Below are 72,089 nucleotides of genomic sequence, written 5' to 3'. Positions count from 1 at the left end.
ATGATCCCATTTTGGCAGGAATTGTCAGAAATGGAAATGATTTTCTCACTGTGAGCTCAAATGAGCTTGAAATGATTGATATTCTAAATGTTTTGAACTAACCAATGAGCTTAGTTGACTCCGACTGACTGGGGTTCGGGATGACCTAGGGGTAAAATGGTAATTTTCCTAATGAAAGTTGGTAAAATGGTGATTTTCTGAAACTGACTCGGGGTTTGTCTCCTACACTGACCTGACAGGGTTGGCACTGCCTGAGGAGGATTGTTTGAGAATGGATGTGGAAAATTTGGGGTGTTTACAAACTTCTTCTTCTTCTTTTTTCTCTTACGTTTTCGTCTTCTTCTTCTTATTTTCCTTCTTCTTCCTTGTATTTTTCTTTCTTCTTTATTCTTCTGTGTTCCTTCTACCTTTGCTTGATGGATGGTGTTTGATGTTGATACCGTAGTTGTTTCATATCGTGTGGAAAGATCTGTATAGTCTTTGATGATGATTATAGTGGTTATCTTCTGTGGATACATCGATATATTCATGACATATACGATTGTGGCGTATTTGTCGTGAAGTATATCGAAGCTTACACAGAATATAATGACCATAATCATCCTCAATCTTTGCCACCATACCGAAGCAAGCACATATATTCTGCATGATAGACAGGTGGGTGCCGATGACAATCTATTTGATCTATTCCTACTGTCGGACTCTCAATCATTCTCAAACCATACTTTTTAGTTAGAAATATGCTAGTCCATATCTTTGATATACTTGATAACAAATATGCTAGTCGTGCGGGCTGCATCTTCTCTGCCTGTTGGGATCCATAACTTTATCTGCTGGCAATATACATCATAACAAAAAACTTGCAAACAGATAAGGACCTCCATTGGCAGATAGATTTGCCTTCAATCGTTCTCAGTGACTAGCGAAGGCCACTGAGTAAACTGAAAGTGTTGCTGATGATGTTGATGATGTCTGTTTCAAAGCACATCACTATTTGGACGTGGGTTGATGCTGATGATGATGTCTATTTTCTTTTATGCTAATGATGGTCATGTACTGTATCTAAGTCAAACCATTGGTCATGATGTATTGTAACTAAATACTCATGTAAATGAATGTGGTTGTAATGTATCGTTAAAATTATTTATAATAATGAGTGCTAAATATCTTACGACTGTTACTAAGAATGCTAACGATTATAACGACGTACACTAATGAAGTTAAATGCTAAAGCGATAACGATTTGTACTGAGGAATACAAATTCCTGCAACAATCATTACTTATGAATGCAAACGATTACAACGATTTATAGCACTGAAAGTTGAATGCTAAAGCCATAATGATATGTACTAAGAAATACAAAATCCTGCAAAGATCATTACTTAAGAAGGCAAATGATTACTATGATTTACAGTAGTGAAAGTTAAATGCGTAAGCGATAACGATTTGTACTAAGGAATACAAAATCCTGCAATGATCATTACTTAAGAATGAAAATGATTACAATGATTTACAATACTGAAAGATAAATACTAAAGAGATAACGATTTGTACTTACGAAGATAAAATCTTGTAGTGATGATTACTTAAGAATGTTAAACATTTCAACGATTTATACTACTGAATGATAAATGCTAAAACAATTATAAATTATTTTAAACTGTTTACCTCATTTAATTGTAGACCATCTAAAATGAACTTAGCATTATCTTGCTTTACATTAATTCTAGACCACCAGCCGATCTTTAGGAAAACCACAAATCGCAGGGCAACACTAAGGTCGCAACGCCACAATATGCTCTCACGCCCAGGTCTACAACATAAATATATCAGTAAGACTATGACCTTCAACATTTTTTTCTTTCTACTTTTTGATTTTTATCAGTCATTGTGTAATTCGTGATAAGACAAATCATTGTACATGTATTATATCTGAATCATTATACCAGATATTGTCCCAGAGCGATATATGCAATGACGTCTGTATCGGTCAAGTTAACTTGATTTGTTCTTTACTAAGTCTAAACATTATGACAATTTGTTTATTGTTTCTTGTCCGCCATTTTCGAATGTCATTGTGTAAATCGTGATGGAACGTATCGTTCCCTAGGACAAAGCTCATGAAGGAAAATCGCAATAGGATATTCAAACAAATTTGGCTTGATTATTTGATGGGTTTAGGTGGGATGGCTTTACCGATCGTGATAAAACACCTTCTATAAAAAACAAATTGTGATCTCTTATATACAACTAATTGCAAGTCAATCGTGATCTCTTATAAAAAAACAAATGTGATCACTTTTATTTATGAAGGCTGAACATTACAATGATCTATTCAGTGGCACTTGTGTGTTACAATTATTAAAAAAAAGAATTAAACAATTAAAGAATGTCACGTTACAAAAAATAGTTATAGAATTATAACAAAAAACTATAGAATTACAACAAATAATTATCGAGATAAAAAGAATCGCTATTATTTATTCAGTGGCACTTGACGACTCATATGGACTATGACATACAAATCGTCTCTTTCTTTTTCTTGGTGGACTCTCTATCCTCGGTGGCCTCTTTGTTCCTTCGATCTTATTATAAACATTGGTCTTCATCTCTACCAGTGACCGCATTTGTCTTCCCAAATTGCTCATCTTCTTCTGTAAGTCCTTATTCTCCCTCTTCAACATCTCGAACCTTGTGTCGGAAACTACGTTCTCTTTTATGAGCTATGTTTGCTCTTCATCGTGCACTGTTACTGAGGTAATCATTGTTGTAGCTGGAGAGAGATGATGGACGTATTTTCTATGCTGGAATGCGACATGATGGAGGACAAAAGGGAGGCATGGGTTCCCAATATTCTCAATCTCCAGATTTTGATGCATGGGTTTCCAATATTTTTGAAAATAGTTGGGATCATACGCTATGGCACGGACACCTCCTTTGTTCCAACTATCCAATTGTTCCCTGTAGTGTTTGTGTTAATTCACGTTCCTGGCTCCACCACTATTCATCTTCCTTCTGACTTCCACAGGCTTCTTTGTGATAGACTGTCCCAAGCCAGATTATAGAAGAACTCGACTACCATGCTGCAACTCGGCTTCATAATTGCTAAACAGCCAAATATCACAGTCAGATATTCTTTCACCCTCAACAACAAGCTCTTGGTACTCGTCCTCCCCATCTCCATATGGTCTCCACACAACCTGTACATTAAAGATGATGGTTTAGGTATAGATGATTATTCATGCTAATGAATGCTAAATATTACAATTATTTATAATAACGAGTGCTAAATATATGACTGTTACTAAGAATGCAAACGATTACCATGATTTACAGTACTAAAAGATAAATGCTAAAGTGATAACGATTTGTACTAACGAAGATAAATTCTTGCAGCGATGATTACTTAAGAATGCTAAATATTTCAACGATTTATACTATTGAATGATAAATGCTAAACCGATTATAAACGATTTTAAACCATTTACCTCATTTAGTTGCAGACCATCTAAAATGAACTTAGCATTATCCTCCTTGACATTTATTCTAGCCCACCGACCTATCTTTAGAAAACCATAAATTGCAGGGTCACACTGAGGACGCAACGCAACCATATGCTCCCACGCCAAGGCTTACAAAAATAATATATTAGTAAGACTACAACCTTCAACGAGCTTAGTCTATAAGTACTAAATATGTAATAAACAAATACCTGAACAAATGGCCAAACCCCCTTGACAATTTTTGTACCCTTACTCGCACAGTAAAGTTGACTATATAAGTGTGCAAGCATAGCAGCACTCAATGCATAGTTGTCGACTTCATCTAAGTCTTCTAGGAACTGCAGTCACAAGTAACTTACTCTCGAACCTGAACAATTGGAAAATAAAGTAAGACCAAAAAAATAAAGAAGGAAGTCGTGCAACTCTTGGTTAGTTCTTTTAGATACACATGTAGCGGACCGGCCTTCCCATTTATTACAGAAAAAAGAAACTTTCATCGATATGGAATTGCTTCCACCAGAAATACATTGACTCCAGTCGTCCATCGATATTCCTAGAAGGGTCATGCACTTTTCCCTTGCATTATAGTTTGAATCCCGTAATAGGACAGCACTGTCATGGCACTTAAGGCCAGTAATCCACGCCACATTTTCTAGGGTCATGATGATCTCAAAAGAATCAAATTGCAATGTGTTTGTTTGATGATTCCACTTATTTACAAGGTGGGTCATGGTGTTCCAGCACGTTTCAAAATAATGCTGGTACAGAAGGCCGCCAAAGTGCATATTTCGTAATTGATCCTTTTAATATTCACTCAATTGTCCATACCATGATAGAACTACAGGCCACTGACATCACCCTCCAAGCTTTTCACCTGGTGCTCTACTTCTCTTATGACCTCCCTGTAATACAAAATAGCATATTATTCGTATCAATTATAAATTAGTCTTATTTGTACTTCTACACCTCGATGTAGACAGTAATCGCTATAAATAATAATCGTTGCACACACATTATCACAGTAATTGCTAACACAGTATTCGTTATACATAGTAATCGATATCACAGTAATAGCTATACATAATAATACCTATCATAGTAAATCGTTCATAGTAATCACTATACATAGTAATCACTATCACAATAATACCTATCACAGTAAATCGCGATAGATAGGATCGATTTATGTACCTTAGTCACAATTTTCTCCTCTTCATCCCCTCCCTCCTTCCTCTACCTTTCTTGTTGTTCCGCCACCTCCCACTGTTTTTCTACTTCTTTCGTCCTTTGTTCCATCGCCTCCCTCCTGTGCTTTTCAATTTTTTTCTTCTTTTCTCTTTCCTTCTCTTCCTCCTCCTACTTTTTCCTTTCCCTTTCCTTTTCTTTCTCCTCTTGCTTCTTCCTTTCTCTTTCCTTATCTTCCTTATCTTCCTTCTCCTTCCTTTGCCTTTCCTTCTCTTCCTCATCCTCCTCCTTCCTTTGCCTTTCCTTCTCTTTCTCGTCCTTTGCCTTTCCTTCTCTTCCTCATCTTGATGCTTCTTCCTTTGCCTTTTATCTTTCATCTTCATCATTTTTCTTTCCTTATCCTCCTCCTCTTTTTTCTTTAATTGTCTTTCCCTCTTCTTCTCCTCCTCTTTATTCTTTTTTTGTCTTTCCCTCTCCTCCTTCTTCATTTGCCTTATCCGCCTTTGCTTTACAAAATATTCTTGCTTCATCAGTTGTCTTTCCTTCTCTTCCTCCTCCTTCTTCTTCTTTAATTGTCTTTCCCTCTCCTCCTCCTCCTTATTTTTTTTTGCATTTCCCTCTCCTCCTCCTCCTCATTCTTTTTTGCCTTTCATTCTCCTTCTCCTTTTTCCTTTGCCTTTCCCTCTTCTTTGACTTCTTCCTTTGCTTTTGCTTTTCGTTCTTCTCATCCTTCTTTCTTTGCTTTTCCTTCTCTTTGTCATCCTTCTTCTTCTTCTTTATCTTTAGTTCTTCTTCATTCTTCCTTTGGTCTTCAACCTCAATATCTGATGGATAATTCTTCGCATAATACAATTTCAACTCTTTGTCTTTGTCTTTATCATTCTCAATCTTCATTATATTTTGGTACCTTTCATAACGCTCATATAGATAGGACTGGCGGATAACTTCTCTAATATTCATTCCATAGAATGTTGGGGGATTTCTTGTCTGACGAGCTTTAGACATTGCTAACCTGCACAACACATAAATTTAATTGCATCATTATATGTTACATCTGCCTCCCCAAGTATATAATAATACAAATTATCTCATTCGTTACAAAATCACCAACATTATAAATCATCGCAATATTTGGCTTCATAAGTAAACATCATTGTAAGATTTAACAAACTTAAGTATAAATCAAGGTAACTTCATAAATACATATCTTTAGTGCTTTAAATGTATAAATTGTTGCTGCTTCAAACTTACAAATCATTGTATAAATCAAAACCTTCATAAGTACATATCGTTGTAACGTTTGGCTTCATACGTATACATTGTTGTATGATTTATCAAACTTAAATACAAATCATGATAGTTTCATTAAATCGTTAATGTTTTAAATATATAAATCATTCCTGCATCGAACGTACAAATTATTGTAGAAATATAGCCTTCATAAGTACACATCGTTGAAATGTTTGGCCTTCATAAGAACAAATCATGCTAAGTAACTGTTTTTCGATGCCCATAAGGTGGATAGGTACAAATTGATTTGTTTCGGTATGAAAATAGGTGTTATTTAGCATGAATAGTAGAACCAGTTGTAAGATTTAGCATTCATATTTACAAATTGATTTATTTGGATAACGAAACCTTGGTAATCCGGCAGTGGAGGAGAAACACCCAGAAGGTAGACGCAGTCGATGGTGACAATGATGCTGCCACTGCACAGACGACAACAAAGGATGCTCCGGTGGCAGCAGATGATAGAAAAGGGTGCTCTGGCAACAGCAGACAATGGAAAATGATGCTCTGGTGGTAGCAGACGATGGCAAAGAGTGCTCCAGCGGCAGTAGAAGACGGTACTGCTGCTACTCCAGTGGTAGGAGACGACGACAAAGTTTGCATCGTCAAAGGGAGCTTCTGTTACAGCAGATGGTGCAAAAGTTTACTGCTTAAGGCGAAAATGGAACGTTTGGACTATAAAGAGTTAGCATCATTCTCGAATTGGCGTTTCACTTTTCTAGATGGAGGATCTTGAACTGTCGTTTCCCTTTTTTTGAATGGAGGGCATTTTTGTCATCTTTCCAAACTATCGTTTCATGGCAAGAATGGCGGGAAAGGGTACTTATATCTTTGCAATTGCACCGGATTACGATGCTAAGTGATGCAGACACACACAGGAATACGAGCCCCATGAGCTTATATACATGGCGCTCATTGGGACCCCCGAACATGCACTGTGGCTAACGGCCATCTTCGAGGGGGGGGGGGGAGAACATATAACTTGCTTCGCAACCGAAGAAGCGGACCATGATCCTAGTATAGCGTATAGCTTGCTAGAGGGTTTTCAGATTAGTGATGAGCATGGTCATCGTCAAGTGATGCAGCATGGTTGCACAACCCTTCATGGCATCAACTTATTATCGACCACCATGAACCATCCTTCTTCGTGGAGTAGCTGCAATTTGATATGAGGGTAACCACCAACCACATCAGATCAGATTGGAGGTGTTCATGGCTGCCAATCATAACCACTTCTATCTTGCCATTTTACAACCCACCATCTTCCTTGCCCTACAATATAGCCTATCACAACCACCAACCATCTTCCCCTTTCTTCTTTCCTACTCCACCACCACCACCACTTTCCCCTTATTTTTTTCCACCTACCACCACCACAAGCTGGAAGCCGGCCTCCTCTAGCCAATGGGACCTTTGGTTGCCGGCCAAAAGACTGCTGGGTCTTCCTTCCCTTTCCGTTTTCATTCCTTTATTCCCCTTCCATTCTCTCCATCCCTTCTTCCTCCTCTTATCAACTGGTCAGCCATGTTGACTTGTTGGCTTGCGAGAATCCCAACTGATGGTGGTTGCTAGTCACTCCAGACCGGCGGCGAGACACCTGGCCACCGACCAGTGGCCTCGCTGGTGCCTCTCCAACTCTAGTATGTGAGGGTGGGTTTAGAAACCTTAACCTACCTTCACCTCTCACCCACTTTGGAAGTGAGGGTTGGGAGTCAAAGTGGTTCAACTTCAAGCTAGTTTGTCTCGTTAACTCGGCTTGCAAGCACCATTGTCATCCCTTTGAACTGGCAGTAGGAACTGGTTCTGGGTCTGAATGAAGAAGATGAGAGAGAATCCCCAAAAGAGGTGCCGAGGAATGTTGGAAGAAATGAACCAAAAGGAAAAGGAGATAATGGAATAATACTCTGAAAAGGAAGAAAGAAACTTTAAGAAAGAGAAGTCAAACAAGCCCAAGAAAAAGGATTTGACGAAGGAGAGGAAAAAAGCTCCAAAGGATAATGAAGGAAATAAGTAAGAAATCTCATGATGATAAGTTTCACTTTAGGAAAGTGAGATCCCAAGGAAGTAGAGATAAGGAAGCTAAGCCCAAGCTCAGGACACATCCTTAGAGAGGGAAAGCAAGGAAATGAGACCAAAGCCCAAGAAGCATAAAAAATCGTCAGAGAGAAGGATTTATCCTCATATAAAGAATATTATCCAAAAAGAAAGTCTCAAGAAAAGTACATGAAGAAAGAAAGAGAACGTGAAAAGAAAAAGCCCAATAAATATTATGATTGTTCTTTCAATGATGAAGAAATTCTCAAGAGCTCAAAGTATCGTAGAAGAAAAAAAGATAAAATTAAGCCTAGGTATGATGATACCACCACCGAGTCAAAACCAGAGTATGTTCTCAAGAGAAGAAGCTGTTCAGAACCCAAGAAAAGGTACATGAAAAGGAGGGAAGAAAGCTCTCCTAAAAGGGATAAGGGGAAAGAAGTTTTTCAAGATAAAGAAGAAAAATATGAAAAGAAAATAGAAGTCCCTGAAAAGAAAACCCTCGAGGCAGTAGAGTTGGCAAGAGTCTTGGAACAAAGTCAAGAAATGATATAAATATAGAACTCAATTAGTCAACTAACTCCCCAAATCAAGAGCTAGGATGCCAAGAGGGAATTCAATCCTAGGGATTACCCTTCTAAGAAGAAGAATAGCCAACGGAAGATCCTAAAAATTTTATAAAGTTCAATGGAATCGGAACCCAGATTCTCACATGACAATGTTTATAAATGAATTTTCAAAAAATTATGAGAATGACAAAATCATGATAAGATGATTCCCAGACAGTTTGGAGGGCGACACCTTAGTGTGGTTCTCTACAGTGGATCTACATAAAATCATGACCTTTAAGGAGTTGGGTAATGTATTTCTGGATAGATTCTGATACAATGTAAAGGCGCTCTCGACCGTCATGACCTATATGAAACAAAAACATAAAAAAGATGAAAGTGCAGCAAAATTCACCTATAGATGGCAGACATTTTTTAACAAAAATCGTTGAGACGATCTTAGAAAAGAATGCCCTGACGATTATTTTGAATAATTTCTCCTAGTCATTAAAGAGTATAATAAGTATTGTCCAAAAAAACAACTTTCAGGAGCTTATGAGAAGAGCCAAGTTAATGTTGATTGATAGATTGGCATCAAATTGAGTCTTTACCAGGGAATAATTATCAAATCAAGAGGAGAATTCTAAGAAGGGAGATTATCTGAAGAACCAAGTTAATGTTGTCAAATACAATGACAACAAAGGCTAGAAACCAAAAGATGAAAAGAAAGAAGATCAAGGATAGAATTATATCCAGCTAAAGTAGACCAGTCGAAAATCTCCTGATCCAAGCATCAGGACCAAAATATTACAATACTCATTGGACTAGGGACTGGAAGTTCACAAAAATATGCTAGAGCTATAAGAAAGTCACTAGTATCTTGATCTAGGCAGGAGTGTTAAAACTTTCACTCGTACTAGAACCACTAGTTATGAAGGAGAGAGACTCAACTAAATTTTGCAAGTTTCATCGATTGGCTAGACATGAAACAGATCTGACAACAATTCTTGTCAGCCTGAATGTTGTCAGGGATTTGGGTCGTCTGACCCGGGTCCAGACCCAGTCCACTAACAACAACATATATTGTTGTCAAACATCTTTTGCTTTTTCGGGTCTAAGGACCCAGTTCCCACTTTAGATAATGACAAATCTTCCTCAAGAATTATCGTCATCTCATGTCTCTAACAAACAAGTAACTTATTGTCTAAGCTCTGCGACCTCCGGACTATTTTCAGATCAAACTAAGACACGAAGTTTCATGCATTTGCATCCATATTCTTCGTATTTACATACATTCATCCATTAAATTGCATGCATTCATCAAAAAGTCAAAAAAAAATTTGCATTCATTCATCTTTATTCATTAAAAATAAAATAAACATTCATTTGCATTGAAAAAAGCCAAAAAAATTATTGTCAAGCATGACATTATCACTGAGGACCCTGAGAAGAGTAGGTGAAATAAAAATCGAGACACACATCCTCCCACCAAGGGTGAAATCCTATTGTAAGGGCCTGCCAACTAGAGAACCTTTTGAGAAACCAAAATCGTGAACTTGGGCAGACCAAATGTAGTTGACGACATGATATCTCAAGTGATGGAGTCGCCCTCCTGATCATTAAGCAGCCTTCGATAAATCTTCATAGATTGGTCTTGCCCTCTGTCTCATCTGTTTCCAGGAGCCACAGACTGACTCGGTCTAGGCCTGAACCAGACCGAGTCAGCCAAACCAAACCGGTTTAGGTGCGAATCCAGAGCGAGTTTGGTTGGACTAAGGTCTGAAAAACTCAGTTTGGGTATGACCCAGACCGAGTCTGGTCGGAAGGAGAGCAAAAAAAGGATAGAAAATAAGACAAGGACATCTATATATGTCTCGGTTTTCTGTTATGAATTAGACCCAGACCAAACTAGTTGGGTCTGTTTCGATTTTTTTGTTATGAACAGAACCCATACCAAATCGGGTCTGGGTTCAGTTTTGAATATTTTGTGAGACAGGCTCTCTGTCTCAAGTTCAATTTGGACCAAACCCAGAGTGGGACTAGGTCTGGTCCAGTTTGCACCAAACTGAGACCGAGATTGAGACTGGATCTGGTCCAGTTTGAACTAGATTGAGACCAAATGGGGTTCGGGTCTAGTTTTCTTAACTAGAGAAAGTAACATAGACTGAAACCTTTCGGTTCAATCTAGATAGAACCCAGACCAAGCAAGGTCTAGGTTGGGTTCAATAAAACCAGAAAAATTATGAGAAAGAGAGAATAATTGGGTTATAAACCAAACCCACTTGCTTCGGGTTGAACACAGACCAAGTCGATTTGGTTAAGAAAGAAAGAGAGATAGAGAGTTATGTTGGGTTAGTTCAAAACCAACTCACTTGGTCTCAGGGTGAGCCCAGATCAAGTAGGGTTGAACCATATTTGAATACATACATATAGGTATGTATATATAGAGTAATGGGTAGGTGCAAAATGATACGTGCTAAATGATTTTTTTTGGGTTTTTTCATTTTATTTTTAAATTATGTCCACGTAGATGTGATCTATGCACTTGATTTTATAGGGATTGGCTCTTAAACTGTTAGATTCTTACACATGGGTGAGTTTTTATAAGGATAAAAAAATCAACAGTTCAAAATCTTTGTAAATTTTTTAGGCTCCAAATACCATTTTTTCATCGAAAACACATGATCCAGGTGTGGATTCCTCGTAAATCGACCATGCCCAACGCATTTCTGGGGTTAAAACTGTGAAAAAAAATATTGAAAGGGTAGGAAAAACTCATTTAGCACGTATCAATTTTGCACCTACCCTTTTTTCTGTGTGTATATATATATATATATATGTGTGTGTGTGTGTGTGTGTGTGTGTGTGAGAGAGAGAGAGAGAGAGAGAGACCTTAGGACAACCAAACTTGGTCTTAGTCGGTCAAATTTGGACTAAACACAAACTAAGGCCAGTTTTGACCTAGACTGAGTCAAGTCAGACCCACAACACAATAAAAAGACTAAATTACCCTTATGGCATGTAGTTCAACATGTGATTAATAAAATGGTCATAACTTATCACTCTGAACTTAGAATAAGGTGAGGTTTGATTCATTAGAATTAGGATGCAGAGAGGAACTTACATGCCCTAAAGTAGCACAAAAAATGAGGTCTAACTGACCATCTTTGAGAGGGGTATTTTGGTAATTTTATAAAATATAAAAAATGATAGTTTGATAATTAAGTGAGTTTTTGTATAATGAACAGATCTGACTACTACTACGAGAGACTCGATTGTAGGATGAGAGTTTAACTCTTACATTCAAGGTAAGGGATATTATGAGCATGTCTAGTTAATCATAAACAATTTGTTTAATTATTTGTATGAGATTGCTTGCATGAAACTATGTATGTCTAAGAACATAGTCGTACCTCACATATGATGTAGTTGTATTTTAAAATTTTATTTTTATGCATTTTTAAGGATAGAATGGGTGCATATGAATTAGATACAATGTTGAGAATGATTTCATGTATCATTGAGTTTTCAGTATTCTATGCTTCTTGAGAATATAGAATTGCATGCATGAGAGTAGATTTGAGTATTTGAGTAATTCCATTGAGTCCCTTCTTTCAGTTATATTTACTGCAATTCAAATTATCTTAACATTAGATTTAACCGCATAAATTCTGGAAGAGACAACGTGTGGAAAGGGCTACCTGACGGCCATCAAAGTGAGAGTCGCCATAAATATGGGCCACCAGTGATTTATTAATGTAGAGACACTACATCTTCTGCATGCTTAGATTTATGTGAATATCAAAACCCTAGGAAGACCTTGTGAAACTTATTTGAAATACTGAGAAAATGAACTTGAGATAGTTCACATGGAAAAACAAGAGTTGCATAAAATATCCTAGGGGTTATATTTCACCTAGTGATTGAGACTTTAGGTAGACCAGGATGTAGCATGAACCAAGAACCTTCAAAGCAGGTATAGCTCCACTAAGACCGACTCTCGACTAGCTACTGATAGATCTTTTCATTGTAGTGCCTCGTGACCCATAGTTCAAGATCACATCAGAGATTGGTTCATTATCTAGCCAATACCATAGAATTAGAATATTCTACACGGGTTGCTACATCCATAGTAGGCTATTATCTGTATAGCTAAACTAGTGCAGTAGCATTGAGTGAATGTTAACTTATAAGTTTTGAAAAGGTAAATGAGAGGATTTAAAAGAAACAAACTATTGTGTATGGAATAAATAATTAAACTAAGATTAGGGGTTTAAAGCTCACTATAGTTGTAAGTCAAAGTTTTATATTATTTATAATTGTTTCTTACTGAGTTGTAGACTCACGCCCCTTAATAATTATAGTTGTAGGTTTCAAGAGAACCGTTCGAAGCAGAACACGAGACTTGATATAGCTGCCTTTGTCAACAAGTGTTCATGAATGACCAGAGAGTCGAGGAAAGACTTTTATTGTCTAAGTTTATTGAACATTATGTCAAGTTTGTGCTTTTGATATAGATGGTGTAGCTTACGAGTCTTGGTTATGATATTCTGATGTTTTAATTTTAAAAAAAAAATTGTGTCACAGTTTTTCTGTGTATACTTTATACTCTTCTCTCTGTGAAGTAGTACCTACGAACCCAAACTCGAGAGGTCTCGAATTGGGGTGTTATAAAGTGGTATCAGAGCCAAGTTTGTCATAAAGCTACATTATTCATAATTTGTTAAATTAAATATTAAAGTCTATATTAGGTAGAAACCTATTGACTAGAATTATTTTGCTATTAGAAATGGAGAATCAAAATACTAACGAAAATAATGTACTACCCAATTAGATCATATTGTTATGGTAGTATCACTAATAGCACTGGCTATTTTTGACATGGGATACATGGTTCAAGAGATGACATGGGACTGGTTAAGAGGTCCACTGGTACCACCCCCTGCATGAAGAGGGCAACCATATTCCAATGTTCATGGAATTTGCTAATTCTACTGTCAGGTGGGCAAGCAATCCAAGGGAGAGTTATCAGAGACTGGTTACCAGCTAGGAGAGGAGATACACATAGAACACGAGCTCGTTCAACTGTCCCATCGAGTGCTAGAGGATCCATGATGAGTGCATGAGGATGTCATATTTCTCATGCAAGTTACACAACCGCTATGAGCATACCAAGCCAAGTAGAGCGGGGCAACTGCCAACAGAGTAGTGGCAGCCATGACGATGGATGTGCAGGATGAGGAGAAGAGGATGGCAAAAACACAAAAAGTCATGTCTCCTCCACCAACCTTTATGGACCCTAGTGGACTTAGGCTCTCATTCCCTTACTAGGCCCCATTGGTTGCAACCTGGGCTACAATGCATGCTAGGGAAGGTGGTCTCGTACCAACCCATGTGCAGGTAAAACATAGAAACTTGTTGGATGAACAAGAAGATGGAGATGCCACCTACACTCCAGAGTCTCCCACCTACACTCTGGTTTTGCCCACCTACAAGCCGAATTAGACTTCTAATGTTACACCCTTATCAGAGATAGAGGAAATTTTAGTTTTTATTTCTATTTTATATGTAATTAAACTAAAATTATGCCAGTGTTCTCCAGTTTAGTGTTTTAATGCTTTTACCTATATACTGCATTGAATTTAAATGAAATGCTTGTTAAGAAAATCTTTGTGATGTGTGTGCATGTTGTATGAGCCTATCTCATCTAAACATAAGTGAATATTTAATTAAGTCACACTTATAAACAAATATCAATGAGTACATGATAGTCACTCATAGAGGGACTTTGTACTTGTCAAAGGAGACATATGCAGCTAGACGCGAGTTTGGGAGAGCATCTTCATCGTCCTATGCATCTTATGGTCAGGCTCTACGCAGTTCTGGAGCAGAGAGTAGGGAGGCTCCACCAACCTCTCCTGAGAGAAGTCTTATGAAAGTAAACATAGGAGTACCTTCAAAATATACCATTGATCGGATCTTGTATGAGTTACTGCAAACCACTTGCGTATAGCAAGATTAGCTACAAATTGTTATTGTGGGTGTTACTTCTTTGGCCAAAAGGTTAAAAAATATGTAGCCCATATTGTTTGATGGCACCCCAGATGGTGTTATGGCTAAAAATTGGCTGATATAAATAGAGAAAGCCTTAGACACTATTCAGTGCCCAGAGAAGCAGCGAGTCTAGGTAGCAGTGTCCAACCTTACAAGAGATGCAGAACACTGGTGGAGAGCTATTCATGATACCTTGGAACAAGACACTTGTCATAATACATGTTCGTGAGAGTTTAAAGAGCAATTCTTTTTTAGGAACGATAAATTAGAGGAGGAAGAATTCAGAAAGTTGAGCCAAAAGAGCATGACTATGTCTCAATATACTGCCTAATTAAACTCCCTCTCCCGCTTCAATAAGTCTTTGGTGGTGATTGAGAAGGAGAAGTGTTGACGCCATGAGTGGGGTTTGAGGCCCAAAATTTTGAGGTTGGTATGACCACTGCAAATCAAGAAGTACAATCAGCTTATGGATCATGCATCGAGGTATGAGTTTTGGGACTAGAGGACAAAAGAGAAGCCTAGATCGAGCAACCATGATGTGCTTGAGACTTCTCAAAGAAAGTCTCAGTATGGTGGACGTTACCATCTGAGTCACAAGAAGCCTTATAGAGGTCAAAGTGATAGGCATGACAACAGATAGTTGGGCAAAACTTCAAGTGGATATCAGGGAAAGAGGCAGAGAACTCAGAGACAAACTCATTCTAGTGACCAGTGCAAAACTTGTGGTCTTCAGAGGTACGAAGGATCATGTGAAATAACGTCAAGTGCTATAACTGCCAATAGATGGGTCACTATGCCAATAAATGCTCATAACCTGACAAAAGGGACAATGTGAACCTAAAGTAGAAACCAGTAATTTCTGACCATGTATATGATGTCGCACTCTAAGAATCCCTTGCGAGTCTTAATGTGGTGGAAGGTACACTTCCTATTTCAGGAGCTTTAGCACATGTATTGTTTGATTCTGGAAACACAATAGTTTCATCACCCCATATTTTGCAAAATTGTTACCAGTTGTACCCTCACAGTTAGATATTTCATGCCTGATAGACACCTATAGAAGAGTTCATTGTGGTAGACATTGTATATAAAAAGTGTGTCATATATATACAAACATGAACTACCTGTAAATTGGTTGCAATTAAACTTCAAGGGTATAGACGCGGTTCTAGGCATAGACTGATTGTCAAACCATCATGCCACAATCTACTACATAATAAAATATGTTAATTTTCAAAGCCCTTAAACTCCAACTTTCACATTCCAAGGGCTTAGAAAACTGGCCAAACTAGTAATCCTATTAGGTCTGAAAACCAACAAGTATATTCAAGAAGGATGTATTAAATTTCTAGCCTACATGAAGATTGAGAAAAGAGATGATCCCACAGTAGTAGACATAGAGGTAGGGTGAGAATATGCATATGTATTTCTTGAGGAACTTCCAGGTCTTCCGCATGTCCGAGTGATTGAGTTTGAGATTGACCTTGTTCCAGGAACATCACTCATCTCCAAAACCCCTTATCAGATGAGACCCGCGGGACTTAGGAAACTCAATGAGCAGCTTCAAGAATTAATGAAAAGCGGTTTCATACGATTAGCGGTATTTATGTGGGGTGCTCCAATTCTATTTGTCAAGATGAATGATGGATCACTGCAAATGTGTATTGATTATCTGTAGTTGAATACAATGACTATCAAGAATAAATATCCGCTATCTCGGATTGATGATCTATTCGGCTAACTGCAAAGAGTAGTGTGTTTCTCAAAGTTAGATTTGTATTCAATATACCAACAACTGGAGATTAAAGAAGAGGACATGGCAAAGACAACTTTTCAGTCAAGATATAATCATTATGAGTTTTTAGACATGCCCTTCGGGTTTACTAATACAACAACAATGTTCATGGATTTGATGAATAGAGTTTTCAGACCATATTTGAGCAAGTTTGTGGTGGTATTTGTAGATGACATACTTATTTATTCAACTACAAGAGAGCAACATGAGAAACATTTGAGGATAGTTTTGCAAACACTTAGAGAACATCGGTTGTATACCAAGTTTTTAAAGTGTGTCTTTTGGTTGGAGCATGTGTCTTTTCTCGAACATATTATATCCAAAGGTAGAATTAAGGTGGACTCTTCAAAGATTGAAGAGGTCACCAATTGGTCTAGACCCAAGAATGGTACAGAGATTCATAGTTTCTTGAGATTAGATGTGTATTACCAATAATTTTTTGAAGGTTTCTTAATGTTGGCAGCTCCAATAACCAAACTCACTAGGAAAGATGTAAAGTTTGAGTGAAATGACAAGTATGAGCAGAGGAGATAAAGAAGTGTTTGATCACCACTCCAGTTTTAGTTTTACCTTTTGGGATAAGTGGTTTTACCATTTACAGTAATGCTTCACATAAAAGATTGGGTTACATGATAATACAGTATGGCAAGTGCCTCTTATAAGGTCCATTTACACCACGCCACAAAAACCTTGACAGGACGTGCTTAAATTGTTGCTCAACGTTGACAGGCATCTGACACGCCAGGACTGGAGCTTAAGACACACCTTGTCAACAACCGATGCCCATGATGTTTTAGAGGTTGGCTTGACTTGTAGGGGGAGCCCCAAGTACTTGATCGGTAACGGCCCTAAAGCGCAGTTAAAAAATTTTTCCATCGCGTTTTGACTGGTCGGATTGCCATTCAGAAGCGTGATCGAACACTTATTTTCATTAAGTCTCAGCCCGAACAAAGCTGCAAAAAATATGAGAATAAGCTTTACGCAAAGCATCTGCGGTAGTGAAGCCCTTCCAAAGACTAGCATATCGTCTGCATATTGTATAATATGCCAAGAAAAACCTTGGATATCCAACGACTTTATGAAGCTCCTTGTCTGCGCGCGTCTAAGAACCATCGCAAGTCCTTCTGCCACTGTATTAAACAAAAGCGAAGATAACAGACATCCCTGTCGTAGGCCACGTCGCAATGAAAACTGCTCACCCTTTATCCCGTTAATGGACACCATGACTTGTGCATTGGTAAGGAGTTCTGACACCCATATGAAAAAACAGTTGTTGAATCCCATGTGATTCACCACTTGCAAAAGAAAATGCCAGTACACAGAATCATATGCTTTATTAAAATCAAGCTTCAACACGAAGTAAGGAGTACGACTCGCGTGTATGGAATGAATGACCTCTGAAGCTTAGATATATGCTTGTTGAACTCTCCTATTAGGAATAAAAGCAAACTGAAAATCAAAAAATAGATTAGATAACACCAATTTGAGTCTTGATGCTAAGACCTTTGCGACTATACAATACAAGGCTCCCATTATGGAAATGGGACGAAAGCGCGTAATATCGGTGGCGATGCTTTCTTTTGGAATAAGAGAGATTAATCTGACATGACACTACCTAGGTAGTCTAGAGTTACGATGAAACTCATCAAACACTGTACACAAATCACTCTTTACTACTCTCTAAAAAACTTTGAAAAAATCTATAGGGAAACCATCTACTCCTGGTGCCTTCCAACCCGACAAATCTTTAATTGCGTTCATGATTTTTGCTTCTGAAAACCTACGTTGCAAGGTTAAGACCTGATATGGATGAAGAGAAAGAAATAACTCATGCCCAATATAATCCCCCGTATTTGGAGGAATAGAATAAAGCTTCTCGAAATAGTTGAAGACCGTCGGCACAAGATTCTGCCCTTCCCACAACACCCTGTCAATTGTGATCGATTGATGGATACTTCGTCTAAATCGATCGAAAGAAAAATAAATGGGAAAAAATGAGTATTTTCATCCCCTGCCACCAACCATTTCACCCGAGTACGTTGCTTCCACTTCAACTCCTCTTTTATCCTCTAATGTTTCAATAACGTCGTCTAATCAGCAAGTCTGCTTTGCAACCCCTGCAACTGCGCGTTCGACAACTCTTCGGTGGAAGATAATAGGGTGAACAGTGATGAGATCTATGCCTTCCATTCGACCATCTCATGAAACTTACTCACAGACCGCCTTTGCAACCAAAGTTTAATATCCTTAGCTAGGCGCAAAAGCTTCTTTTGATATCAGATCGCAGCCCTGTCATCATGAACCCTCGAACTCCACGACCCCTCAACCACTAAATGAAACTTTGGTTCAGTTAACCACCACAGCTTGAAAGAAAATCGATAAACAGATCTAAAGCCTCCTCCCCATTGCACGATCACCTGACCATGGTCGGACACGGTTGGGGGAAGAATCCACCCCTTTATATCTGGGATGATTTCGAGGAATCCAGTTGAAATTAAGACTCTATCTAGCATCTTACAACATGGTCGTGCCCGTTAGTTAGACCAAGTAAATCTTTCTCCAGACAATGGCATGGGGTATAATTGATTAGCGGCAACGAAATCTTAGAATCCTCTAATCGACATATTGAGCATCACTAAATTGTTCGAATCTTGAATGGACAATAAACAATTAAAATTTCTCAATAGAATATGACAATCATCAACCAGAATGAGCACTCGATTTAGATCCTCCCATAACAATAATCTCCTAGAAGCGCAATTTGGTCCATTTACCAGAGTAAGCATGACCATACGGTTCAGAGCTTGTACAGAGAAAGCAATGGAAATAAAAAACTGACCCAGGTCCACTTGAGCTGCCCCCAATGAAGACTTCTACAAAATTAAAATACCCCCAACATGATTAACAACCACTTTAAAACAGAAACTCGCACCCCTCCACAGTTATGAAACCGAAGCAATAGAAACCTCTTGCATCTTTCTTTCACAAATAACAATCACATCCAAATTTTCCTGTCTAATCCAATTAGACAAGAATAAGCATTTTGTCGAGCAATTTAGGCCCCGAATATTCCAGCAAGCCATCTTCATTGGACACAATATGAAATAATCCGAGGTCTGCGTGTTCGGGGTGAACGACGCGGTGAGACAACATCTCTCCTTTGCACGTGAGATATAGTCGTACTGACATCTCTTCCATTTCGCATAGATCCCAAATGAGAGGATGTTGAAGACATATCATCCGGAGAAGGCTAATTAAATGATGAAACCATAGTTGTAGCACGGACCGTAAGATCCTTCGAGATTTCATGTAGTTACGATTCAGATAAATCGATACCCAGTAGTTGTGTTGTCGCCGTGACATCAAAGCCCATCACTTGAGAAAACAATCGGTTATCATCCCCCTTTCCCCCTAACGATTCTCCTTCATTGACTCCGTGCACAATGTCTATTCGCACCGCTTGAGGAGCCTCGAAAAAGTCATGGTCCCGACCCACCCCCTTGTCATAAACTAAGACTGGAGCTATATCCGTCGGATAATGAAAAACTTTTGTTCCAAAACAAGAAGTGAGAGAAGAGATGTAGGTCGTAGGAGTTTCCAAAATGATCTGAAATGGTCCCATGATGATATATTTTATGCTGCCAACTGTCGAGAAAATGACATGGCATAAAAGTGAAATATCTATGCACTGGCTGAGAATGATACGTCCTTCAGGGGCTGCTTTCTCGCAAGTTTTCAAAACAGGGTGGGCAGAATACGAAGCATCAGGGATCACAATATCTGAGTAGCCATAAACCTGATCCTCTAGCGCAAAGCGAGTAATGATGTTAACATCATGAGAAGATTGTTTCTCCAAGTATCGAAAAGGGGCCTTCGGTATTATGGGGAACTGTGACGACCGCTCCATCGCAAGTTCGCAACGGTCGTCCACTGAAGATGCAAGTTTCGGCGACAATGGAGACTTTCCAGTGAGAATTTGGTTTGTCCAATGGACGAGAGCCTAGATGGATCCCACCCGAAAGGCTTGGAACAGGGGCTTGAAAGATTCAAACAAACATAACTCCTGCAGATTGCTGATTGTAACCTTCTTTCATGATTCACACGATGAATTAACCGAATTCGAAGGCAAATGAGCGAAACAACGAAAGCTTTGTCGGGCACAACAAACAGGGTGTCTGCATCCCTGACGCTCGCACCCACAATGGAAACAACTGTTGCGGCTGCAAAAATTCAATGATAAGCATTTTGAGCACCACCAATCGGCCTTCCGAGCTCATGAAATTTCCGCCCCGCCAATAACAGAACTGAAGGATGGTTGCCACACTGACTGAACAAGCTGCCATCCGTCGAGCAGTTCCTCCACCAAAAGCTTGAAAAAGAACGACGGATGTAGGATGAAACCAATAGAGCAAGCCCCTGCCGCCTCCTTCCGCACTGCTCGCAGGAATTGCCTAATGTCATGGAGCATTAATAATCTGGTTTTCAGGCATGCTGCAAAAATCTCTCCGAGGTGATGAAAGAAGGATGTTGTTACGAGGAAGGGTAGACGAACAGAAGTACCATGCTGTCGCAAACAATAGGCAGCCCGTAATTGTTAAGGGATTTCTCCAAAACACGCAGGGCGTCACGGTTGATGCAACGAGGCTGGCAAGAGGTGAGACCCCCAAAATGCTCCAAAATTCGGTACACTAATGTCCAAGATATGCTGCGAGGGCTGGAGAGAGAGAGAGATAGAGAGAGAGAGACGAAAGTACTAGTTAGCTCTCCGAGGATAAGTTATAAAAAATTTCATCACAATCACATAATGTTGTCTCAAATTTGTAGAGAGTTCAACCCATCTCCTGCATGATGAATGCACAGGTGTCCTTGTGTAAGCAACACAACACAGTGCAAGTTGATGAATGATCCAGTGAAGAAAAATCATGCATCTTATAATTGGAGATTGATGTACCTACCATAAGTGACAAGATAAACTTATTCTGAACTTGAACAACTTCAAGAGCCGCGTGCAAACATATACACACATCCACGGAAGCAGATCAGGTCATGCTGAAAACGAGCGTTTTTGCTCATGCGGACATCGTGGCCGTCTGTTTGCATTTTGGATGAATGCCACGTGGTTTTGTTGACTTTTGAGCTTTTTAAAATGCAAATCGGATGACCACGATGTCAGCATGAGCAAAAACGCTCATTTTCAGCATGACCTGATCTGCTTCCCACGTCCACAACTACCCTTCATCTCACCAAGGAATCATGAGCTCCCCATTCAGTACAACGACAAATAAGGAACAAATTCATGTGAATGCAGTGCATGCCATACACGGCTTTTCCAAACGCCAAGGCCCTATAGACAGCCAACATACTTTTGAGCACCGTCCATCACAAAAGATGGAAGGCCACCAACCAAAAGGGGCAATTGAATGTGGGCCCCAAACCTTCCACCACCAAACCTGCTAGCGCAGAGTGATTCTGGCCCAACTTGCTGACTTACTCCATTTGGATCACTACACAAAATGTCCTATGCTCCTCATCATTGCCCCTTAAAACACACAAAAAAAGGCAAAGCAAACCCCTTCAAATTGAGAAGTCCCAATGATTAAAACTCCCCACACAACTACATGCCAACAATCCCAATAATCACACAAAAACTATACTTAACCGGCGACGTTAGATTCCGGTCGCCAGAATATTCCACCCCACAAAAAAAGGCAAAGCCCTCTAGAAAAGGCTTGGAACCCACACAGTGGATCCGAAATGTGAGCCAAGAGACTAGGCAAATTAACTGACCCAATAAAAAAACATGGGCCAGAGAAAAGGACAAAATGGTGTCGGACCACAATCTTAATCCGGTTGCTGGAATCTAGGTTCCGGCGGTCGGAATCCGGCGATGTGTAAGAACGCGGCCTATTAGGAAGGGCTTGTTTTATATAAAAAGGAGAATGGACGGTGAAGATAGGCAGAACTCCACGCCTGGCTTCCATCCGAGCGTTTGCTGTGTTGCTTCCTCTCCAGCGTCCGATCTGGTGGTGGGAATCGCCATCCGCCAATTAGCGGAACCCCCTCAAAAACTCCCTCGAATTCTTCGAGTGAGTTTCTCTCTCCACCTCTCTCTCCACTCTCTTCCCCCATTACCCTTCTCTCTCTTCCTCTCTTCTCCTCTTCTTCTCTCTTTCTTTCCTATCACTCTCTAGACCATGGTTCTTGGTTTCCTTTCTTCTTCTTCTTCTTCGGGTTGTTTTGGGAATTTTAGGGTTTGGTGGTTTGTTCCTTTTTGGGTGATGCATGGTGGTGACGGTGAAGATGTTGCTCTCTCTCTCTCTCTTGCGTTCTCATGGTGTTGGTGTCCTTTGGTTGTTTTTGGGTAGGTTGCTTGATTAAATTCTCTAGTGTTTCATGGCGGATGCCTCGGCCAGCCCCGGGAGCCCTGAGAGCCCGCACTCTGGGGAGCAGAGCCCGCGGTCGAACGTCCGCGAGCAGGACCGGTTCCTGCCAATTGCCAATATCAGTCGGATCATGAAAAAGGCGCTTCCGGCAAACGGAAAGATTGCCAAGGATGCGAAGGAAACCGTCCAGGAATGCGTTTCGGAGTTCATTAGCTTCATCACAAGCGAGTATGCACCTTTCTTCTGTCCCTTTTTGTTGAATATGTTCTCGGATTCGTGCCAATCGATGGGTTCCATGGAAATCCTCAGGGAATTGCTACTTTTTTGCTTTGATCTGGTGTAGACTTGTTGATTTGTTGGTCTATTTTTTGGGGGTTTCTGTAGAGCGAGCGATAAATGCCAGAGGGAAAAGAGGAAGACTATAAATGGTGATGATTTGCTATGGGCCATGGGAACTCTGGGTTTTGAAGATTACATTGATCCTCTTAAGGTGTACTTGAACATGTATCGAGAGGTAATTTGTTTTGTGGGCTTGCATGCCAAGTTAAATTCTCTCTTATCGTTTACAAGGTTGAACTAACTCTTTTTCCATTTTTTTGTTCACTTTGATGGGATTGCTCTCATCATCGACATGCTACAGATGGAGGTATGTATCTTCCTTTTATAGTCTATTTGATTGCTTGGTTTAGTAAAATTTGTGCTTTCTTGCTATTTGGTTATTTTTGAATTGTGGTTTGATCTGATGGCATGTTGTTTATATTTGTTATTGATAATGCCTTCTCACCAGATATCCGACCCACGAGCTTGCTTCATTTGTCAAGTTGATTTTTCCCCTTTTCTTGTTGCTATCTCAGAAGTTCATTAACCGGTTGCATTATGTATGTGTTCATTCTGTTGTATTGCCGTTTTGAATCCACATAATATCAGGGTGACAGTAAAGGTTCAAAAGGTGGAGACACCAGCAAAAAGGATGCTGCTGGATTTCAGCCTGGTTCTAGTGCTTCGGTAAAATTTTACAGCTACTGTTCGTTAGTTTGGTCCTTCTTTGTGGCCATTTTAGCACTTATGGTGTATCTAACAATTTATCTGCTTCTTTTGTGGTTTGTGTGGGAATCTTACCAGCAGATTGCTCACCAAGGTTCATACAATCAAGGGATGAATTATATGCAGCTGCAGGTATTTAGATAAGTTCTGTATGTTAACTGAAGATTATGTGTGCACAGCTTCTGTTTCATATGCAATGAGTGAGATGCTATTGATGCTATTGCCAGTTTTTTGTCTGATCTGTCTTCGAAGTGGTTATATTTTGTGCTTTTCTCTTGACTACTAAATGCCTCCTCTACACATGCATGAGGATCTAGCTTCCAATTTTCAAAAAGTTCTTGTTTGTAAATATTTCAGAAAAAAGATTTCTGAGCTACGACAATTCGGTATTCTAAATTATGTTAGGTGTGTGATTATTGTTCATTGGACTAACTTATAAACCTGAAATAAAGATGGACTAAGATTGGTTCCTAATCTCAAACTAACCATGTCTCTAGCGTTTATGATCCATTGTCTGGAATCATCTATATTTACTGTTGTCAACATTTAAAAAATGTTAAAACAATGGCATATGCCCATTGTAGTTTCTGTCTTTAGATGATTTCTTGTTTGAAGAAGTAGAAAATGGAAAAATGTGAATTGCCTGAAAGAATAATAGAGCTTGTAAAATATGCAATGTAAAAGGTTAGAGGTTTACTTCTCCTATTTTTCATGTTGTACTGGTAAGCTGGAGAATTCCCTCCTCTCAGATTGATCTAGAGATGCATTCTTTTATAGATTGTGCAACTCTAATGATCAAACTATGACATATGACCCTGGGAAATTGGAGCTTGTTCACGATAGTTTTGAGAAAAGTAGGTGGCATTTAGCTGCAAATGCATATGATGTAATGGACTGATGTTAATTACCATTTGCATTAACAATTGCTTTTTATAATAAGTGCAATGTTGTAAAAAGCATATCGGGAGGCAAATTGGAAGGGTCTTGGGTATGGGTGTATCGGACCATATCCTATCATATTATAGGATACAGTGATACACCTTCAAAAGGTTTTAAAAAATTCAAAAAATTTGGTCCTTTGATAACCATTCATCATACAATGGATTATGAAAAACAACCTTGTGTTTCTTGATCTCTCCATTAGATTCTTTTGTAGTAATGAATTCAAGAGGTACTTTCATGGTACCATCAATGTGCCCTACAAGTTTCATGTGCCTGATATAGGGCAAAATAATTCCCTTCCAAACAATGTAGTTGGATGAGGATAACTTGACATTGACTTTGGGAAACAAAATAGGTGCAGTTGATGTAGGAAAGGAAGAAGAATATGCCATGATAACAGAACCGATACCAGCAACACAGTGATCTCATGTTTTTTTTTTTTGAGATCACACTATTAGAGATCAGTTCTTTTGTCAGAATCCAAAAATGATGGTTAAATATTTAGAGAAACGACATGGAAAGTGAGTGAGAAGTGTGAGATGAAACACATAGAAAACCTGAAAAGGAGTGTGAGAGGACATGAAGGAAGCATGTAGGAAACATGAATGAAGCATATGGGAAGAATAGGAAAATAATGGAAAATCTAGGAAGTGAGGAATATTGTGCTTTCAAATCGAGTTTTCGGTAAGCATGCTTCCCACCTATCTAAGAAGCTTCTGGTAACTCTGAGCCCAACATACAAGATTTCAGGGGCTAGATGACAATTTACACCCTTGATGTTGCTGTGTTAAGAATGATAATTGAAGTAGAGGAGGTTACCACTCATAAGCAAATGTAACCTTCTCAAGGAAGTGCTTGTAAATACCACCACAAAAGACTTCACAAAGAGGAGAGAGACAAAAAAATTGAGAGGATGTTAAAATAGAAGCACATTCTGAAGTTTTCGTTTGTTTTTTCCTTTTCTCTTTGTGTTATATGCAATAGACCTTAGAGAATCAAAGGTGTTGTAAAGGAAGCGTTCATGAATAATAATTCAATGCTTTTTTACTTCCCTTTTTTGGGTATTGTAGAGATTGAAAAAAAAAACACTACAAGTTTGGCACGCTCAATGGGACACTGTCAGCCTTTCATCTCTCTAAAGAAGCCTCTGCTTATCACCAATGGTAGGAAACAACATGCATCCTAAGGAGAAACTTGTGCTGACAAGCCAACTTTTAGGCATAATGTACTCTCCAACCATTCTGCACAATGGGCCTCTTATCCATGCTAGATACAAAGCTTGCAAATCATGGCTTCATGGGCTTAGGAGTCACCATTATCTCTAAGAAGTTTACTTGACGGGTAGAGTTATCCTTGAATCCACATTCCCCTACTTCAACACAAAGAGAGTAATCTTTTAGGGTATGTTTGGTTGTCTCATGAGATTCAGATTCTCATTCAAATGAGAGTCTGAATCTCATTTGACCTCGTTTCTCATGGTAACCAAACAACGACAAAATGTGATGGTGAGAAACTAGATCACTTTTGATTCAATTTCTCACCAGCTCGTGAGACTTCGAATCTCACGAGGCTCCTTGTGCTGATTCACATGGGCCCTATAAAAATGTTCCCCAATGGTCTTCTTCCCTTTTGTATAGGCTGTGCTAGGGGCGACACCAGAGCAACTTGCAACTAGCTTGTCAGAATGAAGAATCATTGTCGGTGAAGCTTGTTGGGAAAACATTGGAAAGAAAAAACATCACTGAGAACCAAGTGCTTTGAGGTATGATGCTGTTTTTTGCGCGGGGCACTAAAACAGCCAGAAAACCCTTACTTTTTTTTGTGTTTTGAAGTGAGGTAGAGCTTGTCGGAAATGTTCCTCCAGCAAGCTCCATTCCCGTCACCATCTCTTTGCTAGGGCTCAGAGGTGCCGCTTTTTTCCTAATTTGTTGGTGAGGTGGAGCTTGTCAGAAACCACTACCGACGACCACCTCCAACCCCACTCGCTGCTTTGTTTTGTTTTGTTTTTTTCTTTATTGATGGTGAGATGGAGCTCGTCAATCGGCGAGCTCCACTCTCCCTCCCCTGTTTTCTTGGGTAATTGAGGCAGTATGGGGCTCGCGGGAAATCATTGCCAACGAGCTCCAGTCCCTCTCTGTTTTTTTTCTTTAATGGTAAGATGGAGCTTGCTGACTTGAGAGCTCAATTCTCCTTCCTCCCATGTTTTTTTTTGTGTGTGTGGGGGGGGGGGGGCTGAGTTGAGGCAGGATGGAGCTTGCCAAAAATCATTACCGACGAGCCACCCCTTCTCTATCAGTTCTCAAATGGGGTCATTTCCTCACACTAAACAAATGTGCGAAAACAAATCACATGAGGATTTGAATCTCATGATATTCCAATTCTCATGTGATTCTTTTTCATTTTTGAGAAGAGTAGCCAAACATACCCTTAATGTCAATGATAAGAGTTCACTTTTTTAGGTTCCTACATAGGAAATGAGTTAAATGGCTCTATGATCTTGGTAAAGGATCTTAAGGTCAAGGAGCATAACACTAAACCTCTCACAAAAAGTGGATGGACATTTGTGTTTCCCAAGAACATGTGAGCATTGCATGGAGAGGGGCGTAAATGCAAAGTCTTGAAAAAGTATAACCATACTAGTTCTTAATTCTAAACATGGGAAAGCTCTCTTTTCTATTGCTTATCCATCAAAATGGATGACTTACAATCCAAATCCACCACACATGGGAGGTAACTGGAATGGGACAAGGTGAAATGGAACAATAGTGAAACAAACACAATGGCAATAAAGGGCTTCAATAAACTCACTAAAGGTTGGTCACTAATGGACCAATTACAATCTCAAAAGAGATAAAATACTAAATAGCAAAAGCGACATGAAAGCCTATAAAAGAGAAATCACTAATATAGAAGCCCACTAATGCTTCTAAGATCATTACAATTAGCAAGGGAGTGAGGCTCTATTTATAGAGCCTCACTCAAGCTAATGGAAGGCAGTCCAGCTTGTTGGACCGCCTTCCAATGGTCATTATTATGACTGTTGGAAATGCCTTTTATGAAAAGTCTAAAAACCTAAAAAAGAAAATAGAAATTATAGAAATGACAGAAATACCCTTGAGGGTATTTGAATACAATTTTAACACTCCTCAAACTTATGGGGAAATCACCGAAAGTTTGCTAAGAAAATACAAAAATTGGGGCAGTGGAAGAGCTTTGGTGAAGAAGTTTGCAATTTGAAATTCAGACTGGACATATGGCAATGTAATAGTCCCCTTCAAATATTCTTCGCGAACATAGTGGCAATCCATCTCAATGTGTTTTGTTCGCTCGTGAAATGTGTGATTGGTGGCTATATAAATGACACTTTTATTATCACAGCATAGCTTCGAAGATTATGAGACATCAACACCCATATCGGAAAGTAGTGCTCTCATCCACACAACTTCAGTGGTTGTGGTAGTCATTGCCCTCAACTCCGCTTATGTAGAGGATAAAGACACTTTCCGTTATTTTTTGCATCCCCAAGAAATAAGAGAATCACCTAAAAACACAAAAGCCAGTAGTGGAGTGACGGTTATTGGGATCTCCTCTCCAGTCAAAATCAGTATAAGCAATAAGACTTAAGGACGAGAAAGATAATAAGAATAGTCCTTTAGATATGGTTTTCTTGATGTATCGAATTATTCTTAATACTGCACTCATGTGGACAATTGTGAGCGCATGTGGAAATTGACTTGCAGAATGTACGACATGCGCAATATCTGGCCTTGTAATGGACAAGTACATCAACGATCCAATAAGTTGTCGATAAGGGGTTGGATCGTCTAATAATACTCCATCTTCAGCTTGCATTTTCGCATTTATTATTTCAGGAGTATCAACATGTTTTGTGTCAGTGGTTCCTGAACGCTCAACAATATCAGCTGCAAACTTGATTTGAGATAAAATGTATCCTTTTGGTGAGTAGGCTATTTCAATTCTTAAAAAGTATCTCAAAAAGCCAAGATCAATCATATCAAAGGATTTTTTAAGCAAAATTTTAATATCTTTAATTTCCTTTTGATCATTCCCTGTGATGATCATATCATCAACATACAAAAGAAGAATGATCAATGAGGTACCTGTAAATCTCACAAAAAGAGCAGTGTCAGTATAATAAGATTTAAATCCAAGTTTTAATATCGTACCACTGAACCGATCATACCATGCTTTGGGGGCTTGTTTAAGCCCGTATAGAGCTTTTTGAAGATGAAGAACCATGCCTTTTTTAATAGACAGACCGGGGGGGATCTATGTATACTTCTTCATTTAAGTTTTCATTCAAGAATGCATTTTTAATATCTAACTGATATATCGGTCAATTTCGAATGGATGCTACAACAACTAGAGTTTTAACTATAGTCATACGAGCTACTGGGGCAAAGGTCTCCTCGTAATCTATAACATATTCTTGAGAATATCCTTTTGCAACAAGTCTTGCCTTATATCTCTCAAGAGTCCCGTCACTTTTTGTTTTAATTTTAAACACCCATCTACACCCTATTGTCTTCTTTCCGATAAGAAAAGATTGAATTACCCAAGTGTGAGCCTTGTGTAATGCATCTAATTCAAGGTTCATGGCTTCAACCCATTCGTTTATATTTTTGGCTTCGTTATAGTTGGATGATTCATGATAGGAATGAATGGCTAGAAGACACGCCCTGTAGTTTGGTAAGAAGGATTCGTATGAGACAAACCTACTTGGAGGCCTATGTGTTCGTTTTGACCTTCTAACATTATTTTCTTCAGTATTTGTTAGTTGATTATATTTGTCAAGGGCACATAGATGCTCCCCAGTATTTCGTCTAGAGTATTGAAGAAGATCTTGAGATGGTTCGCTACTTGAGTAATTAATAGACTCAAAAGTTTCAATATGATTACTAATACCTTTATTGGGTAACAAATCAAATAAGAAAGCATACTCGGATTCTTCTTTAGGAACTTCAAAATCAAATCCATTGTCATTTTCTAGAAAGGTAACATTTTCAAAACCTAGAGTTTATCATTTGTTTTATCATAACATCGATATCCTTTTTTATTATCAGCATAACCAAGAAAGACACATTTTATGGTTTTAGGAGAGAGTTTGCTATATTTTTCAAGAAGCACGAAGCATTTACAACCAAATACCCTTAAGCCTTTTTAAATCAAGAGAAATTTTAAAGAGTTTTTCAATAGGAGACTTGTTTTTCAAAGTTTGAGAAGGCATTATATTTATCAAATAGACTCTGGTTAGGGTAGCTTCAACCCAAAATTGCTTTGGAATTTCTTTTGAAATAAGTAGAGTTCTAGTAGTTTCAATGATGTGACGATGCTTTCTTTCAGAAATCTCATTTTTGTTGAGGTGTCCTAGGGCATGACTTTTGATGCACAATTCCATGATTTTTTAGATATAGTTGAAATTCATTTGAAAGAAACTCTCTCCCAGAGTCAGAGCGGAAGACTTTAATGTTTGTTTTAAATTGATTTTTAACTAGATTGTGAAAGCTTTTAAAACATGAAAAAACTTCAGATTTGAGTTTTAGAAAGTAAATTCAAGTATGTTTACTAAAATCGTCTATAAATGTAACATAATACAAATAACCACCTTTTGACATTACAAGAGCAGGACCCACACATCCGAATGTACTAATTCAAAATTTTCATGTGTCATAGAGGTTCTAGATCCAAAAGGTATCATTTGCATTTTTTCAAGTATACAATCTTCACATACAAAATTTTTATTTTTACAATTTTTTTTTAAAAACTGGATAAAGAGATAATTTGGATATACTTGGATGTCCTAATCGTTTATGCCAAAGATCTATATTAATGTCTTTGACATGATTACAAAATGAGTGTTTTGGTAAACACAGAAAATCCATGTAGTAAAGGTCTCCTCGTCTATGGACTTACCCAATCAACTTCCCTGATTGGAGATCCTGCACCCAACAAGCCTTAGATGAGAAGAATACTTTACAACCATAGTCATCAATTTGAGAGACCGAAAAAAGATTTAAATTCAGTTTAGGAATGACTCTCACTTTTAGAACAAAGAATTTTTTTGAAATATCTTCAAGGTTTCCTAAGATTTTGACTTTTAAAGAGGTACCATTGGCAGTTGATACACATGAGAAATATGATTTAGTGCAATCGGATAATAGAGACTCATTGTGAGTCATGTGGAAAGAAGCACCAGAGTCTAGAATCCAAGAGGTCTTACCTGGAGGAGACGAGGAAGATATGGCAGCCCCGGATGTAGAAGGTGTGGCCTTGAGAAGTTGTGAGACAGCTTCTGTTATTTGAGCAAGATTTAATTCAGTGAAGTTGCTCCTTTTTCTTGATTCTTGAGGTTCTTCACTTAAAGCGGCCACCTTTTTAAATTTAGGACATTCTGGTCTTATATGTCCGGGTTCCTTACAATGACAAATAATTTTACCTTTGTATCCTCCTCCATTATGTCCTTCATTAAACTTCTTCTCAAAGTGAGGTGATTTATATGTTTTTACAAAATTTTCGGGTATTGCCGTGGCAAGGACCTCATCATTAGACTTGTGCATTCCAAGTCTTGTCTCTTCTTGACAAATTTGATCAAGGGCCTCACTTATAAAAGGAGTACTAGTCCTATGAAGGAAGAAAGATCTTACTTGCTCAAATTCCGGTCTAAGGCCATAAAGAAAAGAAAAAAGATTTTCTCTTTCGATTTGGGACCTTCTCAAATCAATAGCCGAACCTTCTCATTTTGGTTACAATATGGCTAATTCATCCCAAATAGGAGATAAAATATCATAAAAATCTTACACTTTTATCTCCTTGTTTTGAATTACATACCTTGTCTTGGAGATAATAAAGTCTAGCCATATCCTTTTGGATAAAGGTATTTCTTTCCTTCTTGAATTTGATGATATTGGTGGCGATCTTAAACTCCATGGTATTCATAAACCATGAGAGTATTTGTGCATTACTTGTCTCCCAATCTTTCAATTTACTTTGGTATTCTTCCAAGGCTTTTTCTTTTTCTTCTTCAGACAAAGCTTTGACTTGATCTCTTCTCTCTGGGTCAATTTGAGTTGTAGTTCACTAGTAGAACCACTACCAAAACTCCACAATTTTTTACCTTTGATGCGATTCTCCATAGCCGTCACCCACATCAAGTAGTTGTTTTCATCGAGTTTGTAGGTGATGACGGTGGCAAACTCTCTTTCTCCCATAATGAATACTTTGAGTTTTGAATAGAGGAGATAGGGAATAACCAAGGATCGAAGAACACTTCACGAAATTCTCCTTCTTTCAAGAGCCAAGCTCTGATACTATATAATGGGACAAGGTGAAATGGAACAATAGTGAAACAAACACAATGGCAACAAAAGGCTTCAATAAACTCACCGAAGGTATGCAGGCCTATCAAAGATAAATCACTAATATAGAAGCCCACTAATGCTTCTAAGAGCATTACAATTAGCAAGGGAGCCTCACTCAAGCTAATGGAAGGCAGTCTGGACTGCCTTCCAACTGTCATTATTATGACTGTTGGGTGGCAGTCCAACGACCCAACAGTCCTAATATGACTGTTGGAAATGCCTTTTATTAAAAGTCTAAAAACCTAAAAAAGAAAATAGAAATTACAGAAATACCCTTGAGGGTATTTGAATACAATTTTAACAGTAACTTGCCAAATTCTGAAGGTGATGCTTATCTACAAGTGCTTCAAAAAGCAACTCAAATCTCAAACTCGAAAGTGGTTCTTAAACCTTAACCCCAAAAGTTAATATTTAAGTCTTAAACCTAAAAGTGAGTATTGAAATCCCAAAAGCGGGTATCACACGATAAGCCTAAAAGTGAATTCTTAAATAATAAAAGTGAATACTCATGTTTTAAGCTAAAAAATAATAGTGAAATTGTTACGGTCCAAAATTCTGAAGATGATTCCGATTCAGTACCCAGGATCCAGACACCACCTCTAGAGCCCCATGAGGGTTGACCAACACTGTGTGGGTCTCAGGGTGATGACATGACAACTGATAAGCCTTCTTTAATTAATTCCAATTGTTCAGAGTCCCAGTCTTAAAGCAGAGATCCATACACATGGTATCACCAGGAGGTAGGCCAATTAACAGAGGGGCTCCATACGAGGGTTGCGTGAATCCAGAAGAGTCCTAGGGGACGTGCCCTCCTTCTAGAAGTTAGTTAAGTCTAGTTATTTGCTTTTAATTAAGAGTCTTTAATTAATTTGGGTAATTAATGTAGAGTCCTTAGATAAGTAGGAATCCTAGCTTAGTTGGGTTATTGACTTTTCTAATAAGTTGTAGTTTTAGGTAATTAGGACTCAACCCCAACTTTTTCTATTTAAAGAGGTCTTGGAGAGTTATTTTGAACATTGAATAATTGAATTGAAGTTCTCAGCATCTCTCTATCTTTCTAACGTCCATTTCCCTCTCTTGTTTCTTGTTTCTCTCTCTACTTTCTCTCCTCTCTCACGACCTCTGGTCCTCCTTCGACCTTGTAGCATCTCAGTCACACAAGCGTCAGATGTCTAGCCCCTTCACTAGAACTTGAGCTCCCTCAACTTCTGGACCGTGCGTTTTATCTTATCGGCGAGCCAAGTAGCCTCTTTGCATTACAAGTCATGTGTCCAAGTTCCAGAATGTGGGAAACTCCATCTCAGCTTGCTAGAGACCTCTCAAGTACCTCTATTACCCTTCCTTAGCCTTAGATTGACTTTTGTTAGCTTTCTAGAACCCGAAACCCGAAATCGCATCATGTCGGGTGCCCAAAACGCCCTCATTCCCTAAATTGATAACTCTTGACCGTCAGAAGCCTTTCCCTGTGTTTAGATCATATCCCAGACTCACACACGTTCTTAGGTGCCCCTAGAACTCTTGGACTAGAGCCTTTCAGTTTTGAACCGAAACTACGCCCGAAATGCTTACTGGCTTCAAACCACTCTTACTTCATTGAGCCATTTAACCTTGTTTTCACTATTTTGCTCAATCTGTAACCACAAGAAACCTCAGACTTCTTCTCCACCGTGTCCAATAGGGTTCTGCACCCCTGATATGTGTACCCAAGGTCCCATGATCTAAGAATCTCAAGTTCAATCCTCTTGAGTCTGTCGTGCTCAAATTGCAATATCCGCAGTAGAAAATTTGGACCTACTTTCTGGGCTTTCTTTTGAACCATCACCTCCGGAAGTTTTAGAGGTTCTAACAAAGTGATATCAGAGTGAACACATTCAAATGGAGCTTGCACCCTCCAACAATGATAAAACATAAGAAATCCACAATCATGCATAACAAGATCGGGTGATTGCCGAACAAACACAAACCAAACTTTTTCGGCAACGACAATCTAGCTTGGAACAAGGCAAGTGCTTGGAGTGCATAGAGCAGCCAATTGCAGACCTCATTGGTCGTGCCCTCCCCCTCAGCATGCTAGGGCAACCAGGGCCCTAGGGCTTTGTATTCATCGGTGAATGTATAGAAGGACCGAATGACTCAATTCTCTGGAGCTGCCTCACAACTTCGTGCAAGGTATGGGTAAACAACCTTATTTCGAAGTACCTTCCTTTGCGGGTGAGAATGTGCGAGAGTGGGTTTTTAAACTCAAGCATTTTTTTACTTGTCACAATGTGTCCCTCGAGGCACACGTTGCCAAATCATTTGATTTTGAAGACGTCAATTCCTAATTACTTCTGGCGATTTGTTATCTCGAAAAAAACTTCGGACACATCTCTACAGTTGATTCCTATCCTAATTAATTTGTTGAACTACATTTCATTAGATCAGTAAGTTATTTGGGATTTCTCTCTAGTTTTCCTTGAGTTTATTGAGTTATTCCTTATTAATGTGTCTTTTTCAAATCCCAATATCACTTCCTCATTTCTGAATCAGCTTGTCTCTAACAAGCTGGACTCTTCAAATTTTATTACATGTAAGAAACATATTATACCTTTCATCAGTAGTCTTGATTTGTTGGGGCATCTTGATGGGTCTCTTCCTATGCCTGATGAATTTGTTGTAACTCAAGATGCAAAGGGAGTGCAATATGTGTAACACCCCAAAATTTTAACCCGAAAATATACTTAAAATCTCAAAATATTTTTTTTGAAACTCTTTAGAATACGATAGAAGTATTCATTTTTCGTTTCGGGTAGAATTTTCGGCGGGTTACAGGTACTTTAACACAACATAGATTTAGATTCGTTCCTCGTAATGGACTTGTGTCCAGGTCCAAATTGTGGATTGGGTCCGATTAGAGTTCCAAAATTCAGATGAAAACGAGACATTTCAGTTCATGAACCAAATTAAACAATTCATCAAACAAATTGACGGTTTGTAAATGTTGGACTTTAATGCTCGCAACATTGTAAAAAATAACAATTCTTAATAATCATAGACTACTTTCTAAAACAAATCTCGGGACTAAAATACATGGTTCTCGACATAGCCTGAAGCATCCTGCCACTGCTCTAACTCGTTCACTCCTTACCTAAATGTTTATGATATAGGAGACCGACTCGTCGATTCTATAACATTGCATGTGTGTACAAAACCAAGTATACATGTAATCATACATCTTTTCAAAACATATACAATGCAACATGAAAATCATAATGCATTCAAATAAACAACTATAGCAAATTCATACAACTTATTACAAAACAAGAACATTTCAATGATTCAACATTTGAATCAAAGTGCATGCTTTCAACATAGGTTTATTAGAAAGTGAACCTACTTAATTCTAATGCATAGTTTCTCGTGCTTACCATTCCTATGAGTACGTGCATGACAAGTGGTTGAAACAGAGGAGACCACTCGGTGGTTTAGTATGCCATGTATTTTAATTACCCGAGTGAGTTACTGAAACAGATCCACTACGGGTGGTTCACGATTGAGAGAAACCCCACTTGTGACAGTACAAACAAGATATATCCTAACAAACTTCTGCAAAATATGTACATACCTTCTTAGGACAATATTGGTAGTCCGACCTCCTAACTTTTGAGGACTAGAGACCGAATGGACTTTCTCACTCTCAAAGAATTTTAACGTGGCCTATCGGAGTGTATACGATCTACCCTTTCTAAGATAGACCCAGAATCAGTAATTGGGTTATCTTTATTAAGGGAAATAGGTCAATGCAATTTAATACATGTGCCATTTATCATTCGGCCCTCCATGGACAATTAACCCAAGTGCCCCTCTAGGGTATCTTTCCACATTGCCTTTCATGGCAAGAGCATCATACCGCCCACTCCTGACAATCACACAGTTTATGAACACATTCATGTGGATAACCCATTTATTTTGTCCTTGGTTCTTTTAAACCATTTGTTCAATCATGTACTTATAAGCATTCATGTGCACACATATGTTTTTCACGACTTTGTGCACTATGATACCATAGAATATACTTTTATTGGCATACCTTGCACATTATAATCACATGTCACATATTATATCATTATTCTGTACATCATAACATCACGACAAAAATTAGAACTTTACATTCAAAAGATTTTCACAAAAGATTGCACAAGCACACTGCCTCAATAGGTCCACGTACTGCTCAACAATATGTCACATATCTATTTGGTTCTCCTTTGGAACCATCACATGCATTCAAACAAAAATAATTCACCAACTCGGGACTAATAATGCAGAAATTTACCTAGCGTTAAAAATTTTGTCACAAATTGTACAAAACAATTTAGGCTCTAAAATTTAACTAAAGGTACTTACATATGTTATATGCATACTCTCAAAATCTTCGAGCTTAACTCATTACAGAACAAGAAATAAAATTTCTGCAACACAAACTGTTTTTTATCACAAAACAAACTTGTCCAATTTCTGTCTTTTCAAGAAAAAATCATTATAAATTGTCTAGGAAGAATTAGATGTTGGGATTTTTACTGTGGATGGCTTGATATGTCAGATTGAAGCTCACAAAATTCCAGAATTTAATTCGATTCTAGAAGAGATAAAAATATCGGAACATACTATTTTTGTTACTCGACAACACTTATCTCAGAAATTACAAATTTTCGACCAACTTTCGTGAATTTTCGTTTCCAAACCGTGATTAGTCGACCTCTAAAATTTTAACCATGTGTTCTTCCATATATAGACTAACACATCTTAAAATTTTATCCACAAATCCTTAGTATTATGTGAGATATGATTTTTACAAAATATTTTGTTTTCGCCAGTGTCGTTAAAAAACGCGCTTCAAGGCGCAAAAAACACATCTCGCTTCAAGGCGAGGCCCCTTGTGCCTTGAGGTGCAAATAGAAAGCCCAAAATCCCTTAGGCGTATGCCTCATACGCTTTGAGGCGTACCTCTCATGGCGAGGTGCACCCCTTTAATTATAGGGTCAAATATGGGCTTTGACCCCATTTGACCTAAAATTGGGTACAAATAGAGCGGGCCCCAACCCTAATTAGGGTCGAGGGCCTTCCTCTCTTTCTCTTTCTCTTTCTTTCTGTCTCCCTGCTCTCTCATCTTTCTTGTCTCTCTCTTTCGCTCTCTCTGTGCTGAAAGGAAGAAGAAGAGATGTATCACTCTCCCTCTCTCATTGCGAGAAGGACCCCGTCAACCCGAGGTGCACAATTTTTTTTCTCCTCTTTTTCTTTCACCTTTCCTTTTCTTTTTTTTTCCTGTTATTTTTTCTCCTCCTCTGAGCTCTCACCCGCCACTCTCTTTGTTTTTCTTCTTTTTTTCCTTCCTTTTTCAGTTTCTATTTTTCAGTATCTGTTTTTCAGTTATATGCATATATATTCTATGTTTGGACAGGTGTATATTACATATATATTATATAATTCATGTATAATCTGTGTCTAGTTAGTTATATAATCAGTTTCTCTGTTATATATATGTTATATATTTAATTAATTGTATAAATCTGTGTGTATTTGTGTGAAAAACAAATATACATACACATTAGGACATTATATTTTGCTGTCAATCCTGTTATGCCGTGTAGTTTTTTCACATCTTATATAATCTGTTTTTAAGTTATATAATCGGTTTCTCAGTTATATAATCAGTTTCTCAATTATATATATGTTATATATTTAATTAATTATATTAATCTGTGTGTATTTGTGTGGAAAACCGATATACATACACACTAGGATGTTATATTTTGCTATCAACCCAGTTATGCTGTGTGGTTTTTTTCACATCTATATAATTTCTTTTTAAGTTATATAATTAGTTTTTCAATTATATAATCAGTTTCTCGGTTATATAATCAGTTTCTCAGTTGTATAATTTGTTTCAACATGGAATTCCTAGTGGATGTTTAATAGGAATTCTTGAGTAATATATGTTGATTCTTATTGAGTATGAATCTGAATTCCAATAAAGTTGTTGCATTTGATCTCATGTTTTTTGGTATTTATTTGAGATTTTTTATTTTTTATTAGTTGCTTTATCAATAAAATATTTCTTTTATTTATTTGTATTTTTAGATATTTTTTCAAAGTTTTCTTTTAAGTTTTCAATTTTTTTTTAGGCTTACGCTTTATCCCTCGCCTCACTTTTTGATAGAGTGCTTTGCTACGCCTTAATGCTTTTTACAACATTGGTCTCCGCATACCCACAACCAGGACAAAATTTCTATACTGATTTGCGGATGTCATATATCTCAATCCACAACCCTTCTGAGGCTAAAATTTGATCTGGGACTACTACTACGTGTATGTAGTATTCCCACCAAATTCCAAGATTTATGGGTGTACGGTTTAGGAGAAATATATTTATCTTTCTAACTGATCGGATCAAAATACCACATAACAGAATATAACTTTTCAAGAATCTACTAAGAAGCTTCAAGATTTCATAAAGAGCTTTAAGAGAACCATTTAACGTTTTTTAATCCATCAAGAACACATCAAATCCATTCATATAAATATTTAACATGTTGTAAATACAAAAATTCAACACATAACATGAATTTAACACCCAAAATCATCCATTTTTCAAAAGCGAACAAGTTTTCTCTATACTACGAATAACAATTCTTTTTACGAAAGAAATCTTGGTTTTAAATTCTCCGTGCATAAAGCAATATCAATTACTACGTGAATCTAAGTTGACATACATTCTGATACGCATTCGGGGATCATCCCACAACATGCTTATGTATCCTAGCACCATACACACATATACGGTTAAAGTTAACCTACCTCAAATCGTTAGATCATGCAAACACTTTTTCCCGAAATTCGTCTTTGTTGATCTGCTTCTTCCCACGAGCTGCACAACCAAGGGAGAGTAGCCACACCCCCTAGGCGTCTATGGAGGTTCTTCAAAGAGGGGTGTGAAGGAGGAAGAAGAGTGAGGGGCGTGTGAGAGAGATAAACGTGTGGGGGGAGAGAAACACCTTTACTCTAAATAACTCTCCTCATGAGGACTCCTAATTAAATAAGGAAACCTAGCCAATTAGGACTCTTAATTAATTAAGGAACATTCTATGCAACCTAGATAATTAGGACTCTTAATTAATCAATAAAACAATTTATGAATCTTAGCTAATTAGGATTTCTAATTATATAAGAAAACAACCTAGTTAATTAAATAAGCTAAGTAGGAGGAAAAAGGAAGGTGGTGACGCCCCACCTTGTGTTGGTCTTTGACTTGGCTTGGCTTGAGTCCTTCCTATCTTCGACTCTCATTCTGAGTGGGTCAACATCAAATAGGCGCCCCACTCCTGGGTCCTAATTACGATAATTGAGGTCCACATCTGGCTACAATTAAACTTATCCAAATTGAAATCCAAACAAAAATTGAAACATGAATTTCATCTTTATTTCTCATAAAATTTATCGAAAAAAATCTCAGGTGTTACAGCACGCCACAGAATCCAGAATATACAGGTTGGAAGAAGAATGATCAATTTGTGGTTGCTTTAATTACAACTACTCTCTCGAAGGAAGTATTATTGCGGATATCTACAAGGGTTTCAACATGCGAGCCGTGGTTGACACTGCATTATTGGTTTGACTAGACTTCTACTAAAAGAATCTATCATTTAAAGGGAGAATTTGCCCAGCTAAAACGTAGAGATTCTTATGCCATTGAATACCTCAATCGAATCAAATCTATCACGAATCAACTGGTTGTTGTCGGAATGCCAATCTTCGATGAGGATATTTGTATGAAGACCATTAGAGGATTATGACCAGAGTATGGCATGTTCATTATAATGTACACTGGTCTGAGTCCTCACCCAAATTTTGATCAACACTACAGGAACATGAAGTGATGTTTTATGTATCAACCAGTGCCAATAAGGAATCAACAACTCCTCAGCATGAAGTTCTTTTCACCGAAAATGTTGCACCTGGGACACAAGGATCAGGCAGAAGCAAAAACAAACAATATGTATGTGAATTAGGTATCCTTTCCACTCCATCTGGTCCAAGGCCAAATATCACGTGTCAGATCTGCGGTAAGCATGGTCATACTAGTTCTGATTGCTACTGGAGATATATACCTTCTTATCGTTCACCTACCGTTCCCATCCTTGCACGTTTCTGAGCCTTGGCAGCTGTTGGTCTTCTTCCTTCTCCCAGGACCACGTGCACCTTCTCACGTTGTCCCTGGGTATGTTGCCCCTCGGTTCCAGGCCGCCTCTTATTCACCTGAAGTTGGAATCCAAGATCTTGACACTCTGAGTGCCTGCTTCTCCAGCTTAAGCATGAACCAAAATCCTCTTGCCAATACATGAGCAGCTTCAACCAATTCATCCTGTCAACAGACAACACGTAACATAATAGGGGTATCCAATGGGCAGCAATCCAATGAATGCTATTTTGATTTCGGGGCTGCACACCATGTGACCGGTGATTCAAGTAAGCTTCTTAATGCAGTTTCTTATCATGGCATAGGTAGAATAGTCACTGGTGATGAAAAACATCTTCACATCACTCATGAAGGCATAATTGTTGTTCTTACAAGTTCTGACATTATGTATCTTCCTAACACCTTTCTTGTTTCTGGCATTCATCGTAATCTCATCTTTGTTGCTCAACTTTGTGATCAATCTAAGTCTTGTATTTCCTTTACCCTGTCTTTTGTTTAAGTGAAAGGATCTTCACACGAATCAGATGTTTGCTGAGGGAAGGAGATGTGAAAATCTCTATGGCATCAGTGGATCTCAACTTTTGTCATCTTCTTTTAGCCCAATTTTAATGTCTTTTAATTTATAAATGTAATTTTCAAAATGCTGAAAGATAGAGAGTACTTGATCTTTAGATTTAAGAAAAAAAGATCCAAGTGTATCTAGTGAAATCATTTATAAATGTGACATAATATCGAGATTTAAAAAAGGAAAGAACAGGGGAAGGTCCCCAAAGATCAGAATAAACCAACTCAAAAGAAAAAGAAGACTTTTTATTAGATATTCCAAGGGGGAGCTTATGGTTCTTACAAATTTAACAGAAAGAACAAATGAATGGAACTTTGGGAGAACTTTGGGAATCTTGTTTTTTAAAGGAACAAGATTCTTATTAAATAAGACACTAAGAAAGGTGAAATTGCAATGACTGAGTCTTTGATGCCACAACTCAGTATCTTTATTCAAACTTTCTTTTCTCGTAAAATTCTTACCCTCAGGAGTGATGGTGGTGGTGAGTACACATCTAGTGCATTCGAACCAATTCCTACATGATAATGGCATCCTGCATGAGATGTGTTGGCGTAGAAGGACAAAATGGTGTTGTTGAGCATAAACATCAACATATAATTGAAACTTTCCTTACTATGATGGTCGAGTCCAATTTTAGGACTAATTTATGGACTAAGGCATTTCATACCACAACTTTTCTTACTAATCAAATGCCTTTGACGAACCTAAATGGCCATACACCGTATTTCTTGATGTTTGGGAAAGAGCCAAATTATATGCACATTAAAGTCTTTGGTTGTATATGCTATGCCCACATTCTTAAGACTCTTAGAGATAAGCTTTCTTCAAGAACCCAGCCTTGTCAGTTCGTTGGTTATTATGATGAGTATAAAGGTTATATATGTTTTGATCATGCTTCTCGTAAACTTATCATATCATGAGATGTTTTTTATGAGAACATGAAAAACTGTAGCAACAACTCTAATGGAACACATTCACATCTATTGTTTACCTTTTGGCCTTCCAGCACATCATTCTGATCAGATTCAGCATAAACTCGTGGCTGTTAATAGTCCAATCAGCATATCACATACATCCTCCACTTTGCCACTACATCACTCATTTCCTCGGTTCGAGCAGGTATATAGCAGACGCAGTCAATCAGCAATTGAAGGAGGTGACACATGCTGAATCCTCTCCAGAATTGAATCTTGTACAACCTAGTACAAGTGAAAATCAAATCAACATTAATGCTGATTCTCCTACTCAATTCAGAAGATCTTCGAGGGTGAGGCATCCTTCAGATCGTTTTGTCACATATGAATTTTTCTCTTTAGATTTCACTGCATTTGCTGCAGCCCTTGAGAATAAAAGGAGCCTACCTCATATGGAGCAGCTAGGCAAAATCCTTGATGCGTAGAAGCCATGAATGAAGAAATCAAGGCATTATATGAATGCAATACATGGACGGTAGTTGACTGACTGCCAATAAAGAACATTCTAGGCTGCATGGGTATACAAAGTTAAATCTAAGTATGATGGGACCGTATAAAGATTCAAAGCACGTCTTATTGCCAAAGGATACACCTAAGAACACTAACTGGATTTCAATGAAACTTTCAGCCCTGTCATTCAAATGGGTACCATAAGGGTGGTCCTATCTATTGCAGTTGCTTACAAATGACCTCTATTTTTGCTAGACAAGAAGAACACCTTTCTTCATGGGAATTTACATAGAGCACCCTCCTTGGTACCCAGAAGGTGATATCAAAGACATGATTCTCATATTGAATAAGGCTATCTATGGGCTGAAGCAGACATCTAGAGCTTGGTTTGAGATCTTCAATGATGTGATAAGGCATCTTGGGTTTGAGATCTTCAATGATGTGATCAAGCATCTTGGGTTCACAAGAAGTCACTGTGATTATTCCTTATTTCATCATGACAACAAAGGTATGACTATTTTGCTAGTTTATGTGGATGATATAATCATAACATGAAATGACATTTCTAGAATTAAAGAGTTGAAAAGAGTGCTACATGATCGATTTCACATGAAAGATCTAGGGTTGCTGACATATTTTCTGGGAGTTCAAGTGGACCAACAAGATGATGCTATCCTTCTTACTCAATGCAAATATGCTCATGATCTTTCAGCGAACTGGGATGTTGCATTGCAAACCAGCCAAAACTCCCATGGCTCAAAATGTGAAATTGCAGGGCACTCAAGATGGTGATTTGTTACTTGAGCAGCCAGAAAAATTTAGAAGCATAGTGGGAGCCCTACAATACATGAATTTCACCCGACCTGATCTTGTTTATGTTGTTAACCGAGTTTCTCAATACATGCATACACTTAGGCAAAGCCATATGGAAGCTGTCAAGAGAATTTTGCGATATATTAAAGGCACTTTTATCTGATGGTCTGGTTTGCAATAGAGGAATTGAAACTACTGTCCATTCACAGGTCACTATTATAGCATATTCAAATGCTGACCACTAGAAGGTCGGTAACTGGTTATGGGGTATACCTTGGGAGACATCTTATATCTTGGTCTAATAAAAGGTAAAGGAGTGTGGCTAGATCTAGTACAAAGGCAGAATATAAAGCCATGACAACCGTTATATCAAAAGTCTTGTCGATTAGACATCTCCTAACAGCGTTGCATCAAGGGATAATGAAGTCAATGCTATATTGTGACAACCGGAGTGTAGTCGCTATTTCCGCTAATCTTGTACACCATGGGAAAATGAAGCATGTGAAGTTAGATCAATATTTTGTTCGCGAGAAGGTTGATGATAAAGAAATTCACCTTATGTTTGTGACCAATGAAACTTAAATAGCAGATTTATTTACCAAGCCTCTTTCAGTTCATAGGCTTTGGTTTTTGAAGGTCAAATTGTCCATGGTTCAAAACCATGCTCAGTTTGAGGGGGAGTGTTAAGAATAAACATGTACTAAAAAGGGGTATTTTAGTCATTCAAGTTATATCAGGATGTGTTTGTATATGTTCATGGGTATTTTTGTACATCTGAAAATATGTTTATATAGGAGGAAAACCCTAACCAAGAGGGACATCCTCTCATTCTTGGCTGTCATCCTATTGTATCTTTCATTGTAGGTTACACAAATTCGAAGACTTATTCTCGGTACCATGTCAACCTTTCTCACAGGGGCAGTGAGAGGTCTTCTTGCAACATGTGCAAACTATCTTAAATGGCATTCACTTATTTTGTCTATTATTGGTTCGACTCTATGTCACACAGACTCGGTTAGGGAGGTGCCGCACCCGAGTCGACACGGGTGCGGAGACGGGTGCGGCCTCAGACACGGCCTGGACTCGGTCAACGAGTCGAGGCCAAGTCCGTTCTTGTTTTGGACTCGGTCAACGTTGACTGAGTCCAAAAATGTCCATTTTAGGGCAAAAAACAAAAAAATAAAAAATGATCTTTTTATATATTTTTTTAAATATATATATATATAGCATGAGTCTCAATCATAAGCCCCAGAAAAAAAATTTATTCTTAAATATTATCATTTAATTCTCTCTCAATCTTAAAATCTAATAAATTCTCATCCATAAGTACCAACACTTTTCATCCACCCAGTTCTCTCTCTTATAAAAGCTAATAAATTCTCATCCACGAATAGCAACACTTTCTCATCCACCGAGATCTCTCTCTCTCTCTCTCTTTTTCAAATCTAGCTTTGAAAAATTAAAAGCTTTTAATGCTTTTAATTAATGTTATGAATTTTAGCAAAACTGCAAAATATGTTTAATGCATTTACCAAAACATGCTTTTAGTTAATGCTTTTAATTAATACCTTGGTGATGTTTTATTCCCATGGTAACTAAGACTCGGCCGAGTCAATGATAAACTAAGTCAAGTTTGGTTCTAACCCAGTTATACTACTATTTTAACTCGATTAGTTCAGCATCTGAGACAACTCGGAAGAGTCACGAGCCGAGTCCCCGTGTCCAAAATTTATATATATATATATATATATATATATATATATATATATATATATATATATATATATAGCAGAGTCTCCGTGTCCAAAATTTTTAAAATTGATCCGCACCCGTGTTGCACCCGCACCCATGTGACATAGGTCTGACTCCTAGGTGTGTTCTAATATATTCATTTCTAATTCTATCCTTATAAACCGAAACATTCATGTTAGCATCCACATTTGCAACATTAACACAATTTTTTTTTAATGATGAGGAACCTTGCTGAGAATTGGGTCACTTAATGGGTTTGTCTGTTGCTAGGTAAACCCTAGGTGGGGTCACCGACACCCAAGCCCTTACGGAGCCCACCAGTTAAAGGCACCTGCACACCCAATGGGAGTGGAACCTAGGATGAAGAGGCCAACACTCCCAGGTTTGCTGCCCCTCAGGCAACCCGGGTGGGTGTCACATGCACTTTGTCTTCTATGCACTTTGTCTTCTTGTTGCTTCTTAGTCACCCAACATTCTGCTCCATATAATAATATTGGTTTTATAGCAGTTTTGTAGAAACATCCTTTCCATCGTAAAGAAACTCTTTTATCACGTAGCATGCCACTAGTCTGTCTCCACTTAACCTAATTGACACTAATCCTATTAGAGATATCTTCAAATCCACCATTTTGTTGTAATATAGACCCTAAATACTGAAACTTGTGGCATGTTGATTGTACATATCTTGTATTCTATGTCATATGGATACAATGGGTGTGGGCAGAGGTACTGCCGGTGCACTAGGTGTAGTGTGGACTAAGTTGGGTTCAAACCCAACCCCGCCCACCTGAAAACACCTTTTTTGTCTATTACTTTGGTCCAGAGTTACCAGAAGCATCATATGGAGTGGGAAAGCGTGAAATGTGCGCTTCTGAAATGCGCTGGGAAGCGCAAAATTTTTTTGGGAAGCTTGCTTTCCCCTCTCTTTTTTTTATTTTTAATTTTTATTTTTTTTCTCTTTTTTCGCTTCCCCATTGCTTCTTTGGTCGCTTCCGGGACGATTCTTGGTTCGCTTCTAAGTCGTCCCATGCTTTCCGCTTCCTAAAATTTTGAAAGTGCCTCGCTTCTCGCTTTTGCTTCCCGCTCGCGCTTCCGCGACTGACAACTCTTCTTTGGTCAACGAAACTTGGCCATTTTGGTCTTCACTCTTGTTGACCAAAATCACAAAAAAAAGGAGGGGGGGCCGACAGTCCTGTTCCCACTTCCTCTCATCTTTGACTCCTTCCCTAGGAGAGAGAGAGAGAGAGTGTGTTTGCGTACCTCATCCTCCTCTTTTGTGAGAGAGAGAGAGAGGGTGGTGGGTGGGTTTCATGCCTGCCCCTTCCCTCTTTCGTTAAGGGGAGGCACCTCCTTTTATATAAATAATATGGGTTGGGTTTAGATTGGATTGTAATCCAACTCGTGTTATATTTTATATATATGGGTTTGGATCTTAGGGGCTAAAATACAAGTAAAATATAGGAATATTATTAAGAGAATGCTTATGAACAAGCTTAACATACAAGAAGGGTTACACCCCCTATTTATACACAAAAGGAAGAGCCATTGGGAAGTACTTCCAACACTTAGAAATATAGCGGTTGGGAGCACTCCCAACAGCTCTATACGAAGGGCATTATAATTTCTATAATGTCCTTGAGGAAAAGAATAAAATACATTAAAAAGGAAAACCCTAAGGTGCCCTCTAGGAATGCCACTAATTACATAATGTGACCAAAATACCCCTAATGGGTTTCACTTTTATATATATATATATATATATATATATATATATATATATATATATATATATATATATATATATATATATATATATATATTAACACTCCTGAATTTCGTTGGGGCATTTCCTACTGAGCGACGCGTTGTACTCTATATGCCCTGAGGCAATGATAAATGGGCAAGGGTTGCTAGGTCGTCGCCCAGAAGCGACGCGTCACATCAGCGCCCGGGTGTGGTGTCAAATAGGCAAGGGTTCCCTCACTATGTTGGACGGGTGGGGGTAAAAAAGATAGTTCAAGACCATAAAATTAGGTTAGCCACTTGGAACATAGGGTCTTTAACTGGTAAGTTGGTAGAGTTAGTAGATGTTATATGTAGGAGAAAGATGAATATTTTATGTCTACAAGAGACCAAATGGGTAGGTGAGAAAGCAAAAGTGATAGAACCTTGGGGATATAAGATTTGGTATACAAGAATAAATAAGAATAGGAAAAGGAATGGAGTAGGGATTGTTATGAGTCGTGAGTATATAGATAATGTAGTTGAGGTCCGTAGGAAGGGTGATAGGATTTTACTTATTAAATTAGTATTAGGTACGGATATTATTAATATTATTAGTGTTTATGCACCTCAAGTAGGTTTAGATGATTCCATTAAGCGTCAATTTTGAGAAGATTTAGATGGAGTAGTACAAGGGATATCTTATGGAGAAAAGCTTTTCATCGGCGGTGACCTTAATGGACATGTAGGCATTAGTAGGGATGGATTTGAGAGTATCCATGGAGGCTATGGTATAGGAGAAAGAAACAAAAGTGGAGAAAGGATTTTAGATTTTGGTTTGTCCTATAATATGATCTTAGCAAATACTTGGTTTAGGAAGAGAGAGTCTCACCTAGTAACATTTAAAAGTGAGGTTAATACGAGTCAGATAGATTTTTTCCTACTTAGAAAGAGAGACAGGGGTTGTTGCATCGATTGTAAGGTTATACCGGGAGAAAATGTAGCTACACAACATAGAGTATTAATTTTAGATCTTAGAATTAGAAAATGCCGCAAAAGGGATAGACATAGGATAAATCCTAGAATTAAGTGGTGAGCACTGAAAGCAGCTAAACAAGGAATGTTTGTAGAGCAGGTAGTTAAGGAAGCTGATGTTAAGACATATGTAATAATATGTATTAATACATCTATATATATATAAATATAGATGTATTTACCATAATACCCGATAGGGGTATTATGGTCTTTTCACAAGTACCCAATAGGGGTACTTGTTTTATTTCTTTTATTTTGCTGTTTTTTATTTTTGTTTTTTTATTTTTTAAATGTATTTCGGGATACCGAAAAGGGGCCCCCAACGGTCACAATTGTGACCGTTGGGGGCTCCCAACGACTCTATTGGGAACCCCCTTTGGTCTCCCTTCTCTTATAAATAGGGGGAACCCCCCTTGTATTTTGCATGGCTCTTAGAGAGCTCCTCTTCAATAAAAGAAATATTCTTTTATATGTGTAGCCTTATTATAAGGTCCTTCTTATATCCCTTGGTGGATTTTCTCTCTTGTGCTTGTTTCATTTGTCTGTGTTGGACATTGTGAATGCTTTGGCATTCTTGAATTCTTCCGCATACTTCATTACATGGTATCAGAGCCATACGATCTTCTAAGGTAAAATCGTGTCTCTCTCTACTTCCTTTCTTTCTCACATCTTCATTTTGTAGCAATGGAAGTCAAGATCGATCTATCATTCAAACTCAATGGGAAAAATTACATGTTGTGGGCATCCGCAATAAAGAATAATTTCAAAGGCAAGAAGCTTTGGGGTTATGTAATGGGAACCGTTCCGGAACCCCAACTTAAGCTCACAAAGATGGAAGGAGATCAAGAAAAAGCACTTGAAGGCGATGCTCGTCTCAAGGCCATTGAAGATTATAATCGCCAAATGGAAGATTGGGAGAGCAACCATGCAAAAATCCTAGCATGGTTTATGAATAATGTCGAACTCAAGGTATGTGCAAATATTGCAAAATTCCGCCGGGCAAACGAAGCTTGGTTTTTTATGAAGGGTATGTTTACCCAAAAGGATCTTGCAAGAGTTTATTTTTTGCAAGAAAAAGTAAGAACCACAAAACAAGGTGATATGAGCATACAAGATTATTATAGTGCTCTAAATCCTTTGTGGGATGAATTGGCTCTTTTAGAGCCTAAATGGGTGGCTATGGAGGATGTAGTACTAAGACAAAAACAAATGGAACAAGATAGATTGTTTCAATTTTTATTTGGGCTTCGTCCCGAATTTGAACAAGTTAGATCCTCACTTCTTCATAGATCTACGTTTCCTCCCTTAGAAGAGGCTTTTGCCGAGATTACTCAAGAAGAGACTAGGCATAGCATGGGTAAAAGCATAGAAGAAGTTCTTGCCGTATCTAAACCCGGCAATCATGTTAAAACATACAAACCACCTCATTTTGGTAAGCAAGGGAGTGGTGGAAGAAAAATGATTATATGTCATCATTGTTATGAGCCGGGACATATTAAACCCGTTTGCCCAAAGCTGAATGGGGCATTCAAGCCAAAGGTGGCTTCCGTTGAAGAATCATCCACCAAAGAAGATGACGGCAAGAACGGGGATCTCAAAGATACTCTTGGACAAATCTCCTTGGCTCTCCAACAAATTCTAAAGGCTACTTCTTCCACCTTCGGTGCCGCCATTGCTTCATCATCACCTCCCAGTACGTACTCTTGGATTTTAGATTCCGGAGCCTCTTTTCACATGACTCCTCATGAAAATGCATTAACCAATGTGCACACCAATTCAAAAATATCTTGTGTCTCTACGGCCGATGGAACTTTTCTCAAAATAAATGGTATTGAAACTCTTGATTCTAAAAATGTTCAAAATTTTCTTGTTCCAAAAGTTAGAATAGTTCCTAAATTAAATCTTAACCTCTTTTTCGTTTCTCAAATAGCCGACCATGGATGTGAAATATCTTTCTCATCCCAAGGGTGCTTTGTGCAGGATCTCCGGTCCGGGAAGCGGATTGGGCAAGGCCATAGGAAGGAGACCTTTATTTTATGGATAACTTAATACTTCCAAATACCTCATTTTGTACTTATGTCCAAGACAAAAATATTGAAACTTGGCATAAAAGGCTTGGACATCCAAGTTACTCTAAAATGTATCTTTTTCCTTTTGGAAACAAGTTTTGTAAAGAAAAAGATATCAATTGCAAAGATTGCATTTTTGGAAAAATGAAGTCTACTCCTTTTCCTATTAGAACCTTTGTGACAACAAGACCTTTTGAATTGGTGCATTCCGATGTATGGGGACCATCTTCGGTTCTATCCAAAGGTGGTTATTCGTATTATGTTACTTTTATTGATGATTATACTAGATATGTATGGATTTATTTTCTTAACTTTAAATCGAAAGTTTTTAACTTCTTCAAAGAATTTCATGCAAAAGTTCAAAATCAATTTCAAAGTCAAATATCCATTCTTAGATCCGATTCGGGTGGAGAGTACTTATCAAATGATTTTCAATCATATCTAAAACAACATGGCATTTGTCATCAAAAATCTTGCCCAAGAACTCCTCAACAAAACGGTCTAGCGGAAAGAAAACATAGACATATTTTAGAAACCACTAGATCCTTACTCATTTCTAAAAATATTCCTAAAAGTTTTTGGGCCGAAGCCGTGTTAACCTCCACCTATTTAATCAATAGGATGCCATCTTCAAAATTGAACAATATCTTTCCTTATGAAAAACTTTTCAATATGACACCCGACTACAATCGTCTTCGTATTTTTTGGTGTAAATGCTTTGTTCTTTTACATAAAAGAGATAAATTGTCACCTAAAGCAATAGAATGTGTATTTCTAGGATATGGTGAAAATCAAAAGGGCTATAGATGCTTTGACTATAAGAACAATAAATTATTTGTCTCCAAAGATGTGACCTTTTTAGAAGATGAAAATGGATTTGAAATTTTGGAAAAACCAAATGAAATTGATTATATGTTTATCAATGATCTTTTAGAAGACTCAAATGATGACCTTTTGAGTCATCCGGAATTTTTAGAAAATACTCATGATAATGGTGTATCACCAACTAATGGTGACAATCTCCAAGTATACACTCGGCGTGAGGAAGCACAACCTATTAGTGCTTTAGAAAAATTCTTGCGGCTTAATGAACCCCTAGAAGAAACCTCCCTTAGGCGTTCTTCTAGAGAATCAATTCCACCTAATAGGTTTGTCTCATATGAAACTCTCTCACCTAAATATAGAGCTTGTCTAATTGCCTTGCATTCTTACTATGAACCTTCCCATTATAATCAAGCAAAAAATATTCCTCATTGGGTTGAAGCAATGAAAGTTGAACTAGATGCTTTAAATAAGGCTAAAACTTGGGAAATAGTTCACCTTCCTCCAAATAAAAAAGCTATAGGATGTCGATGGGTCTACAAAGTCAAAACAAAAGGTGATGGTTCCCTAGAACGTTATAAAGCTAGATTAATTGCTAAGGGATATTCACAAGAATATGACATCGATTATGAGGAGACTTTTGCCCCCGTGGCTCGCATGACAAGCGTTAGAACTCTAATAGCGGTAGCATCATCTAAGAAATGGCCTATATTTCAATTAGATGTTAAAAATGTCTTTCTTAATGGTCAGTTGAATGAAGTATATATGGACCCTCCGCCGGGAATTAATGTTAACCAAGGTCAAACTCTTCGGTTATTAAAAGCTTTATATGGTCTTAAACAAGCCCCTAAGGCTTGGTATGATAGATTTAGTGCTATCATGTTAAAATTGGGATTTTGTTCATGTTATACTGACACTGCTCTTTTTGTTAAACGTGCAGGTAATAGTATCATCATCATTTTGCTTTATGTTGATGATATGATCATCACTGACAATGATGAAAGTGGTATTCTTAATGTTAAAAATATGTTAAAACATAATTTTGATATGTCTGATCTGGGTTTTCTCAGGTACTTTCTTGGTATAAAAGTAGCATACTCTCCTCGAGGGTATATATTGTCACAGATGAAGCTTGCTGCAGACATATGTTCCAAATCTGGGATTTCAGCTGACAAAAAGGTGGAGACTCCCGAGGTTATCAATGTTAAACTTCGACTGGAGGATGAAGTTCTGCTGGATGATCCTACGCCCTACAGACAACTCATTGGCTCCCTCACCTATCTGACTATCACCAGGCCGGATATTGCTCATGTTATGCACTCTGCAAGCCAATTTCAGCATGCTCCTACATCTGTGCATATGAGTGCTGTGCTTCGGATCATTCGATACATCAAAAATACTTTGACTAAAGGGCTATTCCTATCCTCACTCTCTTCCTTAGACTTACTGGCTTATACTGATGCTGACTGGGGAGGAAACCCAAATGATCGAATCTCAACTACTGGCTTTTGTGTTTTCCTAGGAGATTCGCTAATTGCTTGGAGGTGCAAGAAACAACAGAAAGTCTCATTGTCTTCTACTGAAGCAGAATACAGGGCTATGACAACTACTACAATGGAGCTTGTGTGGCTTCGAAATTTTCTTCAAGATATGGGAGTCGAAATTACCGGTGCTTCGAAGCTTTGTTGCGACAACAAAAGTGTCATCTACATTGCCAGCAACCACACCTTTCATGAGAGGACTAAGCATATTGAAATGGACTGTCACTATGTACGTGATGAATATCTTCGTGGGACCGTTACACTGCCATATGTCACATTCAGAATATCAACTTGCAGATTTCTTTACCAAAGCCCTGCCTGCTCCTTGCTTCTTGTTCCTTCTTGGCAAACTTTTGGTCATTTCTCCGTAAAGTTTGAGGGGGGGTATTAAGACATATGTAATAATATGTATTAATACATCTATATATATATATATATATAAATATAGATGTATTTACCATAATACCCGATAGGGGTATTATGGTCTTTTCACAAGTACCCAATAGGGGTACTTGTTTTATTTCTTTTATTTTGTTGTTTTTTATTTTTGTTTTTTTGTTTTTTAAATGTATTTCGGGATACCGAAAAGGGGCCCCACAATGGAGTCGTTGGGGCCCCCAACGGTCACAATTGTGATCGTTGGGGGCTCCCTACGACTCTATTGGGAGCCCCCTTTGGTCTCCCTTCTCTTATAAATAGAGGGAACCCCCCTTGTATTTTGCATGGCTCTTAGAGAGCTCCTCTTCAATAAAAGAAATATTCTTTTATGTGTGTAGCCTTATTATAAGGCCCTTCGTTTGGTGGATTTTCTCTCTTTTGCTTGTTTCATTTGTCCGTGTTGGACATTGTGAATGCTTTGGCATTCTTGAATTCTTCCGCATACTTCATTTCAGCTGATTGGTGTCTCGAGAATTATTCAGAATCAATGTGGAATAAGATAGCGGGTGGCATGAGAAAGGTGGCTAAGGAGGTATTGGGTGAGTCTAAAGGCGGTGCACCGCTAGGTAAGGATACATCATGGTGGAACAAGGATGTCAAATTAGCTAGTAAGGTTAAAAGAGAGTGTTATATAAATCTAAGTAAGAGTCGTGATAATGAGAATTTGGAGAAGTATATGATAACAAAGAAGAAAGCTAAAAAAGTAGTTTGAAATGAGAGGGATAAAGTATATAGGTTTATGACAAGTTGGATACCAAGGAGGACGAGAAGGATATTTATAGGCTTGCAAAGATGAGAGATAGGAAATCGAGGAATCTGGGTATGGTTAGATGTATCAAAGATGAAACACAAAGGGTTTTAGGCAAAGATGAGGAGATTAAGGAGAGATGAAAAAATTATTTTGATAAGCTATTTAATGGAAGTCATGCTCAGGATCTTGGAGACTTCTCCATTCCTTTTCATGAGATGAATCGTGACTTCCTGCGGAAGATTCAAAAGAAAGAAATTGCAGAGGCTTTGAAGAAAATGAAATCAAGAAAGACAGTTAGCCCAGATGGTATACCTATCGAAGCTTGGAAATGCTTGGAAGAGAAAGGTTTAGAATGGTTGACAAATCTTTTTAACAAGATTTGGCGGACAAATAAAACTCCTAATGAGTGGAGAAAGAGTACTTTGGTGCCTCTATATAAGAATAAGGGTGATATACAAGATTGTACAAACTATCGTGGTATAAAACTCACGAGTCATACTATGAAACTTTGGGAGAGGGTGATTGAGTCTAGGTTGAGGAAGATTGTCATGATATCGGAAAATCAATTTGGTTTTATACTTGGAAGATCAACTATGGAAGCTATACATCTTCTTAGACAACTTATTGAGAGATATAGAGAGAGAAACAAAGATTTGCATATGGTTTTTATTGATTTGGAGAAGGCATACGATAGAGTACCTAGGGACGTTCTCTGGTGGATAATTATGAAGAAAGGTGTTTCTCTCAAGTACATTAGTATAATTAAAGATATGTATGAAGGAGTAGTAACCAATGTCCGCACTTGTGGAGGGGTGACAACCAATTTTCCTATAACGGTTGGGTTACATCAAGGATCTGCTTTAAGCCCTTTCCTATTTGCTATAGTGATGGATGAGCTTACGAGATTAATTCAAGAAAATGTGTCGTGGTTTATGTTGTTTGCTGATGATATTGTTTTAATTGATGAGTCTAGAGCTAGGGTTAATGCTAAGTTAGAATTATGGAGACAAACATTGGAAGCAAGCGATTTTAAGTTGAGTAAGAGTAAGACAGAATATATGGAATGTCGGTTTAGTAAGCAACGAAGTAGTGATGGGAGTGTAGTGAAGCTTGGTGAGCAAGAAATACCGGTGGATGATTGTTTCAAATATTTGGGATCTATCATTCAAAAGTATGGAGAAATTGATGGAGATGTAAATCATAGGATAAAGATTGGGTGGATGAAATGGAAGAGTGCAACTGGAGTGTTGTGCGATCGTAGAATGCCATTGCGGTTGAAGGGAAAGTTTTATAGGACGACTATTAGGCCCGCTTTACTATATGGTATGGAATGTTGGGCTGTCAAGAGGCATCATATTCAAAAAATGAGTGTAGCTGAGATGCGTATGCTTAGATGGATGTGTGGAAATACAATAAAAGATAAGATTTAGAACGATGAGATACATAAGAAGGTAGGCGTTGCACCTATTGAAAATAAGATGAGAGAGAATCGTTTACGGTGGTTTGGACATATTCGGCGAAGGCCTAATGATGCTCCAGTTAGAAGGATGGAGAAATGGAAAAATATATTAGTTAAAAGAGGTCGGGGTAAGCCTAGGAAGACTTGGATGGAGATGATAGGAAAGGATATGAATGCTTTGAACCTCACCGAGGACATGGCATTGGATAGAAATGATTGGAGAAGGATTCATGTGGAAGACCCAGAATGATTTTCTTTTTTGGTTCATATCGCTGACCCCAATTGTTTTGGGATGAAGGCGTTGTTGTTGTTGTTGTTGTTGTATATACTTTAACACTCCTCAAACTTACAATGTAATCACCGAAAGTTTGTCAAGATAAAAATGAAACTACGAAGAAGGATGAGCTTTTGTAAAAAAAGTTGGCCAACTGAAATTCCAATGCTATATAAGGCGGGATGATGCTTCATATACTATTCACGAACATAGTGACAGTCTATTTCAATATGTTTGGTGCGCTCATGAAACATGTGCTTGCCGGCTATATAGATAGTGTTTTTATTGTCACAACATGACCTTGAGGGTGAAAGCATATGCACCCCCATGTCTTCTAATAATCTTCTCAACCAAACGATTTCAAATGTTGTGGTGGCCATGACACAATACTCAGCTTTAGTGGACGACAACGACACCTTCTGCTGCTGCTTACATTTCGAAGACACCAATGAGTCACTTACAAACTCACAGAAACCTGTAGTTGAATGTCTATTATTAGAATCTTCTCCCCAATCAAAGTCAGTATAAGCAATTAATTCGAGTGGAGAGGAGGAAACCAAAACAATCCCCTTAGAAATAGAATTTTGTAAATATCTAATGATACACATAATGCCATTCATGTGCACAGTGATAGGAAATGCTGGAATTGACTGGCATTATGGGCTGCACATGAGATATCAGGTCTAGTAATGGTCAAGTATGTGAGGGCCCCAATCATTTGGTAGTAAGGAGTAGGATCATCCAATAGTGTGACATCATCTATCTTTATTTTTGCATTTATTACTTCAAGAGTGTCCACCTTTTTTTATATGCAATGCTAGACCTATCTATGATGTCAGAAACAAACTTGAATAGAGTTAAAAAATAACTACGAGCGAATTATGAAACCTCAATCCCTAAAAAATACCTAAAAAAGCCTAAATAAGTCATTTCAAAGCTTTGTTTCAAAACATTTTTAATAAAACTAGCTCTCTCTTTGTCTCCACCAGTGATGATCATGTCATCAACATAGAGGGGGAGAATAGCATTAGCTGCATTAGATCTCTTAATAAACATAGAAGTGTCAGTATAGCAGGAAGTAAAGCTAAGTTTAACCATAACAAAACTAAAATGATTATACCGGCACCTGTATCAAACCATACAAGGCTTTCCTTAAATGAAACACCTTTCCAACAAAAACCTCATATAGGAGGGTATTCTTGGCATCCATTTGATAAATAGGCCAATATCTAATGGCAGCTACAACTATAAAGGTTCTAACGTAAGTCATTCTAGCTACTGGGGTAAAAGTTTCATCGTAATCTATGCTATACTCCTGAGAGTAACCCTTCGCTACTAATCTAGCCTTATGCCTCTCTAAAGTTCCATCAATTTTGGTTTTAATTTTAAACACCCATCTACAACCTATCATCTTCTTTCCATGATGAAAATCTTTTATATCCCAGGTTTTGGACTTCTCTAAGACTAATATTTCATCATTCATAGCATTCATCTATTTATGATAATTCTTGGCCTGTTTGCATGAGGAGGGTTCAAACTCAGAGAAAATTTTGGCTAGACAAACTCTATATTGAGGAGTAAAGCTTTCGTAGGATACAAACCTATCTGGAGGCCTATGTATTATTTATGATTTCCTAAGAGTGTTTTGTTCAGGATTTTCTATGCTAGAATATTGTTCTAAGGCAGTGGGTTGTCTATCATCAGTTCTTTTGTATTGGATAACCAAAGGTCCATCATTAATATCATGGGACTCACCACACTAGATATAATATTGAGGTTCATCATTAACAACATCATTGTTGTTTAACGCTCATCATTACATTTAGGAGATAATTCAAAAAAGGAGTAATTGTTTTTTTCTTTAATAGGCACATTTAAATCAAATAAACTTTCTTTTTCTATAAAGGTAACATTCTTTGATGTATAAAGTTTATCATGCTTAAAATCATAACATCTAAATCATTTTTGACTTTCCTCATTACCAAGAAAGACACAAGGAATGACTCTTGGAGAAAGTGTCATTTTTATTGGTAAGAATAAAACATTTACATTCAAAAGTTCTTAGTCTGAAGTAGCCAGGATGGTTTTATAAAGTTTCTTATAAGGAGAAATATTTCAAAGTTTGGATGAAGAAAGTCTATTTATAAGGTATACCAAAGTAAACGCAACTTCAGCCCAAAAATGTTTTGGAACATGTTTGAAAATAAGAAATGATCTAGTGGTTTCTATTATGTCTATGTTTCCTTTCGGCCAAACCATTTTGTTGGGCGTATTTGCACAAGATCGTTAATGAAAGATGCTATGATTTTTCAAACAATCTTTAAAGTGATTTGACATGTATTTTCCACTCGAATCAGAACAAAATATAAAAATATTGGTTTTAAGCAAATTTCTAACACGACTATGAAAAGTGTTGAAAGTTTCAAAAACTTCATATTCGTGCCTAAAAAAGTAAATTCACGTGAATCAAGAATAATCATCTACAAAAATTACATAATAAGTAAATCATCTTTTAAAGACAATTGGAGCAGGACCCCAAACATCTGAATACATTAATTCAAGTGGTTTGAAAGCGAAAAAAAAAGTTCTCTCTTTATAAGGATTGTTTTCATTTTTTCAAAAATACAATTCATACGTTAGATTTTTTTGTTACAAAATTTTCTCAAATGAGATATATTGGATAATTCAGAGATGCTAGGATGACCTCGTCTCTAATGCCACAAAAACAAGTCCAATTTTTGTATATTTAAACAAATTATTTTTAGGAATAATCAACTGGTTCATGTATTATAGGATTCTTTCTCTATAACCTTCTCCAATCTGCTTGTCGTAGTGGATATCCTGTGTAAAACATCGGTTAGAAGTGAAGGAGATACTATAACCATGCTCTAATTTGAAAAACTAAAAGAAGATTTAAATTAAGTTTTGACACAATTCTGACTTTTGGAATAGAAAATTTTGAAGAATTTATAAAATTTTAAATTCTTTTAATTTCAAGAGAGGATTCATCCACAATAAAAACATTAGATATACTTGAATTAATAATATAGTCGGAGAGTATAGTTTCATTAGGGGTCATATGAAATAAAGCACCGGAATCTAGGAGCCAAGAGATCTTGCCGGGAGGTGAGGAAGAGGAGACTGCGACACCGGTTAAGGAGGATGAGCCTTTGAGGAGCGGTTGTAGAGCTTCTGTGAGTTGCGACAAAGACATGTTTTTGTAACCCTTCTTGAGGAGCTTCTAAGGTAGCTACTCTTTTCTCATCCTTTTTAAATTCTGGGCAAAAAGGTTTAATGTGCCCTTCACAGTTATGACAAAAGATTTTTTTTTTATATTTTCATTTTTTCAATCATATCTCCCATCATTGTTCCTTGGCTTCCAATTATTTTTGTTGAAATGAGGCCTATAAAATTGAGTATTGGCACCGGGTCTAGAAACCACCAATACATTGTCCTTGAACTTCCTAGATTCAATCATTGAACTCCCTAGATTCGATCATGGATTTTAGCCTTGTTTCTTCCATGCAATCTTGAGCTAAAATCTCATGTAAAGGTGGAAGCTCCTCTTGATTTTTGTTGTGGTGGATGATAGATACTCGAACATGTTCAAAGGCCTAAGCCCTTTTATAAATTGAAAAAAATGCTCACCAAGGATTTGATTTTTTCTATTGCGAGCATCATCAATAGTATCTCAAATTGGTTCCATTTTGGTCATTTGGTCCCAAAGTCTTTTAAGATTTCCAAAGTACTCTCTAACACTTTTTTCACCTTGCTTGCAATTGAGAATCTTATCTTGCAAATCCCATTTATAGGCACCACATATTTCCTATAAATAGGGATAGAACCTTGGCATGACCAACATCGCATGCTTAAATAGCTTTTTGTAGTCTAAGAGAGCTTTTTCTCTCTTTGTCTTTAAGGGTTTCCTCTTTGATTTCACTATCTTCCCACAAATAGATTTTGTGAGAATAGGTTGAGGTTCTGATATGGCGCCATCAACATAGTCCCACAAGTTTTGCCAACGAAGATTCTTTTCATGGCGGTAACCCATATATTATAGTTTTTTTTATCAAATTTGATGGGAACCGTAACTACTTTTTTGGCCATTGTATCAAGAAAAAAAAGAATAGAGGAAGATAAAGAGAGAGAGAGAAGAGAAGAAGGCAAAAAATGTGTTGATGAAGTTTGATGGCACACTTGCCGAGGCAACAAACCAATGAACCAAAGCTTTGTTGCTCTTCAAGATCTTCCTCTTGATCTTCACGTATGAGATACAACCTAAGAACACCAATACTTTGATACCATGTAATGAAAATGCAAAAAGAGTACGAGTGGGTGCCTCTTATGGTCATACAAGAACACAAAAGCATACACAATGAAGACCACTTATAGGTCAATACTAGAGCACAACCACACAAGCCACTTAGGGGCTAAAACACAAGTAAAATATATGAATATTTAAGAGAATGCTTGGGAACAAGCTTAACATACAAGAGGGGTTACACCCCCTATTTATACAAAAAAAGAAGCAAAGAAGAGTCATTGAGAAGTGCTCCCAATAGCTAGAAATATAACTGCCCAACGGCTCTATTCCAAGAGCATTATAAGGACTATAATGCCTTTGAGGAAAAGAATAAAATACATTTAAAAAAAACTCTAAAGTACCCTCTATGAGCACCACAAATTACATAATGTGTAATGACCAAAATACTCCTAATGAGTCACTTATTTTATATATATATATATATATATATATTAACAATTATGTCATTGTTAGCAAAGGCTTCCAGTTGTGCATCAGTAAGAGGCACGATGGAACAGACTGATGCCGTCCAGTTTCTGCATCTTTGCGTCAGTATTTTGTATGCATGTTTCTGTTTCATTCCTTTGAAGGAACTCAATGAAGACCCATGGTTGACAGAAGGTTGTAACACCCTGAAGGTTGGAGAAATGGGAAAATATATTAGTTAAAAGAGGTCGGGGTAGGCCTAGGAAGACTTGGATGGAGATGATAGGAAAGGATATGAATGCTTTGAACCTCACCGAGGACATGGCGTTGGATAGAAATGATTGGAGGAAAAGGATTCATGTGGAAGACCCAAAATGAATTTCTTTTTTGGTTCATATCGCTGACCCCAATTGTTTTGGGATGAAGGCGTAGTTGTTGTTGTTGTTGTATGCTGCCAAATTGACAATGAAGCTGGTTTGATGGTTGGGAAGTTGAAACTTCTCTTAGAACATATTGTAGGGAAATCTCTCTGATGAAATGCCTGATATTTGTGTCCCTCAATAAGGGCCTTATTGTACCAAATTGATGGTTATAAAATTGGATGATAATTACTGATGGTTTTTTCTCTCTTTCAAGCTCCTGGGACAAACATTTCTGATTTGCACGATCATTTCACAAATTGAACTCATTGAAATTATCATGATACTGTTCAAAATGCCTAAAACCAGTTACTTGTTAACTACAATTTTTTGATGTTTAAATTATTTAACTCTTAAATATGCATATTACTGACGGGTTTCACTGTGATTATTTCATTGAGCTCAAGGATTTACATCCATGTGCCAATACTGAAAACTATTCACCTTGACTGTGTTCAGACACAGGGGCAGCAGCACATGGTCCAAATGCAAGGGAATGAATGACAGGCTCAGTCAAATCCAGACATATTTGTCGAGTTAGAGTACATATTTGATCATTATGATTATACTTATATCCAGAATCACCTATGATGTCCTGTGAGATGTTTTTCACTTTATATTTCACTGTTGTGAGACGGCCTGTATAAATTATATTTAGTTTGCACACTGAAGGCGTGGAGTTTACTGGTTTGACATTGGGGGAAGTTTTATCTGGTATAAACGGCTATCATTCGGTGTTTCTGTTGCATCATATATCGTAGTCTAGTCTACTTAGTATTATTCCAGCTCGATTATGATACTTCATGCGAGTTTGGGAGAATATGCTGTATGAATGATGATGATGTGTGATACTCTTGAATTACCAGACTTTGCTGCATCCTTGTTACTTGTTACTTGTATCCACTGTAGATTTGTGAAGTAGTTAAATATCTTTGTGTTTAAGAATCAAGCACAAGCACTCGTTGAGATCTCACGACCAAGTGTGACACACACATGAAAAAACTACTAAGCTGTATTTCCTGCGAAATCAGCTCTTTCACTGGTTATTCCTTTTATGCGCAACATGTCTGCTTTTGCTTGATGGTTTATCTACACCATGTGTGTGTGTGTGTGTGTGTGTGTGTGTGTGTTTGCGCTTGTGTGCTTTTGTGTGTGCAGGCATGCCTGCCTGCATGAAAGTCTTTTGGAAAGGTAAGAGTGGTATGTCCTGTGAAGTGGTCGTTGTCCCCTGAACGAGACCTGCAAGCAAGAAAACAAAGCACTATGCAAAACGACCACCATGGTCGGGCGTCCCAAGTTTGGGAAGCAATTAATTAACTATGTTTAATTATTTGGGTAAATTTTAAATGCTTACAAAACTTTTTGGACAGAGGTGGGATGAGCAATCCCAACTGAGAAAGTACAATTGTTGAGCACAAGGTCGATCTTGTGGCCAAGAATCACAGCATTCAAGAGATGAACATTCTTGAGTGAGAATCACAATCACCACTAGCGCCCTCTCATGTTTCACTAAACTTGAAAAGGTGGTGTGCTTGTGATTTGCAATCATGGGATCTTGAGAAATTCCCAAAGTCACAAGGCATTGTTGTCTTAATTATATGCCCATACTATTGTGTTTTTCAAATGTCCCTCCGTCTTTTCCACCTTTAACCAAATGGCCCCTTTCCTCTGCCACCCTTAGTTTAAACTTTGGATTCATATTGATTATGTAGTTAAAAGTGCTACCGACTGGGGCTCTGCTTGTTTGATAGGAGCGTTTAGTGCACGTCACCTTGTGTTGCGACGTTGCAACTTCAAAACCCAATGGTACGGTTTTATAACTGGTGGGCGCTCTGCCTAACCTAATCTTGCCTATTCAAAAAAATAGTGCCAAGTTGCTTCTATACAAATACGTCTTCAAAATTTTCCACATGCTTATTGTAATTTTTTTTAACCTTTAAAACATCATTCATTATTTGATACTATAGCTATTCAAAGTTTTTATTCTATCTTTTGTTTATGATTTTGGAACCTTCATAGTAACACAGGTCACTTAATGAGCCTGACCCTCCCACGAAGTAATCCCTGCTTGGGATAAAGTTAGGACAAAGATGAGTAAGGCTATAAACCAAATGGGAGTTGGTTGTTTTTTGCAAGTGTAGATTTATCAGTACATAAGTTTAATGGGAGTTGTCTCATGGGGTTATTTGTTAACCCAGTTTTAATGTTTTGGGAGAATTTGAAAATTGAGAAATTTATGAAGATATTTTAATTAGGAGCGAGAAATGTATGAGGTTTTGGGGGATCAAGCTTGACCTAACCTTTATTTGACCTGTTATCGTGCCCAATTGGCATGACATTTATTTTCGGACCTATATGGATTACCGGGTTTTATACAAACTATTGGGTCTCAGTGATTCCTGTACGAAGTAGATTGGTATTTAGCACTTGTAGTTTTTGGAAAGAAGGGTGTTTAGCACTTGAAGTAGATTGGTATTTAGTGCAGTGATTCTGGTTTGAAAAGTTTATAAGCAGCCCGAGTTTGATCCAGATCTGATTAAGATACAAAGGGTTTGACTTTGACCGAAGATGCAAATCCGTGCCATTGGGCCCAGAGGGTGAGTCAAGTTGGGGTTCGGACCCAGTCCAGTTGCTACATCACATAGCTAAAGCCACCCAATGCAAGAGAGAGAGAGAGAGGGGGGGGCTAAGTTGCATTTGGTAACAGCGGAGTTGGGGGTTAACAATTATTTTAAGTTTGTTAGTTATTTTCAAGGACATATTTGTCTTCTTTTCAACCAATAATTAAGGGCAAGTTTGATGGCAAACATCCCTTAGGAGGTATCTGACCGGCCCAGCTGGAGTCCGGATCGGGTGCAATCACATGGCACTGATTGCCCTCCATCAGGCCTTGGGCCCCACAACTGACAGGCCTGTCCACAAGATGGAGGGTGATCAGGTGCTTAATGCACAAATATTTGTGCAATCATATTGCACCTGATCTTTTCACGTCCAGCTGAAGGTTTGGTTGGGAAACTGGAAATAATAAAAGTTTTGGTGTTATATTAATTAGAGGGAATGTTTTGGTACGTTTGAAAATCTCGCTAAACAATAAGGAGCTGGAGCTGGAAGGAGCGAGCGTGGGGCAAGAACGCTTGTTTCACAATTTTATAGCTGTTTTTAGATCTTATAAAATATCTCTGAAAGAGATGGATTGGATTGCCTTTGAAAACCCAAGCAAAAGATGCGGCTCTATATGGGAATTAACAATTATTTTTAATTATTTAAGACTTTTGCTGAATAAATTAGCAAAGCTTTTCATCAAGGTGGACTTTGTTGTTTAACAAAGCAACACAATCCCTATTGAACATTGGCCTTATTTTGGTAGATTTTGTAACCTAAACTTTGCGAAATGTTTATTAAATATAAAAAATTATTTGATTATTTTCCCATGCACATCTTAATTGTCAAATGATAGAGTCTACACAATGAACAATTGATTTGTGTAGAACTAGTTGTAGATTGGAACAAAGCTTAGCCCGACCAGCTGAGTTAGTAGCTATCGAGCTTAGGCCGGACTTGAACAGGTCCAATGGGGCGCCGAAGATATCTAACCCGATGCTTAACCCTGGTCCAGGATGATTTATCATTTACTTTCTTTTGCAATCAGTTTGGCTACAGCAGCATTTGTTGTTGCATCTTGTCCACCCTTTCCAACCTATGCCACAAAGATACGGAAATGTACTATAATAACACAATGCAAGTTTGAGATAAAAGCTCACAAGTTTTTTCAAATGGACATGGATTTTTCTAATTGTTTAATTGGTATAAATTTTTTATATTGATAATATATAAAAAAGCAACATATCTATTGTTAAAAACCGTTAAAATTTGTTAAAAATATTAAAATTGTATTTGCACTTGTAATGATCATGTCACACTAGGCACAGGATGGTGTGAGATAGCTACTAACTGTTAAAAACTTTTGATTTTTTTAGTAAAAAAATCTGAGGAAAAAGTTGGTTTATAATTAAAAGAACTAAAAGAAGTAAGAAGCATGTATAAAGCTACAAGGAAGAATATAAAATATAAACAACACTAAAAAAAGATAAGGTAATATGAAAAAATCGGCCTTTTTGAGTTTATATCGCCTTTTGAACATATCGCGATAAAATATCGCCCCATATTTGTGTCGAATGTAGTCTCATTTTTCGTTTTTGATAATTTATTAAAGAGAAGATCTAGTGGGGAACGGCTTCTTTCCTTTTCAATTTTGCCATTAAATAACTCTTCATTTGTTCTCTCTCTCTCTTCGGGCTGTTAAATCCCGGTGACGGATTCGTCAAGCTTCCGGCGGGGTACCGAATAGGTCACCGGTGAGTTTTGTTCTTTGTCTCTTCTTTTCTGCGGTAAAAAGATGGTAAGTCTGTCTGATTTATGTGAAGTCTTCGGCCGATTATGCAGAAGCGGTTTTCGTTCATCTTTCCGCTTCGGTCAATCCCTTGCTTTATCTGGTTTTTTGATGGGAATAAACTTAAGAGTTTTGCTTTGAGTTTGTTAGTAGTAGTACGGATTTTTGCTCTGCCTTTGATGAGCTTGTGTGCTTCTCATAGTGAATTTTGTTTGCGTTTGGTCGCGATTGAATTTGTGGCCAATCATGAAGTTTTGTTCCTTTCATATTCTTTGGGAGTGGAAACTTGATCATGATTTTGTGCTCGTTTGTGTGAAGAAATGGATCATGATCAGCACAAAAAGATTGCACCTTTTGATAGTTTGTGGCTCTCATAAGATGATTTTTTCTTTGCATTTGCTTACCAATCTTATCGTATTGCTGGGATTATGTGCTGACGCAGGAGGCTTGATCTAAGGCTATTCGAAATTCAAAGCCTTTTGTTGTCTGCGCGTTATCCACGCTGTGAAATCTTAAAAGACCATCTTGATTCTTGTGTTCCTAAGTTGTTTTCTCTATGCTTTGATGTGTTAATGTTTCGTTCGCAAGGCTCTCAGTGAGTTCTTTCAGGCCTATGCCTTGTCTCATCCGTATCGTGGCATCCTTGTCGCAACTTTAAATAGATTTTTTTTTTATTTGAAAGAAAACTAATCCATTAAGAAGCAAATCAGCAAAAGGCAGAACCAAATGATGAGGTATCATGCCAAAACAAAAGACGATAACAGAACAAGAGAGAGTAGCTGCTGCATAAGAATAATTCTGCAGGAACCAGGGAAGAAGAAAAAGACCAGAAGAAAAAACACATAAAAATTAAAGATAAAACCCATCTGTAAACACGCTCAATAAGAATTAACTCCCAGCAGGAACCAGTCTTACGTGAACCCCCAACCGAAACACAGGGATCGATGATACTGCAAGAAGACCAGAGAAACAAAGAGGAAAAGTAGCAGAACACAGCATGGTACGTACAACCCAGCTTTCACGCCTGAACCAGAGATCAACAGCGGCCTGAGAAGCTCGCCAACTGCTGTGAAGATATCTAAAGGACCCAGAAATCAAAGCACTGCTGTGTTTGCACCCATCCAGCGAATATCCTTGCCCGGTCACTTCCTGCGAACCCTGCTGCTAATCTCACGTTTCAGCTGAATGAGCAACTGGTCCGGACTTTGCTTCGAACTCCTGAAAATGCGGTTGTTACTCTCAAGCCAAATCAGTCGCCATGCCGTTAACCACCAGGCCCTCCAAACGAACAGCCACTGCTTGCCACAAAGTTTAAAATGATCTGCAATCAAAACCTGTTTAGGAAATAGCAGGTTGTCCCAGTCAATAGTCTGGTCCTCCCACGCCAGATGTTGCAGCCTGATCATGAAGGAACAATCCCAGAAGAGATGCTGAATAGTATCCTCGTGGCAAAGACATAGAGAGCATCGACTAGCTAGCTGAAAACCCCTCCGCTTCAACCTGATTTCAGTTTGTAGTTTATCATGAATGATCAACCATCATGTCAAAGATGCACTAAGAGGCAAACCTCCTCCCCCCCAAAGAGAACCCTTTCGCCATCCAAACCAACGAAGGGCTGCCCAATGCCGAATAGAAAGAGGCCACAAGAGAACAAACCGTTAAGTGTGAGAGTCCAAACGATACCATCGGGCTGCTGCGACAAATTGATCGAAACCAAAGTCGACATGAGGACATTCCATTGCGTAAATACCACCTCCGAAGGGTCCCTTCGAAGAACAATGTTCCACTCATTAGAACCCGGTGTTCCAACATCCCTAACCTTGCAGAATTTTGAACGGGCAGCAAGGTATAAATCGGAAAACTCGTCCCTGAGCTTAAAATCTCCCCACCACAAATCTTGCCAAAAGAGAGTATTGGCACCGTTTCCCACCTCAACCCTAATGAATTGGCAAAAACTATCAATCACCGCCATCCACCTTTTCCAAATTCCCGAACCACCATGCCACATATAGTTAACCGACCAATTCCAAGGCCATTATGATAGGCCACATTTTTCTGCAAAAACGATAGCAATCTTACCTTCTTTCTTGCAAATGACCCATAACCATTTCGCTAACAGGGCTAGATTAAATCTATGAATGTTCTGGATGCCCAAACCACCCAACTCCAAAGGCTTTGAGATAACCACCCAACTTACCAAAGCCTTGGATCTACCCTCAAATGGTTCTGATGTTTGCAAAAAAGGAAAATAATTTATATGTGTTAGTAGTCTCCCACGAGTATGTTATTTCTGGCTATGTATGTAAAATCAGACCTATGACCGGTAAATCGATCGTATCTCCTATGCCTGGAGGAGTTTTGATAACCCGTTTACCTCGTTAGAAAGCTGATGAAACTTTACACTATCAAAACATCATAGCAGATATGAGCCTAAATGGGTCCTGAATCGGTTATGGACCAGTTACCGGTGCATAACATGAATGTTTGATATGACCTATGTTTTAAAATATTAAATAAGTATTTATATGTAATATATGATGTGTATATGCAAGTCCTATGTGCCTAATGAGCATGACACCAAAAAAAAGTTTATTATTGCATGCTTATGATTGAATGCACACTGCTATCAAATTTCATATATTGTGTATTATGATGTTTATGTGATTATGTATGGATGCATATAGTTATTCATGACCAGTGCTAATAAATGAAATTATCAAAATATGTTCATGTATACCGGTTTTGATTTACTTGTATTGAATAATATCTCTTATTGGGGACTTGATGAGTTCGACCCTAATATATATTACAGGTATTGAGAGGAGGGCCATTGCAATGGTGGGGTGTTACGGTGGGACAAAAGCCAAGCCTTTCATTTTCCTACAGAGTTTTGGATTTTTGGACATTCATGTGTCACTTGGACATTTATGACTCTGATATTATTTTCAAAACTATGAAACTAAATTAAATTAATTATGTGATCGTTAAATTCAATTTGATACAGTTGATGGTTTGATAGATTTGTAACCTGCCCAATCTCTTTATCCAATTTCTATTGTGATTTCTAAACTAATTAAAAAAAAATCTCATGATTTTCAAGATAAAATTTTGGGGCATTACAACTTTGGTATTTGAGCAGGGATAAGATTCTCTGAAGAAACCAAATTGTCTTTGGGTAAAGTCAGCTTTGGTATTAAAGCAAGAGGAAAATTTTGGCTCAAAAATCGTCTAATCGACCAACATCACTTGGTGAATGTGTTCTTTTTATGTTTAACGTCATTGTCTGGAAATAGTTTATTAAAATTTAGTTCTTGTGACTTATGTAAAAATCATAACTTAGATGTCAAATAGGTATATCATCCATAGTGTTTGTCAAGTAAACGTAGAATTTTTATAGACCTTTGGGTTTTATTGTAGATGGTCGGACATCAGCTTCAAGGTTGGGCAGCTCAGAGAGACTTCCTTCTAGAAGCTCTCACCATGTTGACTGTCATATGCCAAAACCTCGTAAATAATGATGGTAATGGTAATGGCAATGGTATCGATAACGACAACAATGTAGGGAATAACACAAGAAACCATGGATTTAGCTATAAATGCTTCATGGAGTTGAATCCCCCATCTTTCTTAGGGAAGGAGGACCCTGACACAACAAATAAATGGATTTAAGTTGTTGGTGAAATCTTTGAGATCCTGGAGGTTTTCGAAAATAGATGGGTTACTTTTGGCACTTACCATCTGTAGGGAGATGCCAAGAGTTGGTGGGAGACCGTGCGAGAGGTACGGTATACACCCGCCCAGCAACAAGCGCTTACCTGGGCATAATTCTCAAAGGTGTTCCTAGACACCTACTTTTTATAATATGCGAGAGATCGTAAGATGCATGAATTCCTAGATCTCCAATAGAGTAGGAAGAAGGTGGCAGAGTACACCACCTTTCTAACGCCCCAGATTTCCAAAATAATACTAAGTTGAAAATTTTATGAATTTCTTTTTTTTTTCTTTGCAGCGGAACTTAGAAAAAAAATGAACGATAATGAGTCGTCGGTTTTAAAAAACTCTGGGCAAGTCATAAGTATGTGGCCAAGCACTCATTGACTACCAAGGTATTTCATTTATCAAAATAACGTATTTATTACAAACATCACTGCTTGGAAAAGTAATATTTAGTTTTATAAAGGAAGCAGTACAAAATTGTCTGGAGAAACCTTGAAACTCGATGTCACCTTACTCCGCATATCGCATCGTAGGTTCAACACCTGTAATCCTCATTAAATGGGGTCAGAACCATTGTTGGTCTGGTAAGAAAGCATTTAACATGCATTCAATCAACTCATGGAATGGAAATGCACAGAACACTCAGGGTCACAATTCGCAACAACAATGCTCAAGTCTCCACGACTTAGCGTATATCGCGAGAGCCTCCTCAGGGCTACGAGTTGAACATTTCGCTCAAGTCTCCATGACTTGGCGTGAGCTTCTTCAGGGTCTCAATTGAACTCTTTCGGGTCTCAATTGCAACATCGAGTTCAAGTCTCCAAGACTTTGAACATTCGTATCCCACTGATCCAAGCACGAGCGCCTTGAGCTTAGCTTAGTCATGCAGATACAACACAGGTTTTTGCCCTATCGGTCTAGTAGTGTATCGATCATGACACCTTTCTCAAGGTTATGTAGGACTTGACAGAACAATGCTCATTCACTCATACATTCATATATCGTTGAACCTAGAACTAATGCATTATTTCGATATTAACCGTTCACCCCTTGGTACACAGGAGAAGTTTTAACTCTGACATCAATGCGACATTCTGGAGATTGATTATTCTATGTATTTTAGATATCCAAGAGGCATGTTGACCTTGACCATGATAGGGCGATAGAACTCATATCGGGATAACTTTAAAAGGCTGGTTCAGAGGCATCCTCTACTGCAATAGTTGGGTTCAATCCTTAGATATTTAAGGATAACCACAACCTCTAAGCCTCTTGAGTGATGGTAGGTCCCTTGAACTCTTTGGTTCATGATCAAATACATGTCACTCGCAGTTGTACCATCACCGTCTGCCACAGTGACCAATAGTCCTGAAGGGGTTCGACGGTCTAACCATTACTTGTTCGATATTCGAATGCCATTCGGGCAAGCCAATGCATCCTACACTGAAGAAATATGTACCCAACCCAATTCAGTATTCCCAAGCACGGTCCAACCATGGAGTTCCTGTGACCTTAAGTTTTATTCATATGCATGTTTGACTCTGCTCTCAGTATCTATGGCCATCACAAGTACCTCACTTCTTTTGGGTGGATATAAAACTTTGGCTCTCCGGCCCTTACGAGTCTAAGTGTGCAACAATTCTTTCCATGAGCATGTATATGACACGATCTCAACGGATCGATTGCTCGGCGTATATAACCGTAATGAGCACTTGGCCTAGTCAAGGCACAACAACTACTTTGACACTTCGATCTTTATGAGTAAAGTGTTCTTACAGGCGAACTTGGGAACAAATAATTCTGGCAGCGTTCCGACAACAGGGCATCCTCATGCCATTCAACCGGTTCAGGTAATTCTTTTGCCAACCATTTTGACAGTACATCCCATGCTTGATGGCAGAAGTGTAACAACCCTTTCTACATTGTAGAAAGTACTTGACAGAATTTTGGCAGCACCTCCTTTGTATGACGGAGTAACATGCTATGTTCTTTCTGAGATTTGTTGAGCTTCTTTAGAAATTTTGGTAGTACTTTCTCTCTTTGACGGAGAAAATGTGTGTTTCTTTTAAGCTCGGTGAGCATCTTTTCAAAAATTCCAACAGCATTTCTCCTCTTTGACAGAGAAATCGTTATGCTTAACTCGGAGATGGATGGGCACCTGGGAGAGAGAGAAAGAGATATTAGAGAGACAAGAGAGATGGGGATATATATATATATAGAGAGAGAGAGAGAGAGGGAGGAAAGCTGAGAGAGACAGAGGGGGTCGAGGCAGTATAGGAGCTCAAGGCAGGGGTGATATTTTTTAATTAATTAATTAATTAATTAATATATTTTATATCTATATAAAATATAATATGAGTCGAACCTTATCAAGCTTGGTAGGCTAATCAAGCTCAGATTGTTTGCTCGGTCGAGCCTCAGAGCTCAATTCAAGTTTAGCTCATTTATGGGATGAGTCGAGCATGACCCGAGCCAAGCTTTAGCTAGCTCGGCTCATTGTGCATCCCTACTCCCTAGGACCTCTATTTGAAGTCTCACATGTTTGGAAATTTGTTTCATACCCAAACCACCTACTAATCCCAAACTGCACTTACCTGATTTAGTCGATTGGTCTGGTTTGGATCGTGTAGCTGTTCCACGTCATTCTCTCCCTACCTATGTATTCCAAACTATATCCAAATGTCATAGGGATCTACACATGTCCCTTGGCAGATTCTAGAATCCATGGTTCAGATAGAAACTCAATCGGACCCAGGATCACGGAGATCCAATCCACTAGGTCGCCCGAGGCTAGACTTGAACCCATAACCCATAGGCTTCAGGATCGAAACACATGCCTAGAATTTGGGTTGTAACACCTTGTCCATGGTGCAGTATTGTGGCATCGATGATGGTTCTACTGGAGGATAAATCACTATTAGTGGCAAATTTGTCGATGGGGTATTCAACTTTGTAGAACTGTAGTATAGGGATTGGGGCCTCCAATGACCACTATCATAGATGATGAATCTATTCATGATTCGGTCCTCAAAATCATCCATGTTGGCTTCTCATGTATAAGGTCAAAACACTCGTGCCATTGAAGGGTCTCACCTTCAAGGTGGGCGATCGTTTTGGCAACACATGCCTCCAGGGGCACATTATGGTAGGTAAAGAAATGCTTGATTTTAAAGATCCACTCACGCACATTCTCACCAACAAAAGTAGGGACTTCTATATGAGGCTTCTTACCCATGTCTCGAGTGAACTCATGTGGTGGCCCCAAAAAAATTGGTTCGATCGAGTGTCCCCTTCGGTCACCGTTGAAGTTGACAACCCAGTCAATGCCATGCCTTTGCATGTGGAGAGAGTCTAGCCGATCTCCTAGGGCTTCTATCTTAATGCGCTCTAAGCAGTTGGTTTTGTCGATGCTCTCTTGCCTTCATCGAAACAACTCGATTTGGGTTCACTCGGCAATCGTCCAAGCATTTTATGCATACCGGCGATCCTCTTTGAGTTTATCATCATAGAGTGGTTAAAATCCCTCTATGGTATATTTTTTGCGGTAGTACCAATTTTTTGCACCCTCCTAAAGAACTGTATTAGATAACTCAAAACTTAGACCTAAAGGGAGCCTCGAGCTGGCAACAGGCAAATATTCTAGTTGGAGCAAGATGTAAGCGAGAGGATCATGCCTGTAATTTTGGCCCTTTTGGGCTTGTAGTCTGAGGGGGGGGGGGTTATACCTTGGTTGACACAATATGGTAGGGGTCTAAGGCCTATAATAATGACAATTTAG

The 72,089-nt window shown here is 38.1% G+C and overlaps 1 protein-coding gene across 2 annotated transcripts; it reads left to right on the top strand.

Moving 5' to 3' along the window:
• The first annotated feature begins 22,344 nt into the window (after window positions 1-22,344).
• On the top strand, window positions 22,345-61,085 carry LOC149839577 (nuclear transcription factor Y subunit B-10-like). 2 transcript variants are annotated; one of them, XM_090002637.1, is made up of 6 exons: window positions 22,345-22,496; window positions 22,776-23,021; window positions 23,178-23,307; window positions 23,434-23,798; window positions 23,919-23,969; window positions 60,664-61,085. In XM_090002637.1, the coding sequence occupies exons 2-4, from the start codon at window positions 22,804-22,806 to the stop codon at window positions 23,458-23,460; spliced, it is 375 nt and encodes a 124-aa protein (XP_089858763.1). In that variant the 5' UTR covers window positions 22,345-22,496; window positions 22,776-22,803; the 3' UTR covers window positions 23,461-23,798; window positions 23,919-23,969; window positions 60,664-61,085. The 2 variants fall into 2 exon arrangements, with proteins under 2 accessions (XP_089858763.1, XP_089858764.1); XM_090002638.1 differs by lacking the exon at window positions 22,345-22,496 and having other exon boundaries at window positions 22,503-23,021; window positions 23,916-23,969.
• Window positions 61,086-72,089: the final 11,004 nt, after the last annotated feature.

This window comes from Nuphar pumila, chromosome 4, assembly GCF_984573655.1.
Source record: "Nuphar pumila chromosome 4, dmNupPumi1.hap1.1, whole genome shotgun sequence".
NCBI lineage: Eukaryota > Viridiplantae > Streptophyta > Magnoliopsida > Nymphaeales > Nymphaeaceae > Nuphar > Nuphar pumila.
Note: the sequence above shows the minus strand (reverse complement) of the source record. Positions and strands in the feature narration are given on the sequence as shown.

Bases quoted from the DNA above. Each gene is read 5' to 3' on its own strand.
- LOC149839577 (XM_090002637.1), top strand. From the start codon at position 22,804: ATGGCGGATGCCTCGGCCAGCCCCGGGAGCCCTGAGAGCCCGCACTCT. The intron at 23,022-23,177 runs GTATGCACCTTT...GGGTTTCTGTAG, and splicing joins ATTAGCTTCATCACAAGCGA to AGCGAGCGATAAATGCCAGA. The intron at 23,308-23,433 runs GTAATTTGTTTT...GACATGCTACAG, and splicing joins ACTTGAACATGTATCGAGAG to ATGGAGGTATGTATCTTCCT.